This window comes from Hypanus sabinus, chromosome 18, assembly GCF_030144855.1.
Source record: "Hypanus sabinus isolate sHypSab1 chromosome 18, sHypSab1.hap1, whole genome shotgun sequence".
In the NCBI taxonomy this organism is placed as follows: Eukaryota; Metazoa; Chordata; class Chondrichthyes; order Myliobatiformes; family Dasyatidae; genus Hypanus; species Hypanus sabinus.
Window position 1 is genome coordinate 7,012,006 of NC_082723.1, and position 72,089 is coordinate 7,084,094.

Sequence of the window (72,089 nt, forward strand, 5' to 3'; positions counted from 1 at the left end):
ATTTCAGGTCATTTCATGATCTAATTAACGTCATTTCATGGGTGGTTATAATATCTTCGGAGAGATGTCTTCTCTATTTAACTCGCTTGCCTTTTAATCTGTCCGGAAATGCAGAGGAGGCTTGAGCTGAAATCCGAACAGCGGGTGGTTTCCACGGAGAGCGGTAACTCCATAACAGATCGAGAAATAATACAACAGAATAATACCAGAAGCTTCAAAGCAAGGGGCAAGGGAAATTAAACGCCATTTGCAACAAGATTAACATTAATCAGTTCGAGTGAAACCCAAAAACTACTGGTTGAAGCCTATCCAAGGTGCTGTTACGAAGAAGGACGTCACGGGTTTGGCAAGTGAGACAGAAGACACTGATTACGGAAAGATCATTAATCATTTACTTACCAACAGTAAGAGCTGTGACAATCCTTGCAGCAGAAAGAGACATCTTGATTTCCTTGAAGAATATTCCCTATCTGTTTCTATTTCAACCTCTGCCAGTAATTGAGAACATTTGATGGGTTTTGAATTTGCCATGCGCTTAATAGCATTTGTAGCGTTCCCGGGACTAAAAGTGATCTTTGGTCATTTTGTGCATTTGTTTTAATATTGTTGTGTATTGGATCAAGATTAGGCATTTCTTGGTAATCATAAAATCGTAACAAAGGATTCTGGAATTACTGGAATGTGAATTCTCCTGACCTGGACATTGTAAGCAGGAAACAATCCATAACATTGATCTTTACTCTATCAGGCAACCTCATGTTACTCAGTATGACAGCATCTGGGAATCATTTTAACCCTCCTTTCGCCATGTTTCAGGTCCCGACAAGTATTCCCCGGCAGGTGTCATTAAATAAATCAGAAACCTGCTCACGTACATCAATCCCTGTGCAAGCATCGGTATTGAAGCATTTACCACATTAAATTCAGGAAAGAGCTAAGAATCAGATATTGTCTCCTTGCAGGGTAATTCTGACATCGACAAATAAAAAATATGTCAAACCATTTTGTCGTGTCTTTGGTAGTTTTCGGCTTCATTTCATACCCGCTGTCTGTACTTGCGTTGCAGGTTGAAAGAGTGCAGAGAAGGTTTACAAGGATGTTCCCGGGACTTGAGAAACTGAATTACAGAGAAAGGTTGAATAGGATAGGACTTTATTCCCTGGAGCGTAGGAGAATGAGGGGTGGTTTCGTAGAGATGTAAAAATTATGATGGTATGGATAGAGAGAATGCAAGCAGGCTTTTTCCACTGATGCCAGGGGAGAAACATTAGCATATGTCATTAGTTAAGGGTGGAGGGGGAAAAGAATAAAATTGAAAGGGAGCATCGGGGGGGGGGGGCTTCTTCACGCAGAGAGTGGTGGGAGTGTGGAATGAACTGCCAGATGAAGTGATGAACGCGGGCTCACTTTTAACAGTTGAGAAATACGTGGACAGGGAAATGGATGAAAGGCATTTGGAGTGATATGGACCAGTCAGTGGGACTAGACAGAAAAACGGTTCGGCACAGCCAGGAAGGGCCAAAAGGCCTGTTTCTGTGCTGTAATGGTCTATCGGGAATCCGGATTGTTATTGGGAAAAAGAGTGACATCTAAACAAGGTGATAAATATTCTCCTGGCTAATTGCATAGTCCATGTATTGCATCGACTGATTATACTTACTGTAATGTAAGAAGGAAAACGAGTTAATGAGTAGAAGCGAAGGAAAATGAATTTTAAGGCAAAACTTGCATCGGCGGCACCACGGACTGGAAAACTGCAAAATGTAAGTCAGTAATTCAATTGTTCCATTTAATAGCAGAGAAGCTATACAATGTACACCATCAAATTCTTGTTCTTCACAGACATCCAGGGAAACAGAAGCCTACGCCAAAAGTTGAGAGAAAGTAAAAAAAATATCCGATTTCTCCGATTCGAGAATCGTCAACACACCCGCTCCCACCAACACGAGAAAGAATGAAGAATATACTCAGTTATTTTACTGTAGTTTGTGAAGAAAAATCATAAATAAATATATATATATCCTGTTCAGCATGCCATTTTATTTTAACCTCGGTAGGCTTATGGGATGCGTTAACAGACGCTCAGTTGGCCCTGACTGAAGCTGCTAACTGATTTCGGATGTTACCGAGTGCCCAGGGTCTACTTCAGGCTTTGAATAATGTTTGCTTTTGTATCAACAAAACCTTCGTGAACCGCCGCTCAGAACTGTCCAGAATACAGTAGGGCCAGAACAGACATTTTGCACATGACTCATGTCCCACAGCTGGCTGATTAACGGACCAACTATCCCGACCATGTACATATGACATGGTCATGCGAAATTGTTCACGACATCCACGCTGTTGATCCTAGCCCGAACAAGCGCGGTTTCAGCTCACATCTGTGGGGGGGAGCTCAGCAGGACAATGGCGCCTAACGGCGAATACATTGCTTGCAATTTCGGAAGCAGCTCTATTTCTATCTTTGACATCTCCTTTTGTTTCCTTTTCAAGGTTCGATTCAAGACCCTGATCTGGGTTTACACATTGACCTCGATTCTCGGTTTCGGCATCGGCGAGGTAGGTGTATAGGTGAACTTCGTTTTTGGGCTTTTCCTTGCATTGATTTTGAGGAATAGAGAACATGTCGGTATTTTGTTCTGGCTGTCGATTTGGTAATCCCGGGAATCTTTCAGTCTCCCAGATGGCCACATCTGCGCCAAGTGCCCGGAGATGTTGCTCCTGAGAGACGGTGTTAGGTGTCAGATAAGTTGGTGACTGTCAGGGAAGGGATGGAAAGACCTCTAATTGCAGGGAGCACCCCTGTAGCCACCCTTCAGTAATCGTTATCTCGTTTTGGTTGCGGTTGAGGGGGAATCAACTGACAGCGGACGACAGAGTCGATCGGGTCTCTGGCAACGAGCCTGTTTCCCTGGTTCAGAAGCGAAAGAGTGCAGGTGTCAGGGGGATTCCATAGTGAGCGGAACAGACAGGAGGATCTGTTAGCCTGATTGAGGTACTTGCACGGAATGTTGTTTCCCACATGCCAGGGTACGGGACGCCTTGCATTGGGTGCAGAATATTCTGAAGGGAGAGGGAGAACAGCCAGAAGTCATGGTACACGTTGGTACACGTCAAGGTAGAGAAAAGGTAGAAGAAAAAAACAGAAGTCAGGGCGTTAAGTAGGAAGCTGGAAAGCAGGTCTTCGAGTGTAGTAATCTCGGGAACTCTGCCCGTGAAATCCATGAACAGCATGATTAGGTGAATTAATGTGTGGCTGACAGACTGCTGTAGGGGACAAGGCTTCAGATTCCTGGAGCATTGGGGCCTCTTCTGGGGGGTGGTACGACATGTCCAAAAAGGACAGGTTACACCAGAACCCAAAGGGGTCCAATATCCTAGCGGGCACATTTAATAGAGTTGTTATGGACCGTTTAAACTAATTTGCAATGGGTTATAGGAGCCGGGGTGATGGGGCTGAGGAAGGGGAAATCAATCGAAGATAGGATGCAACAGAGATAATAGAAAAAGCAGGCAGGAGATGAATTTTAGTTATAGTCACTTACAGGGCAATACAGGCATGATGTAGTTAAAACAGAATGCACCAAATACTGGTTTAAAAAGTTACATTTGAATGCACGCAGCATAAGTAATAAAATGGACGATTTTATAATACAGCTACAGATTGGCAAATATGACATTGTTGCCGTCTATGAAACTTGACTAAAGGTTGGTTCCCATTGGGAGCAGAACGTTCAAGGTTATACGGTGTGACAGAGATGGGTTAGTAGGCAGAAGGGTGGTGTGGTTCTGTGTATAATAAATTATATTTGATGATTGGAAAGAGGTGACGTAGGATTGGAAGGTGTATAGTCTCTCTGGGTTGAGTTTTAGAATTGGGCAGCGTGAAGGACACTAACGGCAGTTGTATGCAGACCTCCAAGCAGCAGCCGAGATGTGGATTACAAATTACAGCAGGAGATAGAAAAGGCGTGTCAGAAAGGCAATGTTATGATAATAGTTGGGGATTTTAACATGACAGTAGATTTGGAAATCTAGGTATGTAACGGACCACAAGAGAGAGAATTTGATGGATGTCTATGGGACAGCTTTAATGACATTTGAGACTATTATGACAGCATAGACTCCACCAACAGTTTAACGTGAAATATTCCTTCATACAAGCAAATACACAACGAATATCATACCAACGTAGAACAAAACAAAACAAAGAAAAGCTTTTTGACTACAGACATGTTAAATCAGACGAAATGTGAAGTTGCAAAAGTGCTGGAAAGAAACCTACCTAAAGACCACAACAGTACTATTCAAGAAAATAATGAAATTGCAAACCACCGAAGCACTGATGAAAGTACAACTTCCCAACAGCAACAATGCATATGAAGAACCTTCTCGGAATGCAGAGGAAACTTAGAGGAAAGACAAAATCATACTCATATTGAATACTACACGACACCCAGCAAAGGATCTTACATTTGTAAACAATACGTCATTGTAATTTGCTGAAACTCTTAAACACTCTCAAAAATGTTATAATACCAAAATGTATAAGAAAACCTGACGCATTTGAAGAACAACACAGAGTAACACAATTGTCAGTATTGACGGCGGTGCAGTACATGACCCCAGAGTAGAGACGCTCATTTATGGAAATCAAAACGAGTTAATGAAATGAGAACACTGAGGTAGTAGAAGAGACTAAGAAACAATATTGAAACGTTAAGAAAAAATAGTCCGCCTAATGGAGTATAAATTCACAACACAATGAAGAATTTTTTGGAAAAAAGATAGGGAAATAGTAAGCAAATATAACGTCCATGGAAGCATTTTGGAAATCGTGACACATTAAAACCGTAGCTTCGTTCATACATAACGAGACTAAATACAATATGAAATGCACCAGACAAAGAACACAGAGTTATCAGTTCAAAGACAATGACAACGATTTAGGGAAGATATTGAAACTAAATTCAATGCACCAAAACTTTACGATTCTTAGCATAGAAACTGAACAATCACGGAGAAAATAAACATTTCCTCTAAAATCAGGTCACACAGGGTTAGGCAAAATCAGGAAGTGAGCTGGATTAGGGAGGGACAGAACGCATACACAGGAATGAAGACATGTGCATACCTGGTTACAATGGAAATGTTGAATGAAGTAATAAAGTATACAGAAATGGAAAAGCATCGGACTGATAATATTCATTAATATTGAGAATAAGTATACTTGCTTTCATCTGTACCTATTAACGCATGTCAAGAATTTTCTTAAGTAATTTGTAAATGTGTTTACGTTTCAACAGATGGTAAAACTTATTTCTTACGGAAAAGGGGAAGCTCAGATGCTGCATCAAATTATGGTCACATAACTTGCTTACAATCGACTGAGTACTTAAAATTGCAACATGAAATATTTCGCAAATAAAGAACAACTGACTATAGATTCCATAGGTGTAAGTTAAGCCCGGCGGGAATGCAGAAATGTTCCGCGTTTCTACATTCACTGCCAAGAAGACTTTGAATCTTTTCTACACTCACGGCTGACAGAAGCCGCTAATATATATGTAAGTTATACCCTAGATTTATAAAATTCCTTCAACATCTGTTGAAGTATTGATGTATATAGTCTCTGTAAATACTAACAAAAAATAGCTATCAGAATGATCCGAGACAATTTTCCAGGACGATTCCCTAAGTCCACTATGGTTCTGCGTAGCTTTAAACCTGATTCCAGCAATTGAAAAGTAAGTGTGCTCGGGCAATGTTATCGGACCTCAGGGTTTATCAGCTTGGGTTAAGAAAACAATAAAATCAATTTAATAACAATAAATTTCTGCATCGATTTGCATGTCGAACAGATATTGTGCCAGGAAAGGGTTTTGGCTTTCCAATTTTGAAGGGGTGCAGTGAATACCCCTGCGCTAAGGGAAATAGTGAAGGTGATGCAAATAGTCAGAGGATGGAGACAGAGAGTGTGCGCATGTGTGAAAGAGGGAGAGAACGCCTGAGCTATGATGAATTTTCCTTTTTAACAATTATCGTTTTTCTTTTACAGTAGATCATGTTGTTGTTTTTTTCCCTGGGGCTTTGCTATTGCTTGGTTGGCAGGTGGAGGGTGTCGGTGCGTCTTGCTGCAATAACTGGTGGAGGGGGCGGTCAATTCTTTGCTGCTGCTTGTGCGTGTGAGGGGCGAATAGGGGGACGCTTTCGGGTTATACTGTTATAATGTTGTCTTTTGACGTACTCTTCTGTTTCCCTGGATGTCTGCGAAGAACAAGAATTTGATGTTGTGCATTGTACAGAATCTTTGATATTAAATGGGGAAATATTGAACTGCGGAATGTTATTTTTTTTGTTTGTTTTCCCAGAAACTAAGGTAAAACACACGGCTACCTAGTCTCTTCTTAACTCTGACTTCAGTTTCTGACTATGATCCTGCATGCCGCTGGTGAGAGATTTGCCTTAGGATTCATTTCCCTTGGATTCTGCTCATTCAAACGCTTTTGCTCATTTATTAGACTAAGTGTAATCTCTCGATACTGACAATAGATTCTGCAATAGGCCAGGAGGACATTAATCACCTTGTTTAGAGGCGACATTTGTTTCTCAATAACAATCGGGAATCCTGATAGAATGGTGCATGTTGTAATAGAAGGCATGAAATGAAACCGAACACTTCCGAAGACATGGTAACATGGATTTAAATATATTTTCTTGATTAATATCAGCATAATCCTGCAAGCAGACATTCTTAATTGTTTGTTCCTTCCTTCTGTAAGATGAAGTTGCCCGATAGAGTGAAGAGCAATATTGTGGATTGGTTTCAGCTTATAATGTTCAGTTTACGAGACTTCGCATTTCTGTAATTCCAAATTACATCTTGCAATTTTCGGAGCACAGACAGATACCAAAACTAGATTCTATTTACAAAAATATTAAAAGAAATGAACGAAATGAACAAAGACATCTTTTAGTCATGTGAATGTAGCAAATGCTGCAAAACACATGATATCAAGATTCAATTCAAAGTTGCATGAAATATCCCCAAGTATTGGGAGAGACTGAAATACGAACAGATAAGGGACGTTTTTCAAGAAAATCAGGACCTCTTTTGCTGCTGCAGGGGTTGTCAGAGTTCTTGTTGTTTGTAAGTGAATGATTCATGAACTTTTTGTAATCGGTGTCTTCTGTCTCACTTGCCAAACCCGTGAGCTCCTCCTTTATAGCAGCATTTTGTATAATTCGTTCATCTTTGAGTTCTACCGGACCCATCCGGATCGACTAAGGCCATCGCGGAACGGCCATGGAGGGTGGTGGTAGGGTGTCTATCAGTCCTGCACACGCTGATATATCCTTGTCTCTAATTTATCTGCCACTCTCTCCATACACGTGATCTGCAGCCTAATTAAACCCTGATCTCAACTACCATGATTGTTCACTCCTCGAAGAAGTCGGTCTCGGCCAGTAGTTTCTGGCTTTCACTCAACTTGCATAACGTTTACTTTGTTTCAAATAGCGTTTAATATCCCTTGCTCCTTGCTCTGTGGCTTCTGTTGTTATTCTGCTTTATATTTTGTGATCTGTTATAGAAGTTATCGTTCCCCGCTGAGTCCGCTCCGCTGCTCTGATTTTGGTTCAGGCCTCCTCTACATTCCCTGACTGATTGAACAGCAAGCGTGCTAAGTGCAGAAGACGTCTCTACGGTGATATTACAGACATCCTTGAAATGACGCTCATTATATTCTATAAAATGACATGAAATGCTTTCCCTTGATTTGAACTGTAGTTGTGAAAAATCTGTGAGGACATATGCTCCAGTTATTAGATATTTTTGAATTACACACAAAACGTTTTCGAAACATGTACGAAAGCGTATCATGGAAGATATGATCACATTCACCATAGAAGGAAGAACGGAACATATCGTATTTTTCTGTTATGAGTTTTAAAGGAAATAGGAAATTTGTCAAAAATCTGATTTTTTTGTTCGCCTGTTATGTCTAAAAGATGTTCAGGAAAACTGGAGGCAGGATGACAAAGTGGCGTTAGTATAAATGTGCTTTGGCTTGTTTAGCTTTCTTCAAGTGGTGTCCCTCCAATATTCACTGGGTATGATCACTGAAAGCCCGATAGGTGCTATCAATGTCATTAATGATTACACATTTGAGGTATTGATTCTGCAGTTTGTAATTTGTGTGTTAATATTTTATTTGCTGCATGGGAGCGGGCGTTGACAAATAAAGACATAACTTATATGTTCTGCTGTCCAGTTACAGTGTGATCATTGATTGCAGGGGATCATCACTGATAATATTATTGTGCTAAAGAACATTTTTTTTACAAAGAGGGATATTGATATGGTTTTATGGTCATACATCTTGTTTTTCGCTGTGTCCATCAGGAATTTGGACAAGCAATAAAGTTGCCAGTGTACTTCAGGATGATTCTGAATAAGCAGAGAAATTATTTGTGCGAGAGTTCGTGGACTGAATGAGATGCGATAATAACATTGCAGTATTGTTGGACCTAGACATGCAGTAACGCTATCAATGGCGTGTCAGAATTAGCACTGATAACACCATGTGGTATGTGATGTTCCCATAGTCTGTGACAGTCCTGTTCATTGCAGTAATGGATCGCTCGGAAGGAGGGAAAATATCCCCAGTGGTCTCTTCACAGCCCGGAAAGGGAATCAAATTGTCCCTCTCGTAAATGTAATCCTTCTCAATCTGTCTATCTACGTATGCACAAAATTATCTATTTATAAGCGTACATTGGAGATAAACTGAAAACCTCTTTCTGTGAAAGTACCATAGTGACGATTTCTATGGAGTCTTCCTCTAATGCATCAGTAGCCATGACGCCTTCTGTCCCTTATTTTGACTTCGGTCTCCATGAAGTATTGCTGCACCGCCTTCTTGGGTGTTGGATACTGTCATTGCTGGGGTAGGCAAATCACTATCTCACGGGGGTTCAAGTCTGACGGTTACACTCACCTGGTTTATCCTGTATGCCCTCGCTCCCATACCGGGGTTGCCACTGTCGGAAGAAAACAGTTAGTTGGAGCCACCGGTAATAGCTGTGTGTAGGAGGGAACTAACAGTGGTTGAGCTGCCTTTGGGTAGAGTACGACATACCCGCCGCCAGAGGTGCAAAGAAGATACAAAATTTTAAAATTAAGGTTCTTGTAGATTTTATTTTGGCACGAAACTCGAGTTTTTAATGAGATAACTATTAATAATTAGTCACTTTCATAGCATAGCACTAAATAAGTATCAAGTCTGATTGCTGGCAGAGCACCATGGCTCTCTGTTAACGGCAGTGAGTTTTTAAGCGAATACGGATTTGTGTTCCTGAAGGTGTAAGACCCACGTTTCACTGAGCCGTTAGTAATTCAATGCTGGTTGTCCTTGATCATATTTATCATAGTAAATGTTTACGATATTTATATGACCAGTACAAAACCCACATTTTCAGTATGACAAAGACCATAATTGTATTCGCCGGAGAGACAGTATCAGAAATTTTGTTGGAGAGTAGACAAAACAATGCTTTCGGGCACGTAAATACTACCTCGGACTGTGTCCTTAGATATATCCCATTGAATATCGGGAATAAAACATCCTCACATATTTGCAATTTGGTGCTGTTTCCTGCATTCTCATTTACTTCAGATAGCAATCATCATTATTTTACAGTGGTCATTGTTTCTTTTTGCACAGTATTTGCCTGACTTCGACTGACTGTACGACGTTATCACCCCGAAACGGGTGAGTGTTTCTCGCCATCTGGAACTCAGCTTCTGGAGAATTTACCCTTACCTTCCTCCAGCCTCATAGAAACATAGAAATCCTGCAGCACAATACGGGACCTTCAGTCCACAATTCTGTGCCGAACATGTCCTTACCTGAGAAATTACTTAGAGTTACCGATAGCCCTCTAATTTTCTAAGCCTAATGTACCTGTATAGTGTTTTCTTAAAAGAACCTATCGTAACCGCCTCCGTCAACGTGCCAGCAGCACATTCCATGCAGTCACCACCCTCTGTGTAAAGACAATTACCCCTGCATCTCCACTCAACCTACTTCCAAGCACATTATAACAGTGCCCACTCGTGCTAACCATTTCAACCCTGGGAAAAAGCCTCTGACTATTCTCACGATCAATTCCTCTCATCATTATATACCACTACCAGGTCACCCCTCATCCTTTGTCACTTCAAGTGAAAAAGGTCGAGTTCCCTCAACCTATTCTTCTAAGGAATGCTCCCTAATCCAGGCATAACTTTGTAAATTTCCTCAACGAATGAACGTGTACATATTCCCCGGTGTTCCTATCCAGATGGATCTGCGGCGGGTCTGTAAGGATGGAGCCCAGTGAATCCCAGATGGATTGGCAAAATGGCATTCAAACTGCCTTGCAATAGGATATATAGCTTCACATTGGAAACTTGCTCTGTGATTCTTCTCCTAAAGTTTCTTATTTTTTGTCCACAGGTGACACGGAACAAGAGTATGATGGAATATTCCACACCAGTCTTCAGTATATCAGTAGGAATGTTGACGCCATCAGCAAAGTACCGCGCTTCATCACATTTCATTCTGCAGTGTGTACCGTGTTAAGTGTTCGTCCAGGAACTGGAACAAAGACCACAGTTGCAGGGGAACTTTCCATCTCAGAGTTCCTATGTAAGTCAGAAACCTGCTTTGCCAAGAAATGTATATCCACATGTCACTGTTTTTCTCTAACTCTTCCCATTCGCCACTTGAAAGTCTGCAATCCTATAAAAGAGAAGTTAGTTATTGCCAGCGGAGGGGCAATTCAGGACAGGTAATAAATGATGCCTTGGTAACAACACAAATATCGCAGATATCAAAAATCGCAGTACGAGCGTTGATATATTGATCAGTGAACGGGGTGTATTGATTAATGGCGCAGTGGACAATGAAATAGCGGAGTAGGAATTGAAAAGAATTGCTTTCGCAACAAATGGCAACTGCTTACGAGTTACTGATAGAATTTACAAGAACAGGTGAATAACACGGTGAGAGTAGCGCAGTCTGTGACCATAACACCTGTGACCGTTCATCAGTGATGGAATTCTAACCGAGGCAAGGGCGGACACACAAATAATTCCCCACCGGTCACACCTTTCTACTCAGTGAGAGCAACTGATCGATTTGCCCGAATCGAAACTCAAAAACCCCACCTTCCTGTTGGTTCAACAAAGCTCATCCTGTATCCAAAACCGTGTGTCTGTCTGTGTCTCACCGGACATGATATTTATTTGCGCCTGTTGGACACCAGATGTCCATCAACCTGCTCCGCCCTCTAGTCTCTGTAAAAAACTACAAGCAGGCAAATGTCCTTGTGGAAAGGTAAACAAGCTTGTCGAGATACCATAAGATCAATCGTCTCTCTCGCTCTCTCGCTCACTGCTTTAGACAACTCCCTCTATTTCTTATTAGAAGCACTGTCCATAGGGTCAATTCTGGGCCCCATCACAATCACCTCCTTCATTTTAAGAACGAAGATTTCTTTTTTAGCTTAAGTGTATGTTACAGAGTTTGAAACAATCCATAGCTGATTATCATGTAGCACGTTACAGAAGCGTATACAAATACAAATCTCTATTCCATTTCTACATCTAACATTCAAACTATCAATGTGCCATGATATTGTCTTTATCTTTCACATGCTCAGATTCCTGCAAAAAAGAAAGTCAGATTCCTGCAAAACCAGATACTGTTGTGTTGAAAATGGTGTTTGATCACTATTTGTGCCTTCTCCACTTCGAAAGAGAACACTTAACCATCACGTGATCAGCTGTAATGGCTTTCAAGGACGACCTGAACTTTACCCCGCACAGGGGCTAACTCCTCACTCATATTCTCCAAAGTCAGGAAATTCATTCCATTTCCAAACAAGTCCATTGTTCCAGAAAGGCATTAATTTTATCTCCAAGATGTTTAGTTCCAAATGTTGCCATAATAAATCTTGCAGATGGTCCCTCCAAATCACAAATTTGAACAACATCATCCAGTTGTTTATCTTTAAATTCCAAAGTATAGTAAAACAAATCAGCATGTTCTGTCTCAGCAGCTGAGACAGCTGTTTCTCTCAACAAAGTCAAAGGACTTGAAACCAATCCAAACTTCACAAAAACTTTATTCAAAAGGCCAGAAGCAATACTTTTCCCAATACATTCAATAACATTCAAATCACCAGCTTTCATCTCATCACCAAATAACACAAGCGATTGAGAATCCTCAATTTCCGCGGTGCCAAGGCTAACCTCTTTTTCACTGAACCACGTCCAACAGACACAAAAGGACTGCATTCATTTTTTAACGAAGTAAGACACCTCAGACCTTTCCTGAGTCTCAACACAAGGTTGAATAGACTGTGAATCCACAGGTACTTCAACAACAGGGAAACGGGACAGCTGGCTCAGCATTTCAAAACCAGTCCCAGTTTAAAATTCCAGGTACCCTTAACACGCCCCAGCTACTCTCTGGGAAACACATTCGGATTAAACTCAACCTCGTCTGCAAACCCAGCAGACTCCTGCAAGATACCGGCATCCTTTTCATCTCGGAATGCCCTGACAACGTCGGGAACACACTTCTTAAATTCTTCAATTACATCCAGCTCTTTCAAGCTATAATAATCACCAGGCACCAATATTGGACCTCCCAGCTGCTACATCTCCCTCTCGAAATGTCTCTGTCGGTCTGCTTCTCCAGCCTCTAATTTAATTCTCTCTAACTTCATCTGTACCAGACGCAGTCGGATGTTCGGAGGAAACTTTTCTAACTCCTCCTCACTAAAGTGCTTCGTAGAAAGATAGTGCTCCACTATTATCACTCCAAGTTTCACCTTTGTCATACCCTTCTTAACCTCTGTGAGGTTCAATTCATCAATGCAGTAACAACTTCCCACAACTCAACCTTTTTAGTTTTCCTTAAGCTCGCGGGGTCTGGCGATGCCAGAAGATCTGGTGTTTTTCAGAAATACATGCAGAGTCATGCATTTCAGAGAGAGAGAGGTGTGAGGTGAGCTGATGCCGTCGATCTTTCCGTTGTCTTCCGAAATCCCGGTTGTCCGCTGAAATCCTGTTGAAGTCACCAACTGTGACGATAACACCTGTGACCGTTCTTCAGTGATGCAATTATCAACCAGGCAAGTGTGGACACACAAATAATTCCCAACCGGTCACATCTTTCTACACTGTGAGATTTCCCCAAATCGATCCTCCTTAAACCCCACCTTCCTGCTGGTTCAACAAAGCTCGTTCAGTGTCCAATTCCGTGTGTCTCTCTGTGTATCAGCGCACCTGGTATTTATCTCCACATGTTGGACACCAACTATCCATCAAACAGATCTACCCTCTTCTCTCTGTAAGACCTTTAAAAACAGGCAAGTTTCCTTTTGGGAAGGTAAACAAGTTGCAGAGAAACTATAACATCAATCCCCCCCAAGCCGATGAACTCTAGTTGTCGATTCACTCAAAGGATAGAACTTAGAACATAGAAATCTACAGGATATTACAGGCCCATCGGTCAACAATGATGTGCCTAATATGTAACGCACTCTGGCAACTCCCTGTACTTCCTCGAGCACATAGCCTCTAGTTTTCTAAGCTCCATGTACCTGTCAAAAAGACTCTTAAAAGACCCTATTGTATCCGCTGCAATCGCCGCCGGCACTGCATGCTATGCACACAGCGCTCTCTGTGTGAAAAACTTACCCCTCGTTTCCCCTCTGTACCTATTTCCAAGCACTTTAAAACTATGCCCTCTTGTGTTAGCCATTTCAGCCCTGAGGGGAAAAATCTCTGACTATCCGCGCGATCAATGATTCTCTTCATCTTATACACCTCTGTCAGGTGACCTTTCATCCCCTGTCACTACAGGATACCAGGCCAAGTGCAATCATACTGTTCTTCTGAGGTACAAAGTTTAATCCAGCCAACACCCTTGTAAATCGCCTCCGCATTCCCTTTGCAGTATGCAAGCACCTTTTCTATATGTAATATGTGCGTCGATACCTGTTGTGTCTTTCCTCACAACGCACACAATGTCAGTGTCTGTATTAAATGCCATCTGCCATTTTTCAGCCCATTTCCCAGCCAGTTAACAGCAAGCTACAAGATTGGATAGCGTTCCTTGTTGGAACATCGCCTACAACTCATAAGCCGACAGCAATACTTCTGATTCAATTTTCTTCATTGACATCTCAGTCATTAACATACATGACAATACAAAAAAAAAATAGTCTTAACACTATTCCGTGCACTACACTTCTCAGAATCAAAGAATCAACCATCCGCTCTGGGCTAATCTAGAAAAGATTGTAATCAATCTGTGCAAAAGGCGCTTCTAAATTCGGATGGGCGCGTAACTTTCTTATTATCAAAGGTCCCTGGAACATTACTTTCGATCTTTTTATATGCTCAGAAGAAAATACGTAAAACTTGTTTTATTGTTTTATTGTGATACATGTCATCAGGTGATACTGCGACTTTTGTCATTCAAATGACTCAAACTGACTAAAACAAGCGACAGTAAAAATGATCCTATCTTCCCCCCTCAATAAATTCTATGCTATTTCACCTACCGAGCTGAAAACCCGCCCTCAATATCAGCAGTGAATGTGTTTCGTTGAATTGGACAAAATAAACCAATTTGATGTTGATTGTCCATCTTGATTGCTCAGGATGATTGTCTACATTAGAAAAAACACTGATCAAAAATGTCCTATTTTAGCAGCTGATATCAGATGTCTTGGAAAGTACATTGGTAACTTTCATATTATCCTTTGTTTAAAGGTTAAAGACTCGTAAAATCCCTTGGGGATACAAGTTCATGGCAAGGTTAAAGAGTGACCAAAACATTTTAACGTAACTGTTTGTGTAGCTGGATGTCCCTCATGCGACAGTTTCATAACCACATTAATTGCCTCAGTGGATTTACTCTGAATTGCATATAATTCTGTAGAACCTGCTACCAATCCATACGATCATTTGGATCGTTCTCTGCCGTTGATCACTGCTTCGCACGGAATATAGGATATCCAGCGATTTACTATATCGCGGGCGTTTTCTATCCTGCCTTTGTAGCGATCGGTATCCCTGGTAGGATACTGGAGTTGATCACTCTAAGCATTGTACCGTCGTCATTTTGCGCTTGTTCAGTTGCACTGTTTGGACTTTTAATGCACACAGATGCTACCTCCGTCTGAAATGTGTTTCAAGCACCTGATAATTTTGTTATACAGCTTCCCTATTGTTTCTACTTGATGTTTTTTATTTATTTTGCCAATTGCGTTTGTTTCGATATTGCTATAATTCCATAGTTTCACTTTCCTCGGCTATCTGAACCGATAGTGGTTGCTTTTCCAGATCAGAAGCTTTTTTAACTGACTGGCCAGTCGAATATTGACACTCAGATTTATTCTTCCATAAAACGTTAATTTATAACTTACGCATTGAATCTCGTGATTTCACCACAAATAAAGCCTTCAGCTATTTCTCCTGAAGCAATGGAAATGGAGCAATCGACCTTCACGGGTACGTGACGTGACAATCAGTTGTCCGACTCTAGTCTGTGTGACAGTCACCAACCCACTGCCAGTTCTGTCCATTATTGTCCAGCCGGAGTGGACAGACAAATTCCACACACTTTGAATTTCTGTTTTTCTTTTTCAAAACAAAATATAATATCCTGCATAGCACTGGAAAAAATAGCTGGGCTTCAGACATTTGCAGCTAACGATAATTCTGTGTTGATTTCCAAATTTCTTGTAGTTAATTTAACGGCGATTGTGATCATATCTCGGCGAAAATGCGGACTCTCCAAATGTATCACCCGTTACCTGGTTGAAATGGCAACAGCAGATCTGATGGCGGTTACAGTTCTCGTTTTAGTGGAACAGACCAACAATATCTTCAGTTATTCTAGATTCCTGCTCATCACTCCTGTATGCGCAGTGATAGGTGTATTATTTCTTGTGACGTTAGACTGTTCTGTTAGGTTTACGGTCAGTTTTACATTCGATCGTTTCATCGCAATATGTTGTCGAAAGCTGCGGGAATGAAACCGCACTGAGAGAACATCAACGGTGGTTACGGTGAGCATGGTTATAGTGATCTGCGGGAAAAGTGTCCCGTTTTACTTTGTTGTTGAACCTTACGCCATTATTGACAATGTGCCGTGGCGTTGCGTCCTCATACAGGAATACGCTTCTTCACCCGCGTGGAAAAGACTCGAGTTACAAGAGAGCATTTTATCACCGTTGCCACCAATCGGCTTAATTCTTATCTTCAATGGGTTAACAGTAAAACAGCAAAACAGCAAATAGAGTCCGCAGAGGGCTTCGGAACAGCAGCGATAATCAGAAAGATACCGAGATGGAAAACCGCAGAAAATCGATGATTTTATTGTTTGCTATTTCAGCTAATTTCATATTACTTTGGATGCCCACTACAGTTCGTTCCCTGAAATGGCAAACGGTAAATTACTATTACCTGGACAAATATTTGAGTAGCCCTGTGTATATACTAGAGCAATTTGGGTACTTCTTGGAAACTCTCAGTGTGTGCACCAATACTTGTATTTACACACTGACACAGAGGAAATTCAGGCAAGAGCTGAAGGATGGAATAACTTGTTTGTTTACGTTAAATGGCCGTCTGTGTAGATAACGCCCATGCAAATTTCAATTCAGCGGCTTTTTAGAATATGACAGTTGGAATAAATCATTATAATTGGCAAACATCCCAAAACATCAAACAATTTTGTGTCTGAAATAAATAAATTCCAAAATATCACAAAGACTTGACAATCATCCTGGAAACGGTACCACAGCATAAACGCCACGACCAATAGGCTACGGGACAGCGTCACCCCCCAGGCCATCAGACTGATTAACTCACTGATTTGAGTGTATTTCCGTGTTACTTTGACTGTTCTAATTATTACAAATTATTATACATTTCTAGGATTGCACATTACACATTTAGAAGGAGACGTAACCTAAAGATGCTTATTCCTTGTGAATGCGAAGGATGTAGCAAATTAAGTAAGTTCAGTCTCAAGGGGAGAAATGACTTCCGGACTTCTCGGAGTTCAGATGTTTCAAAATATTCATAGTCGGGTAAAAGAGAGTAAACGGAAAGCCTTTGAACCAGAGGGTGACTGTGCACACAGGGAGACATTATCACAGCTGCGGAACGGGAGGATACTGTGCTAGGATTGTATGTTAATAGACGGTGAGTTGAACTCAGAAGTAAGGACGCAAGACAAACTCATTCGAGAGTATTCTGTGCAGAGCTCCCATCACCAAAACAAAAACCTCACACAGTGACAGATCGGAACATATATTTTGGACAGGTGCTTATACTAACACGGCTGTTGCCACAGGCAACTTAAACTTCACTGATATTCATCGGCAGTTCCTCGGTTGAAAAGGGTTTAGATGTGGCAGATTTTCTCAGTTCTGGACAGGAAGGGGAGCTGGCACAAGGAGCGAGCAGGCAGCCTCGTGAACAAATCATCTTGTGTTAATACTAGAAAGTGAAATGGGTCAGGAAACTGATCTCTCCGCGTGTCGGTAATTCAGAACGACAGAGCGCAGTTATTCGCCAGAACTCATACTAGGCTTGCAGCAGAAAATATGGAATCTACTTAATTGAAACCTGGGAGCCGAATTAGGGAAGCGATTTGTCCTTCAAATGCACAGGAGAAATATGGAGACTGTTAGTAGAGCACTTGATTGGGGTTCAGCACTGGTTTGTTTCAATGAGGCGGGGATATGATGGCCCCGTAAAGTAAACCTGGAACACCTCCTCAAGAATAAGAAATAAATATACTTAAGGTTTTTGAAGAAAGTATTAGGCAGGGCCATGGAATGTCACAATATAGTCAGGAGGGATTTAGAAGAATTGAAAGGAGAAGGCAGGGGAGAGCCGCTTTCAGGGATGTGAAAAACAGGAGGATGACGGGAGGCTGTGGGAGAGATCAGCGATATGAGCGGAAGCACGTGCAAGGATGCAGTGACGGTTCTTACTGATACTTTGCTTCGGTATTCACCAGAGACTGAGATGGTGATGAATGTGGATACAGAAGAAAGGAACAGGTGTGCTGAGACATGCAGATGCTTCGAAACTGGGAAAACATGGAAAATTATCCATTTCCCGGTGCTAGAAGGGATGCAATCCATGTAATTAGGGAAAACGAGTGAAAATGTTGCTGCACTTTTGGACATAACATTTCTGTCATCACTGACCACAGATGTAGTACGGGAGGATTGGATAATGGCAAATCGTATTTCTATGTTCAAGAAATGTATTAAGAATCGTCCTGAGAATTACAGGCCCGTGAGTCGGTCAGTAGAGGGCAAGGTATTGGAGAGGCTTCTTAGAGACTGAATTTTTGGAGAAACGCATTCCGATTAGGGATAGTCAGCATGTCCCTTATGAGCCAGAATAAATTCCAGGAAGATGTGAAAAGTAGGCAGATGAAGCAGCCGAGTCGATGAGGGGTAGATTAGTTTTGTAAGGTATTAGACTGGGTTCCCAATGGTGCACACTTGGAGAAAACATGTGGCCTGGGATCTAGTGAAACCTGACTGCATAGATTCAGAACTGGCTAACCAAGGGATCGCCGAGGAGGTAGTGGATGGAGTGTACTCTGCCCGGATGACAGGGGCTAGTGATGTTCCGCAAGGAAGGTATCATTTTCAGTACACTTTATAACTACATCTGGACTATGCTGTTATTGCGCTCTGAGTGACAGACATTTCTTCATTGACATCTCAGTCATTAACATACATGACAATAAAAAAAACAATAGTCTTAACACTAATCCGTGCACTACACTTCTCAGAACCAAAGAATCAACATTATGACTACCCTGGAGGAGTTGGATCATTTATTGAGTTAGGGCTAATTTTGAAAGCAAACTACTGAATTCGGACTGAGACTGCAAGCTATCTAAACTGAAATCACGTTTATTTATTACAAGGAAGATGCTACAATTATATCAAAACACTTTTTTTTCCAATGAAACTCTGCAACTCAAGATCAGCATTTCAAATTATTCTGCAGCATCCTTTGTTATTTTCCAAATGAGCCTGTCTCCCAGCAAGCGCATTTCAATTCCCAATTCATGTACACACGGATTAGTCTTAAGCAAATTTAACTTTGAACAACGGATTTGTCATACCCGCAGTAAATACACTGAGATCTCCATCACTTTAAACTTGATTTCGGAGAGGGCTGCGGAAACCTTGGCTCCCTCTGTAATCAATACCACAGCAAACATACACAAGAACGCAATCGATATATGCAGGTAAGGCAGAACAACAATCTAAGCACCAAAGTTTCTTCCTTCAAAACTGTCTCTGGTAACTGGCGTATATAGAATAAACAGTTAATTCCTAGCATGATAATCCTTATCAAATATTCTAAGGAACAAAGAGAAACAACATATGTATGTGACCCCCATAAACTAAGACTTCATACAATTTCGGAAAAAGAAATTCACATGTTCCTGCAAATTCATGTCAAACAATGAAGCAGACATTTGCAAACAGTGAGATCCTATTGTGAATGAAAAGAATAATTCGAACATCCTTTCAATACAATGCTAAAAATCACACAACTGCCTTCCGTTCATTCACGCACACATTACCTATGTTTCTCTTTACTGATCTCACGAATCTCCTGTCCCTGTGCAACATTTCACATTCACAATGCATTTGCATTTTCAACTATCACAGAATGGTTAAGTGTTGAACAGTGAACAAATAATCAATAATTAGAATCGAACAACATTTAAGAAATCCTTTCGAATCTAATGCAAAGGGGCGCTGAAATTTACGAATCGTCCGCAAATTATTCTTCAGCATTTCTAAAAGATGACTTCACGACGTCACAAAATCTCCAACGACTTAAACGTTTTCTCACTTCCAATTTTCTGACCAAAGATAGGGTTGAGATTAAATGAACATTTTGTGCATATTATCAGGTTTAATAATCCCCATCACTACCGTTAAAGTAACAAATGTGTACACTGTGCTGGCCCCTATGCCACATGCCATCCACCCCCTAATTCCAGAACTATGGCCTTTGCCACCTTAATGACGGAGTGATGGTATATTCCTCTAGTGTGTTGCCTCCCTTATAATCGGAGGGAGGAGCTTAGGATGATGGCGCCTAACGGGGACTTCTTTGCTTCCAATTTCTGATTCAGCTCTCTTTCTATCTCTTTTTCTTCATTTTCATTTGAAGCTGTGGACTGAAGTTACACGATATAGAAGTATCTAAAACTAGGAAAGTGATGGAAAAGGTAGAGGCAGGAAAGTTATTTCCACTGGAAGTTGAAACCTGAACTAGAGACATACCCTTAAGAAACGGCAATGCAAATTCTGGACCGAGATAAGGAGGAAATATTTTCCCAGATAGTAGTAATTCTGCAGAATTCTCTGCCCAATGAATCAGTGCAGGCTACCCCAGGAAATATATCTAAGACACGGCCGGATAGATTTTTGCGAAGTGGGTGAATTAGGGGCTAAGGAGGAAAAACAGGTAGTTGAAGCTGAATCCAAGGTCAGGTTGGGCATGACCTTACAAAATTGCGGAGCAGGTTCGATGGGCCTCACGGCCTACCCCGTTCCTGTTTCTTAAGTTCTTCTGGGTTTTTTTTTTACGCTTGCCGCTTGTGTATTTACATTTGGTCAGCACGTCTAGCGGTATTCTCTGCTAATGCCCAATAGTAACTTAACAGATTATTTATTTCTTCACTTATTCCACTATCTTTGTATTTTCGGAAAAACACGAATGCAATCCTGAGGCTTTATAAAACTGCAATGTGTTGAGGTCTTTTGATATGTTCGCATAGGAGCATAGGAGTCCAATTTATTTTCTTCTGCCGTACCTTGACTTTACAGTGCCCTCTGGTGGCCGGTTGCCTGTAACAGTTCACGATGATTACCCCCAGGCAGTAATGTCCCAATATCTTAATCAATATTTCTCAGACGCTGAGGTATAAAGGATGTAGTGCATGTTATATTCTTCTTTCGGATTCCTGCCTTCTGCTTCCTTCCATTGCGACTTTCTCCCTAGTCGCAAATGGGGAAGAGAATCAGAGTAGTGAAACAGTGCTGGGTTCTTTTTTTGTACGCTTGCAGGTGTTGTTTGGAAATAGGCTGCCTCGCATTGTCATACCATAAGGAGCTGCATCTCTACGTTCTCCATCCTCCTGTTTCATACATGCCCCTGTTTATTATTTTATTGTGAATGGAGACGCTTTCCCAGCAACTTTTCCATCGGCAGTAAACCCTTGATTTGATCTCCAAAGTTAAGAGTCTATTCTGATAATAATTTTGATATTACATTCAAACTGCGTATAAATCATTATACATTTCTCTCAATCCTGCCACTCGCTCCAAGCTAAAGTGTTTCTATCATTCACTGTTTGCTTTCGCAAGCACTCTTGGATTGAATCAAATGCATTATTTTCACGGTCCTCGCACTCACCTTCATCGCAAAATGGTTGTTCTCTCATTAAGATTGACACTTCTCTTCAAGCCGGATCACCACATCATTGGAAACATGATTGCTTCTTCTAGTCTGCTCTGCTGAAATTTAGCTTCTTGCCGCAATTCTACCCATTTCTCAATTAAGCATCCTTTTGCTCCGGCTTCGTTTAAATTCTTTGCATCACATCATGGGTAATCATTAAGATCTTTATCACAACATTTTTATTTTCCTTCATGCATCCATGACCAGCGATATCTCCACACTGAGGAGAATTCCACGTTGCCGTGTAACAATCAGGATAGGATTCTGAGTACGGAAGTAGTTGAGGCTTTCTGAGAAAGTTATCATTCACTTGTTAATTTAGAAATATTGTCGGGCATTAAATCAATAAAAAATACATTAACATTCATAAGGACAATATGGGTTGAGATGCAGCTAGAACATCAGAAAAAAAAACTGAAAGGAACTGTTTGACGTTGAATCAGTTGCAGAACAATGGGGTCGAGTTATAAATTTTATAGACGCGGTGAAGGAAACTTTCCAACCCAAGGTCGTGAGAAGCACAAGAAAAACAATAGATTAACGTTGAAAGTTCAAAGTAAAATATATTATCAAAGTACGTAAAACATACAACCTGAGATCATTATTTTTTTTTTCTGCAGGCTTATTTAGCAAATCCATAGGCGAGCTTATGGATGAATAAATATATATAATAAAATATTGAAGTAAAGAGAGCTGTAAAATGAATAGAGTAAAGATAGTAGTGATGTCAACTGTCCGGCATATGAAAAAGTGAGAGCAATAGACAAGCGTTAAATTCGCATTCCCAACATGCAGTTTGAGAATGATGTTGCCGATAATGCTATGATTGACCGCAATAGATGTTCTTCTTTATAATTGACCAGTAAAATAAAAGTTAAGGAGGAAGTTAAGCGCATTAGCAATAATAGTAGTATGTTATGTTTTGCAGGGAAGGACATAGTGGATACCCTCAACTCATATTTTGCTATCTTATACATCTGAGATCATGGCAATATGCCAGAAAGTGTGGAGATACATAAGGTTGTTTTAATATTGACCAGCAGAAATTACCGTCCAATCAAATACAGGGGAAGCAGTCAAACCAGTTGTCCCCCAGCCACCCCGCTTTTTGTGGACTCTGATCTGATTCTTGATCTTCGATAAACTAATCAGAGCAATTGAATGCCGATACACGAAGCTTCAGCTAATGAACGGTAACCTTTATCCATTACCAGACAAGTAGCTGTTTGTTATTTAACGAGCGTGGACTCTGAACTGAATCCTGTTCCGGGTCAAACTAATCAGAACAACTGAATGTTGACAGAAGGAACTTTGGGTGATGAACTGATAAATGAGACCATTTCCGTAGTAACGTATTATGTAAAATTACAGACCTAACAAAGAAAAAAATCTTAATCTCGTTAGACGTTGTCTGGGTTGCGTCATTTAATTGGTTTAGACAAGTCAGAGTTGGAAGAAAAAATACGCAAGGCTCGGGTGGGATATTGCAGGTAGTAGCCCTGTAAGATTACCAGTAAGAAGCTGGTCCAGGTAGGTCAGATGACCTCGCGCCAATGGAATGGATAAAAAATAATGGGGAGCAATATAAGTGTTAGGCACTCTAAATACACTGGACCGATAACTCTCCAGCAACCGGAAATCAACCTCGCGGTGAAGGACAGCCCCACGGACACGTGGAATCGGGACCATGATGGGTGTGTGGGCAGCGTAATCACTTTCCTCTTAATTGACTGTTCAGGGAGGATCGGGAATTCTCGTAGGGTACACACAGCTGCACAGTTTCTGAACCCACGTGCTTTTTAAGTAAAACAATAGCAGTTACCTCTCAGTAAGTGTGTATCCTCTGTGCCTCACAGATCATTATTACAAGAGGTGATACGTGTAATGGAATTGTCGTCTCTAGCTGGTCGCGAACATGAATCCCTTTGTTCAGCTGGAGACGCGAATCGGAAGACGTGACCGAGGTATAGAGCGATCTGGCGCTAACACAGAGTGAAGAATTCAGGGGATTCCGCCAATCCAAAGTGCCTGGATTGCTTTAATTGGAGTGGATACCTCCAGAAATACGTTTGGAGATCTGGCCAGAATATGGGGAGTTTATCGCTCACTCACACTGCCTCTGAAAGGAAAACTGCTAGAGATGTCCTGCGTATGTTCAGCCTGCGGGAAGCTGTCGACCTGGAAGTTTAAATAGTTGCAGAAATCAGTAGCATTCGGCTGTTTAGTTGAGAATTTGTTAATAGTTAGGACCAATCACCAACTCAGAACAGCTCAGATTAGGATCAGAAAACGAATGTCGGCATAAGATAGGAGCCGGGTGAAATAGATTAGAAAGTGGATACAAAATGCTCCAAAATAAGGTAGAAATCTTTAAGAAAGGGTTACATAGTGCAGAACTCTGGACTGATGCATATGAATAAGTTTCAGTGGTGGCGTGAGAAATCACTTAAAGACAATGTAAGCCAGAGGAAACAGCCGATCTAACGAAGGATGAAGTGGAAGAATTAACGAAACTGTGCCATGTCTAAAAGGAGGCTATGACTGTGATTCAGAAATCAGCCCAGGAAAGGCAGAACAACGCTGTCGACCATGCAAATTGTTTAAAGCAGATTCAAAAGCTGCAGGACTTGCTGCACAGAGAGAAATAATATGTGCTTTCGGATCTAAGAAATAAATGTTATACGCGGATAACGATTGGTTTAATTTAGCCGACGATTTCAGTAGTTCCGGTACGATAATTACCAAGCACCATTTCCCGAGGAACTTTCACCGGCAGTGTACCAACGGGAGCTGGCGCTACCGTCTGCACGATTGGCAAAACAAGTTACTGTCGGAAAGCGGACATCAGTGGGAGACAATCAGATCAGAACATACATGCACCACACTCTCCGGGGTACAGCAGCTTAAATATATTGCTGTACATAACGGGACATGTGTATTCGGAGACCGTCCTCGAGAGCTATTCCAAGCAACTAGTCATCAGAGAGGCCAACTAGATCTGTGCTTACATGACCTCCTCTACTGCCATGGTGAGGCCAAACTCAGGTTTGAGCAGCAACACCTCATCTACCGTCTGGGTAGCCCCCAGCCTGGTGGTACGAACATTGAATTCTCCAATTTCCGGTAGTTCCCTGCCCCGCCCCCTCCTCTATCCTAGATCCCTCTCTCCCCTTTCAACTGTCTGCTCCTTTATCTCTACAGTTCTTTCATGCGTATCCCCTACCCCATTTATCCTCCCTCTGATTTGATCTCCACATGGAGAGGGGAGACCCCTCCCCTATCTCTAATACTAGGCTTCGGCCCCCTCTTCACCACCCCCCATTCCTGATGAAGGGTCTCTGTCCGTAACGTTGGCTACTCTTTTCTCACGTATGCTGCCTGACCTGCTGAGTTGTTCCAGTGTTGTGTCCGTATTCATTTACGACTTTCCCAGCCTCCTCCATCTCCAGTCATACGTTGCTCTCTTTATACATCAGCGGTGCCACCTTCGTGATCGTCATCCTCCTGTTCTTCACACACGCCTAGAATGCCTTGGGGTTCTCCGTAATCCTATGTGCCAAGGGCATGCCGTGCCCCATTCGAGCACTCCTAAGTCTTTTCTTAAGTTCCGTCCTTGCTACCCTATATTTCTCAGGAGTCCCTCCTGCTTCCTGCATCTTATATCTAACATACGCTTCCTTCTTCCACTTGACAAGTTGCTTCATGTCTTTCGTCAGCAACGGTTGCTTTTTCCTACCTTTGTTTCCTTGTCTCGGGACAAACCTATCCTGAAACCAGCTGAGTGGTCCCTAAACTTCCTCCTCATTACGTCTGTGTTTTCACCCTTGAACTTATGTTTCCAATTTACTCTCGCTAGTTCTTTCCTCATACCTTTATAGTTAACTCTTCTCCAGTTAAGTTCTTTCCCATTTTGTCTGTTCTTAACCTTTTCCAAAGCAATGCTGTAGCTAAGGGAGTTGTGGCCACTCGCAGTAAAATGCTCCCCCACCAAGAGGTCTGTCACCTCACCAGGTTCATTACACAGAACTAGACCAAGTATGGCCTCTTCTCTCGTCGGCCGGTCCACATACTGCGTCAAGAATCCTGATTGAACACACCTGACAAATTCAGCTCCATCTACTCCACCCACCTTGCAATCAGGAGGTGCCAGTCCATATGAGGGAATTTGAAATCACCCATAACTACAACCCTGTATTTCCTGCACCATTCTAAAATCTACCTGTTTGTCTGTTCCTCAGTTCCCGAAGGTTATTTGGGGGGTCTATAGACTATTCCCAGCACGATGATTGATCCCTTCCAATTTCTGACTTCCACCCACACCGACTCAGTGGACACTCTCTGCAGCGTCTTCCCTTTCTATATCCGTGATGTTATCCTGACTGGTAAGGCTACCCCTCTCCCTCTTTTCTACCTCCCGTCCTATTCATTTTGAAACACCGAAACCCTGGTACCTGCATCAGCCAATCCTACCCTTCCTCCAGCCAAGTTTTAGTAACGGCTACAACTTCATAGTCCCACGTACTGATCCATGTTCTAAGTTCATCCACCTTTTTTCCTAATACTCCTGGCTTTGAAAGGGACACATGTCAACCCCACTAATTGCCTACATATTTTGTCCCCTGCCTGTCCTTCCTCACCAACTCAGAGTACATATTAACATGCCCTTGCCCTTCTACCCTAATCTCTGCACTTACATTCTGATTCCCACCCCCTGCCAAACTAGGTTAAACCCTCCCGAACAGCTCTAGCAAATCTACCCCCCAGGATACTGGACCCTTTCCAGTTCAGGTGCAGACCGTCCTTTTTGCACAGGTAAGACATTCCCCAGCAGAGAACTCAGTGTTCCAGAAATCTGAACCCCTGCCTCCTGCACCAACTCTTCAGCCATGCATTCATCTGCCATAACTTCCTGTTCCTACCCTCCCTGTCTCGTGGCACAGGCAGCAGTCCCGAGATTAACACCATTGAGGTACTGTTTTTTTAACTTATTTCCTAACTCGCTATATTGCTTCTTCAGGACGTCATACCTACTTCTATCAATATCATTTGTCCGCACGTGGACCACGACATCTGGCTGTTCACCTCTCTTTCTTCTGAATACCGAGAACTTCGCGAATTTGATAAATGACCTGGATGACGAAGTTGTAGATTGGGTTAGTAACATTACTGATGACACAAAGGTTGGGTTGTTGTGGATAGCGTGGAGGGCTGTCAGAGGTTACAGCAGGACATTGAGAGGATGCAGTACTGGGCTGAGAAGTGGCAGTTAGAGTTCAAGCCAATAAATGTGAGGGGTTCATTTTAGTCGGTCAAATATGATGGCAGAATATAGTATTAATGGTAAGATTCCATGAAGAATGTTACCACCTGAAACAGATACTGTGGTCCGAGTCGATAGGACTCTCAAAGCTACTACGGAGGCTGACTCTGTGGTTGAGAAGGGATACGGTGCATTGGCCTTCATCAAGCGTGGGATTGAGTTCAAGAGCCGGGAGGTAATGTTTCAGCTATAAGGGACACTTGTCGGACCCCACTTGGAGTTCTGTACTCAGTTCTGGTCGCCTCAATACAGGAAGTACGTGGAACCCACAGAAAGGGTGCAGAAGAGATTTAGAAGGATGTTGCCTGTATTGGGAAGCATGCCTTCTGAGAATCGGTTAAATAAAATAGGCTTTTCTCCTTGGAACAACGGGGGATGAGAGGTGACCTTCTCGAGGTGTATGAGATTATGAGAGTCATTGATCGTGTGGATAATCAAAGGCTTTTTTCCCAGTGTAAAATGGCTAGCACGAGAGGGCATAGTCTTAAGCTCCTTGGAAGTAGGAACAGATGAGATGACAGGGGTAAGTTGCTTTTTTAATGTAGAGAATGGTGAGTGGGTGGAAAGGGCTGCCGGATGCATAGGTGGAGGCGGAAACGGTAGGGTTTTTTAGGAATCCTGGATGAATACTTGAATACATGAATGAATGTAGAAGGCTATGGCTAAGCCTAAGTAGTTCTGAGTTAGGAACATGCTCCACACAGCTTAGGGGCCTAGGGGCCTGTATTGTGTTGTCGGGTTTCTATTGTTCCAGGTATCTGACAAACCGGGGTTTTACAGGGCTGCAGCATTTCCTCGTTGCCTTTGAAGATCGGTGTGCACATAGGAACAACAACCACTTGCATATCAGCTAACTTTTTGAGAATTAAAAAATATAATATACTTATATCTGAAGTATGATCCGCTCCTTGGTGTATGGTGTCTTTTATGTAAGAGAGCGAAAGTTTCTCCGCCATTTTAGTGGCGACATAAATCCCAATCTCCATTGCATGAGATGTTTCTAATTACTTTGATGACGCAATCCCTGGTGTAGAGTTCACGGCATCAGGCGATAAGACAAGGGTGCAAAATTGGTCCGTTCGGCCCATCAGTTCACCTCACCCTTTTCATCGTGTTTGATTAATCTCAATGCCATTCCCCTCTTACCCTATCAAGCCTTACTAATCAAGAACCTATCAACACTCCGTTTTAACATCGGGCCTCATTTCATCCATCTATTCTATCTGGCCATTGAGGTCCCATCTGGCGATGTGTGCAACATTGAACCATCATCCCAGTCGTTATCCTCACTTCGCTGTGCCACGCGGATATCAGACCGGCACGTGCTCTCTATTTATCCGTGTTACTCTTAATTTCCAGCAGCTGCAGATTTTCCTGTGTTACCTGTATCATTGTTTCGTGTACACGAACTCCTTCCACCTTTCTTTATCGTGACCTATTTATTTATTAGCATGCGTTTGTCTAGGGTAAGTCAGCCTCCGGCCTGGACAGACTAAGATATCTCGGTTTATCTGGACGATGCGTGATGTGTTGCTGGGTTACAAATCCGAACCGCAATATATCAGACAGTACACCATATGCAATTTAGCTTTATAATTCTTAATCTGTAGTTAAAAAGAAAAGAAAAAAGGTCCTTTTTAGTGAAACAATCTGATGTACACGTTGGATCTCACGGCTGCCCATCCATTCAATCTCCATCGATCTCCTCCGAGCGTTGTCGGCTCATGAATTCTCACTCCAAGTCCACTCCGTCCTGCCGACTAGTGGCTCTCTCCACTCGCATCATCTCCCTTCATCTCTTGCTGACAAAAAGCGCAAGAATACCATCTGTCAAACGCACTGGAAAAAAGAAATGCAACACGCCGCTCATTGGATGACACACATTCCAAAGCCCCTGTTATCTCTAGTCTTCACCCAACCTCTGCTGCTGCAGTGAAACCATTACAGTAGTACAGAGAGACCATTACATTAACATTACAGAGAGACCATTGCATTATCAGTGAAACCTTTCAGACCATTACTCTCACGTTATTACCAATCTGATTTTTGGTTTATAAGAATGGAGAGTAACCTCACAATTATCATGTCCACATCTGGCACTCATCTGGCAGATCAACAATCCTGAATGGACCATATCGTAGGCGCTTTGCGTCCTGCTCACTGTTCTCCATCCCACTAGCAACAGTGCAGTTTCATGACGTCTGCAAACGGGGAATGTGTCCACACCAAGACACGGTAGTGTAGCGGTTTGCGTCAGACTAACAAAGATGCCGCTGCAAGATCGGGATTCAATTCCCACAGCTAACGGCAAAGTATCTGTTCGTTTTACCCCTGTCCGCGTGGGTTTCCCCTGGGTACTCCGATTTCCACCTTCAGACGAAAGTCGTACGGGTTCCGGTTAATGAGTTGTTGGCATGCTCTGTTGGTTACAGACACTTGAGGGCTGCCCCGGCACAACGTTCGCTGATTTGACTTAACGCAAACAGCGAATTTCACTTGATGTTTATATGTACATGTAACAATATAAATCTAATCTTTAAATACTGTACTTCAGCTTCAAAGTTATGGCCGTACCCTGCAAAAATCTATGCTGGGTACTGAACTCCGCAAAACCGAATTTGTCACTTCCTTCCATCCAGAAAAAAACCCTAATTTTCCTCTTCCCTGCTTCATTCGGCTCATTCAACTAAAAATGCCACGTGTGGGTTCGTATTCATTCCCACAGTCCATGCACTACTCTATTTACGGAAACTTTCCAAAATCCTTTTGAGTCACACCGTTTGAGTGAAGAAGTTCCCCCTTAACTACTTAATATTTCACCCTTTATCTATGACCTGCGGCTTCAACCTCAATGGAAAAGGCTTGTTTGCACTAACACGGTTTATACCCCTCATAATTTCGTATCGCTGGTTTCCTCTAACTCGCTGGGTTTCTCGGTTCCTTTGTGAAACTATGAGATTACGATTGACACACTCCGTTCTGCAAGAACGTCTGCAAACGCGAAAATATTTGGAAAATGTTCTTCTACTCAAACCCAATTATCCATGGTCATTTTCCGTATTTCAGTACAAATTCCTATTGATAGAGCTGAATTTCAGTCATACAGAAACACAAGACTGGAGAAACGGGGATTAGCCACTCAGTTTATCATCACTCCTTCTCCATTCAATTTCTATGCCAAAGCAAATCTTTCACCATCCGCTCTAAAGCTGTGATCTGTAGACGTCGTCTGTTCAAACCTGAGGGGGGGGGGGAAGCTTGCAGGCAGTGACCTACATATAATTTTCTGTACATCTAAATATCTTCCCTCATTACTCTGCGCTCCAATGTCTGAAGTTCAAAAATGTATCAATCAAGGGGCTCGTCCGGGATTTGAACTGTTGACCTCTCGCATGCTCGCAAATTCTGACCCAAAGCGAGAATCATACCACTACTAGACCAACGAGCCCGTTCTGTGTTTATGTCATAGCACTGCTGCCTTTCACTTTCTTAGTCTCCTTTGTCAAAGCATCTGGTGGTAATTTTACGTCTAAAGTAGATCAAAGGCCAAAGTTCAGTACAACGCAGTGCAGGATCTTCGGCCCAGGAAGCTCAGTTCACCAGTGTAGCTCTACCCTGTTGACATTATAACTATTCCCTCCTACAGAGACCATAATCCGCTATTTTCACGACAGCCATCATTCTATCCAAGTATCTTTTTAATATTCCTTTTGTGAAAACGACGAACAGCACGTTCCTGCGAACAGTGGGTGGGAACAGTGCGTTCCCAGAACCCACCACACTGTTTACAAAAATAAACTACCTACCTCTGACCTAACCTTTCCTCCACTTATCTTCAACGTATGCCTTCTCCTGTTGGCCGTTGTCACGCTGGGGAAAAGGTGCTGTTGCCCAACCTGTCTGCGTCTCTTGTAATCTTCTTCACCTCCATCACGTTCTGTAGATTCGAACAGAAAAGTTCCAGCTTCTTAAATCTTCCCCCACAAGACGTTCTGCTGAACCTGCGGTGCACCTTCTCTAAAGGAGTTTTTCGCCCCAGAGAGTGGCTCCGATCAGCAGCACCACCACTCCCCCAAGCCCATTCTATCTATCACCGCAGTCACTGAAAAACGATGTAAACTATTTAATCCACATTTCTATCAAAGTGTTAACATTGTAAGTACACGCTAGTTTCTGTGTTATTTATGCACATTCTGTTCTATATCTGTACTGTAACCACGGCATTTATATACAATTATGATTTATCATCGGGAAATGTTTTTTCAGTTGCATATCGTCCCAACACTCTACGTCAAATACCGAATACACGTAAATGGACTGGCGAAAACATTAATCATTTATCCTTCATCACTGATCTTCCCTATTCTGAGACGAGATGAACTGGACACGATCCTCCAGGCGTGGTCTAACCTGAGTCTGAGAGAGTTACTTAACCTCGCGACACTTGAACTCAATCTCTGACAAATGAAAGTCAGCGGACAACGTGATTTCAGAACCAGTCTCTCAACTTGCGCCGTGACATGAGTCCAAGGTTGTTCTGGATGTCAAATATAATAGACCTATTATTGGTGGTCGAGACCTAACGGTTACTACTTCTTTTGTTCTCTGTCCAGCGGGTTTTTAGGGGACTGCACCGTCCCCTTAAAGCAAACAGGGAAAACAAAGAGGTGAGGATCTGGAGAAAAGAGAATGGTTAACGTTGAGGATCGAGATTCTGCACATGCATATCGACCGTTCCATATCTTGCATAACCTGCTGAGTCCATCCGGTAGCTTGTCTTTCCGGCAGGCTCCAGTATCTGCCTTCCCCAACATTCCGTCTAAACTTTCCTGTGTTCTGCCAGTTGCTCACTCTGCCATCCACCATTCAACCCATGCAACCTCCGTGGAACTTTCAAACATTCTCTCTAGAATTTCATTTCCTGGCAACCCTCAGGATCGATGTTTTATTCTTGCTGGCAATTTAATCTCGCCTCTTTGTATGAACAGTTACTTGATATATATATATTGGATGATAAGAGGGAGAGATCGAGAGCTGAGACCTGCTTCACAGGCGGAAATAATTATTCCGGAAATGAATATATGAAATGAGGGACTGTATAGGAGATTTCAGTACGAAGTTATTTACGGAGACAGTGGTGGGCTCCTGGACCGCTCTGTCGGGATCCTGATAATCACGATAGGTTAAGGTATTTTAAAGTACTTTTAGATAGGAAAATGTAGAGTTATATATCAAGGAAGAGATTGATCGATCTTGGACTACGTTAAATCGTCGACATAACGTCATTGGGTTGGTGACATGCTCTGTGCTGTACTATTCAATATTCTATGTTACGCTGCCCGCTCCTACCTATGTCGCACCGTTCCTCTACCTTCCCCTTATGAGCCAACTCAAGTGTTCCTGCTGCTTTCACTTCAGTGTCACAGCTGAATGAGACAGCGGAATACACGCAAGAGGCTGGAGCACCAAAGCGTTTAGTGAAAACTTCCAGCACAGGTTTGATTTTTCACAGCATTACAGCTCTCCCTGATCTACATAGAAGGCCATTTCACATTCCTCGGTAGGCGAACCCAGCTGCTCAGGACTAACCTACAAATGTTGCTAAATTCCAAATGAATTTATTCTCAACCAACGTAATATTCTGCCTTCTGTCTGCTTACATTACCACCTAGTTTAGACTCGTCGGAATATTTAATTTACGTGAGTTGTACATTTTCATCAAAATCATTTATCTGAACTAAGATACAAACACAATAATCACAGCAGAGATCCACGTAGTACACCACAATTCGCGAGCCTCCCGTCCTGAAAGCAATCTTCCACCATCATCCATAAAGCTGGTGTCGTATCCACTTGGCTAGTGCGTCCTAAACCTGAAGCTCTCTACATATCCGAAGTAGCCCTCCATGCAGCGCCACGTTAAAAGACATGCTTCAGTCCGTATACTGCCCAACACACATCGATCCTCGAGGGCATCTCTCCAAAGAAGTCTAACAGCTTTATGAGGGCCGATTTGCTGCGAACACGACGGTGCTGGCCATATTAACACCCTCCAGTAACTTATCCATCACGAATGTCAGGCTCACTGGCTTGAATTTCCTTGGTGTACCTGTGCTGCACGTAAATGGTACGATATGAGCCGTTCTGCAGGCCTGTGGTACATACCTTGGCCGAAGGATGAAGCAAATGTGGCCGCAAGTGACATCGTTTTTTTTTTACCCCCGTCTTCTCACAAGATCAGAAGATGCATCGGGTCAGGACATGCGAGTATGTGACACAATGTAGGGTTCATTATAGGAAGCATGTAGAAGTTTTAGAGAGAACATTTATCGGGATGCTGCGCAGATTCTGAGGATTAGCTAAGCGAGCTGTTTGGAGAGAAAGAGGCCACTTGATGTCGGTGTATAAGATGGTAAGATGCATAGATCTCTGGATAACCTGGTAATTCTCCTAGGGCGATGAATGGGATCATTTCTATGTGATTTGAGACCCTCTTAAATCGTCCATCCTCTTCGTAACCTTTTTCGAACAAGCAGTGGAATTCACGAGAGGCTTTTTTCCTCTCGAAATTCATGATGACCATTCCCAAATTTTTTTCTTCTCTCCAAATTCAGATAGATCGTGTCTCTGAGAATCAGCTGCAGGTAGTTTCCAATCAGTAATGTTAGGATTAATGACTTATTGAACACTATGTTTTTCCTGTAGCCTATCGTAACTAAAAACAGAACTTTGGGCACTTTCCGGACTCCAGTACCCCTGTATTTGGCGATAATACAATTCCCTCCGCCTATTTTCCATTCGTTTCTTCTTTAGGTTCCCGGAATGCTCTAGATGCATTTGGTCGCACTCTGGAATATATATTTTACATCTTATGTTTTGCCTTTAAGGCGGCCAGCCCTCATCTTTTGCAATGAGCACATGGTTCAGGGCAGGGCCGTCGCCTTCCCTGAATTTTCCCGCTTCCATGATATCCTCCACGCTAAATGCGGGTGGGAAGTTATCATTTGACTCTACGTCCATCCTCTCAGGCTCCACACAGATTACGGCGCTGATCCATTCACTCCTTGATCATGCATTTCTAGCAATATATTTATATAATCCCGGAGGATTTTGCTCTGCCGTTCTAGAGAGATCGATACCGAACCCGATTGTTGTCCTCCGGCTTTTCCTGTTCAGTGTCATCGCCGAAGGATCCACTTGATCCTGAATAACTCAAGCTGAACCATGATTTCTGTTAAACACAGGGGACTCTGAACTATCGGGCGGAAACGTCGACTGGGTTTTATCCTCCTTTCCTGTCAGACTTTATGAGTTTCTCCAGCATTTGCAATCTGTTACTCATTATCCTTTTATCCAGACCAGGGTCTCAATATCTCTCGTCAACCAATGTTCCGTACTGTTGCCAGCTATGTCCATCACTCTGTTTGGAACACGAAATACCTGAACTCCGGATATCTGACATTGAAAAACAAATGTCTCTTTACCTCAAAATAAAATTAGCCTCTTCTCCACCGTAAACCCTTGCAAATCCCCGGCTAATCGCCCTCAAACTATCACTGCACTAAATTAGCACCTTAACTGTCGACTAGTCCTAACTATCTGCAGGCCTATTTTCAATCTGATGGAATTATGGTCACGGGTCGTAAAATGATCTCTTTTTCACTCTCCAATGTATTCGTCCTTAAAGATAAACGATACAGATTAGCTTTATATGTCACATATAATATAACGACAATTAGTAGGTAGTTAGCTGATTGGGAAGCTGTTAAAATTAGCAAAAACTGGAAATGAGAAATAGAAAACATGTGATAATATCAAATGTATTTTATTTTCAGATATATAAAAATGTTACAAAGACGCGAGAGTATATACATCGGAGCGCTGGAAAATGACAGTTGAACGTTAGAAAGGGGGTAACAAAGAACCAGCAGACGAACTAATAGCTAATGTGCACCAGTCCACAATGAAAGATACTAGCAGTATGCCAGATATTCTAGAGTGTTCCGGGTAAGAAGTGACTCAGCTTTCCATTACTAAGGAGGAGCTGCGCACGAAGCTGAATATTCTGAATTTAACAAGTCACGCCGACCTGATGGATTACACCCCAGTTTTCTGAAAGACGTATCTGAAGGGATTGTAGAGTCCGTCATAATTATCGTTCAAAAATCACCATACACCTAAGACATTGAGCTCCAACTTAGGTGGGGAAGTCCTGCTTGCTTTCACCCTGGTTTTACTCTTAATTTAGATATCTGGTTTGCTCTAATTTCCTGTGATTCTCAGTTTCTTTGTGAAAGTGCGTGGTTACATTTTCCAAGCTCTGCTCGGCTAGAATGTCTCCAGACATCAGAGAATGTTTGGCAGACGATTATCTACTCAAATGGTATTTTACATGTCCACTATATTTATTTCATTTCAATGTTGAGACTAAGACACTCACTACATATGTTACTATAGAGCATATATATCAAACTCAAGGCCCGCGGCCGAAATCCGGACCGAGGTGGAATTATATTTGGCCCGCGAGCTAATATCTAATTACTATTAAAGCTGGCCCCAGTAATCGAAACGCCTATGGCGTATGATATGGCCAATGCTGAGTTTATTCAGGTACCAGGTTTTCAGGGTTTTTAGTGTTTATTCGGTTTCCCTGGGTTATTCCCTGAATATCATTAATGACTATTTTTTTCTATTAGAGCTGGCCCGCCGGTATATTGCATGCACCACTAATTCTACAAATCCCGCAATTCACTGCCAGTGCATTGCTCGCGCTTGCCTTACTCTCTCATCAGTATCCATATGGCGCTAGTCACGTGTGGTCAACTTTCAGCTATCCCTCACCCCAAGAATGGCTGAACGAAAGGTGGACTTTGAAAACAGGGGTTTTCAAGGCAGGTTGGAGGCAGAGTATATGTTCGCAGATATAAAGGGCAAGCCTGTTTGTCTTGTGTGCAGAGACGGTGTGGCTGTAATTGAAAAATATAACGCAAGACGACACTATGAAACGAAACACCAAGACAAATACAAGCATCTGGACAAGAAACAGAAGCTCCGGAAGGTAGAAGAGTTGAAAAGAAGTCTGTCGTCACAGCAGGCTATGTTCACAAAAGCCAAAACACAAAGTGAGGCTGCTGTAAAAGCTAGTTTTACTGCGGCCCTTTACCGAGGGAGGATTTGTTCAAAACTGCATGATGAAAGTTTGCGACGTCGTGTGCCCAGATAAAAGGCAAGCATTTTCAAATGTGAGCCTGAGCAGAAACACCGTTGCTGACCGTGTACCTGAGCTTGCCATCAATCTACAACAACAGCTGGTGGGGAATGGAAGAGATTTCATCGCATATTCCCTTGCTGTGGATGAGAGCAGGGACACTTCTGATACTGCCCAATTGTCAATTTTCATTCGTGGAGTGGACTAAAGTCTCTGTGTAACAGAGGAACTTTTGGGATTAAGATCAATGCATGGCAGAACTACTGGAAAAGATCTCTTTGATGAGTTATCCACATGTGTAAATATAATGAGGCTGCCTTGGGATAAACTTGTGGGACTGACGACAGCTGGATCGCCCGCGATGTGCGGTCAAAAGAGTGGATTGGTGTGCAGGATCCGGGAGAAGATGAGGGACGAAAACGGCACAGGTGAGCTGACAGCTTATCACTGCATCATACACCAGGAATCGTTGTGTGGCAAAGCCTTGAAAATGGAACCTATAATGAGCACCATTATAGGAAATAAATGTTTATTCACCACTCTGGGAATTAAATGTTTATTCTATATACGAAATTACCGGCGTCAGTTTTTAAGGAAGACACGTTCGAGCTCAGATTTCTGTTTTGCTTTGCCTGCGGTGCAAGTCGAGGGCCGAACTGTTTCAGCGTTTATTTCAAACCTTAATGAAATGAATTTATTGCACATATTAACCTGGAACTAACAAAGCTTACGTTATTGCCTACAAAAACAACATTGAACATTAAATAAATAAAACATCAGTTGCATTTATTTCTTATGGCTTTATCTGCAGCTTTTCCGGAGTAATTTCTAATGAAAACATTTTTCCACAGGCCAACACTCTGTGATTCACACTAGTCTAAGCCAGATACTTGGCATCTCATCTTGGATGCAAGTTCATCAATGTTTGGAGTCAGGCTCTGAGCTGAAGAAATCCTCAGAATTGAGTGAAGGTGTTCATCAGAAAGACGACTCCTCTGTGATGTTTTGTTTATCTTCATCAAAGAGAACAGTTGTTCACACAGATATGTGCTGCCAAACATAGAGAGAATTTGAGCAGTTTAGAAAGTATGCTGTCATGGAAGGATAAAGGAAAATTATAATACTCTGATAAACGGAAAAAAAACAACAAAGCAGCAATTCTTCTCCACGTGATTGAGGATGACGCAGTTGAGCAAAATAACCATTTCACCTTCGAGAATGGAGATAATTTGAATCTAAAAGCAATAATTGACAAGTTTGAAGGATTTTGTATACTGAAGATCAATGTGATATATGAATGGTACAAATTCTTTACATGCAAACAGAAGGCTATTCAAACGATTGATCAATTTGTTCCGAAGTTGTGAAACTACAGTAAAAGATGTTATTTAGCAGAGCTGACGGACTCTCTCGTTAAAGGCAGATAATGTTCTGAGAGAAAGACTTTTAAGTGGGAGGGAGGAAATTATTATTAGAGATGATATATATAATTATCTGGATAAGCAAGGTCTGATTAGGAACAGTCAACATGGATTTGTGCGTGGAAGGTCAAGTTTGACAAATCTTATTGATTTTTTGAAGAGGTTACTAGGGAAGTGGACGAGGGTAAAACAGTGGATGATGTCTATATGGACCAGTAAGGCCTTTGACAAGGTTCTACACGGAAGCATAGTTAGGAAGGATCGATCGTTAGGTATTAATATTGAAGTAATTTGTAGTTTAATGGATTCAACAGTTGCTGGATGGCAGACGCCAGAGAATAGTGGGTGATATCTGTTTGTCAGGTTGGACGCCTGTGACTACTAGTGTGCCTCAGGGATCTGTACTTGCTCCAGTGTTATTTCTCATATAATGATCTGGATGATGTGGTTGTAAATTGAATTAGTAAGTATGCAGATGATACTAAGGTCGATGGCCTTGTGGATAATGAAGTAGATTTGCAAAGCTTGCAGAGAGATTTATGCTAGTTAGAAGAGTGGGCTGAACGATGGCAGATGTGGTTTAATTCTGATAAGTCTGTGGTGCTCCATTTTGGTAGGAATAATCAAAATAGGACATAAATGGTAAATGGTAGGGCATTGAAGAATGCGGTAGAGCAGAGTGATCTTGGAATAATGGAGCACAGTTCCCTGAAGGTGGAATCTCGTGTAGATAGGGTGGTGAAGAAAGCTTTTTGTATGCTGGCCTTTATAAATCAGAGCATTGAGTATAGGAGTTGGGATGTAATGTTGAAATTGTACAAGGCATTGTTAAGGCTGAATTTGGAGTATTGTGTCCAGTTCTGGTCACCGAATTATAGGAAGAATGTCAACGAAAAAGAGAGGGTGCAGAGAGTTTAAGCACTTAAGTTACCGAGAAAGGTTGAACAAGTTAGGTGTTTATTCTTTGGATCGTAAAACGTTGAGGGGGCACTTGATAGAGGTACTTAAAATTACGAGGGGGCTAGATCGAGTTGACGTGGATAGACTTCTTCCATTGAGTAGGGGCGATTCAAACAAGAGGACATAAGTTGAGATTTAGGGGTCAAAAGTTTAAGGGTAGCACGAGGGAGAATTTCTTTACTCAGAGAGTGGTAGCTGTGTGGAACGAGCTTCCAGTAGAAGTGGTAAAGACAGGTTCGGTATTGTCATTTAAATTAAAGTTGGATAGGTATAAGGGAAGGAAAGGAATGGAGGATTATGGGCTGAGGGCGGGCCGGTGGGATTAGGTGAGAGTAAGCATTCGGCCCGGCTAGAAGGGCCGAGATAGTCTGTTTCCGTACTGTAATTGTTATATGCTTATAAGAGAACCAGACGTAAATTTGGAACACACACAAAAAATGCTAGTGGAACGCAGCAGGCCGGGAAGCATCTATAGAAAAAAAAACTGTCGACGTTTCGGGCCGAGACCCTTCGTCAGGTCTAACTGAAAGGAAAAATGAAAAGAAGAACTGAAAGAAAGATTTGGAAGAAGCTTTGATTTTCTGTAAAGCTTCGGAAACCGTAGATTCGCAGTCTAAAGATCTTTTTATTGAGAACTGCAGCGTACACATTGTGAATAACCGCAAACATGTTCGAAAAAAATAATGAAGCGACTACGAAACCCACAGAAAGCAAGACGTCGTTTGAAAGAGAAATACTTTGTGATCGTTGTGGGCAGCACCGACCTAAAATATGTCCAGCGTATTGGAAACTGTGCAACAAGTGTGATCAGATTAATCATTTTACACACTGTTGCAGAATTAGAAAGGAAATACAACACGCAAATGTAGTGCTTAAAGAAAAAAAAACTTGAGTTTTACGTCGATGTGTGGTCTCACCAGGGCCCTGTACAAATGCAAGAGGATTTCCTTGCTCTTGTACTCAATTCCCTTTGTAATAAAGGCCAAAATTCCATTAGCCTTCTTCACTGCCTGCTGCACCTTCAGTGACTGATGAACAAGGACTCGTAGATCTCTTTGTATTTCTCACTTACCTAACTTTACACCGTTCAGATCATAATCCTCCTTCCTGTTCTTACTCCCAAAGTGGAGAAACTCACACTTATTCACATTAAACGTCATCTGCCAAGTATTTTCCCACTCACCAAGCCTATCCAAGTCACCTTGAATTCTCCTAACATCCACATCACATGTCACACTGCCACCCAGCTTAGTATCATCAGCAAACTTGCTGATGTTATTCTCGATGCCGTCATCTAAATCGTTGACCTAAATCGTAAACAGCTGAGGTGCCAATACCAAGCCCTGTGGTACCCCACTCGTCACCACTTGCCATTCCGAGAAACACCCATTCACCGCTACCCTTTACCTTCTATCAGCCAACCAGTTTTCTATCCATGTCAATGTTTTCCCCCCCCCCCCCAGTGCCATGAGCTTTGATTTTACCCAACAATCTCCTATGGGGAACCTTATCAAATGCCTTCTGAAAACCGAGGTACACTACATCCACTGGAACTCTCTTGTCTAACTTCCTGGCTACATCCTCGAAAAACTCCAATAGATTATTCAAGCATGCTGGCTCGGCCCAATCCTATCACAGCTATCCAGTTATGCCACTATTTCATCTTTAATAATGGACTCTAGCATCTTCCCCACTACTGATGTTAGGCTGACAGGTCGATAGTTCTCTGTTTTCTCCCTCCCTCCTTTTTTAAAAAGTGGGATAACATTAGCCATTCTCCAATCTTCAGGAACTGATCCTGAATATAAGGAACATTGGAAAATGATTACCAATGCATCCGCAATTTCCAGGTCCACCTCCTTTAGTAGCCTAGGATGCAGACCATCTGGACCAGGGGATTTGTCAGCATTCAGTCCCATCAGTCTACTCATCACCGTTTCCTTCTTAATGTCAATCTGTTTAATTTCCTCTGTTACCCTATGTCCTTGGCCAATCCATACATCTGGGAGATTGCTTGTGTCTTACTTAGTGAAGACAGATCTAAAGAACTTATTAAATTATTCTGCCATTTCTCTGTTTCCCATAACAATTTCACCCAATTCATTCTTCAAGGGCCCAACATTGTTTTTAACAATCTTCTTTCTCTTCACATACCTAAAAAAGCTTTTGCTATCCTCCTTTATATTCCTGGCTAGCTTGCGATCGTACCTCATTATTTCTCCCCGTATTCACTTTTTAGTTAAGTTCTGATGTTCGTTAAAAATTTCCCAATGATCTGTCCTCCCACTAATCTTAGCTCTGTCATACTTCCATCTTTTTAATGCTATGAAATCTCTGACTTCCTTTGTCAACCACTGTTGCGCCTTTCCCCCCTTTGAATCCTTCCTTCTCCGGGGGACGAGCTGATTTTGCACCTTGTGCATTATTCCAAAGAATACCTGCCATTGCTGTTCCACTGTCTTTTCTGCTAGGATATCGATCCAGCTCCTCCTTCATGGCTCCATAGTCTCCTTTGTTCAACTGCAACACTGACACCTCCGGGTTGCCCTTATCCTTCTCAAATTCCAGATAAAAACATCATATTATGATCTCTACCTCCTAATGGCTCCTTTACTTCAAGATCGCTTATCAAATCCTGTTCATTACATAACACTAAATCCAGAACAGCCTTGTCCCTGGTCGGCTCTCGTACAAGCTGTTCCAAGAATGCATCCCGTAGGCACTCGACTAACTCCGTATCCTGAGGTCCAGCACCCACCTGATTCTCCCAGTTCATCTGCATGTTGAAATCCCCCAAAACATCTGCGACATTACCTTTGCCACATGCCAATGTTAACTCCCTATTCAACTTGCACCCAATATCCATGCTACTGTTTGGTGGCCTGTAGACAACACCCATTAGGGTCCTTTTGCCCTTACTGTTCCTCAGTTCTATCCACACAGACTCTACTTCTCCAGATCCTATGTTCCCCCTCGCAAAGGACTGAATCCCATTCCTCACCTACAGGGCCACCCCACCCCCTCTGCCCACATTTCTGTCCCTACGATAGCACGTCCACCCCTTTTACATTCATTTCCCAGGTCTGATCTCCCTGCAGCCATGTCTCCGTTATCCCAACAACATCATATTTACCTATTCGCACCTGAGCTTCATGCTTATCCCCCTTATTTCTGACACTTCGTGCGTTCAGATATCGAATTTTTAGCCCAATTCTCCCCTATCTGTTTGAATCGCTGCCTATTGTGCTTAACCCAGCTCCCCGAACTCCCATCGGGCTATACGCCCCTAGAATTTTGTTGTCCGTCCTAAGTTTACTTATTCTTTCTGCACATTTAACTCCATGTTCCGTCAGACGATCCCTTTGTACACAGCTGGACAATTCATGTACGCGGCTGGCACACTTTCCAGTGCTGCGGACCCAACAACAAAAGACAGTCACAGGAACGATGTCGATGTTCATGTATTTGTTGAAATGATCATAGAGACTGTACCTGTTGCTCCCGAAAAGTTGGAACTGCTGCGTCTTGAGACAGAGAAGGACAAAATTCTCAGTCAGGTTATACAAGAGGTAATGGATGGATGGCCAGATAATAAGCATGACTGTACCTCAGAAGTACAAGAATATTGGAACCACATATCAGAAATTTCTGTTGTGGCTGGGATACTGTACAAAGGTAGTAGAATTGTAATTCCTAAAAATCTCCGAAAATAAATGCTTGGGAAAATTAATGAGGCCACGTAGCTATTTAAAATTGTAAGAGAAGGGCGAGGGAAGTGATGTTTTGGCCCAGGGTGAATCAGGAAATTGCAAAATCGGTGTCCTCTGGTCAAATATGATTTAAACACCGAACTTGCAACCCAAAGGCGCCGCGGCATCCACATCCTATTCCTCAGAGACTTTATTAGAAGGTAGGCGTTGATCTGCTTGTAACTGACAACAAAGATTATCTATTAATAACTGATTACTACTCCTAGTATCCAGATATATGTTGTTTGAGCAGAACAACAGCAGAGAATGTATTCAACTGCATGAAATCAGTTTTTTTCAGACATGGTGTACCTGATAAAGTTTTCACAGACAGTGGTCCACAACTCAATGGTGAATGCATGAGACACTTTGCTCAGGAATGGAGCTTTGTTCATAAAACAGCTAGTCCATTTTTCCTCAGTCCAATGGATTCGTTGAGAGGTCGGTATGAAATATCAAGAAACTGATGCACAAAGCAAAAGATAGTGGAGGTGCCTTTTATAATGCTTTGTTAGCCTATCATAGTACTCCACATGAATCACCTGCCCAGCTCTTGATGGGACGCCGTTTGAGATCCAACCTGCCAATAAATGAGAGGCTTCTGAGAACAGAGGAAAGGTGAACAAGTGAAAAGCTGTAAAGTGGAACAGTAAACAAAGCAGAAAACATACCTTGACAGAAGTTCTCGACCATTATCTGAATAGCACCGTGGAGATGAATTAAGGATTCTAGACAAAATGCACCAATGGACGCAGAAAACTACAGTAGTTGAAGTACACCCAGATCACTCGTGCTCCAAACAGAAGAAGGAGCAGTGTTAAGAAGAAATCGCAAAGACCTCAAGACCAGACAAAACATGGGAATAACAATGAAACACAAGAACTGTGTCAACCACTTAGAAGGTCTACTCGTGTTAGTAAACCGCCAGAGAGACTGGAAGTGACATGTGAAATTATGCATTTGCTCTGATTAATTCTGCTAATTGTTTTTCTTTTTAAGGAACTGAAGATGTGGTGATAGCATGTCTGACGTGACAGAATACGGAACATGCGCAGAACCGAGAGAATGATCGAGAAGCTTGAATGTTAGACGTGGTTGAGTGTTGCCGTTGTAAATAAAAGTTTTATTTGTAAACTAGAAATATTCTTTAATAAAAATTACTTTGATTCTTTTTTATTAAAATATTTTTTTCAGATGTATCCATCCCGTAGCTTCTGAACTAGTATAGAGATCCCTGAAGGCGCAGGAACCGGCAAATAAATAAGGCATACAATGAATACCTTTAAATACCAAACAATTGCTTTAAAAAGTCAAATTTGCGGTATTTAGCAGAGTGTACGCTTCTGGTGCCACAGTATACAAAGTGTGTATTTGCTTTGAAGGGGTGATTCAGCCGGTGTGCTAAACATGCTTTAATACAATTTAAAATTGTACATAGAGCTCATATTTCTAAAGATATGCTTGCTCGATTCTATTCTCATATTAACCCTCAATGTAACAGATGTCATTCAGATGTGGCTTCATTGAACCACATGTTTTGGTCATGTCCCACCTTATATAACTATTGGAAGGACATATTTGCTACCATTTCCTCAATTTGGAATATTGATTTACAACCTCAATTTTTGGTATACCAAATGAGGATGGTAGTCGACTTTCCCCTTCAATTAGACGAATGATCGCCTTTGTAACATTAATGGCCAGAAGGTCTATATTACAAAATTGGAAAGAAGTAAATCCTCCTACCACGTTTCAGTGGTTCTCTCAAACTATTTCTTATCTGAGCTTAGAAAAAATTAGATGCACTATTTTTGACTCATCAATTAAATTTGAAGAAACTTGGGGACCGTTCATTCGACTCTTTCATATGAATGAATTTGGCCTCTTCCAGACCTTCTCTCTGTTTATTCTTTTTCTGGTATGGAGTTCCGGAGTTTTTGACACTACCATATACATATACACTGTTATTATTGCCCATGTTAGTTTAGTAGAGAAAAAAAAAGATTGCAGAATTGTTGTCTTCTGGTCAAATATGCTTTAAACACCAACCCAGAAACCCAAAGGCGCCGCTGCATCCACATCCTAGTCCTCAGAGACTTTATTAGAAGGTAGGCGTTGATCTGCTTGTAACTGACAACAAAAATTATCTATTACTAACTGATTACTACTCCTAGCATCCAGATATATATTGTTTGACCGGAACAACAGCAGAGAATGTATTCACATGCATGAAATCAGTTTTTTTTTTTCAGACATGGTGTACATGATGAAGTTTTTGCAGACAATCGTCCACAACTCAATGGTGAATGCATGAGACATTTTTCTCAGGAATCGGGCTTTGTTCATACAACAGCTAGTCCATTTTCCCTCAGTCCAATGCATTCGTTGAGAGGTCGGTATGAATTATCAAGAAACTGATGCACAAAGCAAAAGATAGTTGAGGTGCCTTTTATAATGCTTTGTTAGCCTATCATAGTACTCCACATGAATCACCTGCCCAGCTCCTGATGGGACGCCGTTTGAGATCCAACCTGCCAATAAATGAGAGGCTTCTGAAAACTGAGGAAAGGTGAACAAGTGAAAAGCTGTAAAGAGGAACAGAAAGCAAAGCAGAAAACAGACCTTGACAGTAGTTCTCGACTATTACCTGAATTGCACCATGGAGATGAATTAAAGATTCAAGACAAAATGAACCAATGGACACAGAAAGTTACAGTAGTTGAAGTACAACCCAGAACACACGGGTTCCAAACACAGGAAGGAGCAGTGTTAAGAAGAAATCGCAAAGACCTCAAGAAAGAAACAACTTCGGAGTTTCAGTTAACTGATGCAGACAGACAAAACATGGGAATAACAGTGAAACACAAGAACTGTGTGAACCTCTTAGAAGGTCTACTCGTGTTCGTAGATCGCCAGAGACATGTTATGTTATGTATTTGGTTATATCATGTGTGACGTGACAGAGTACGGAACATGCTCAGAACCGACAGATTGATCGAGAAGCTTGTATGTCAGACGTGGTTGATTCTTGCCGTTGTAAATAAAAGTTCTATTTGTAAACTAGAAATATTCTTTAATAATAATTACTTTGATTCTTTTTTATTAAAATATGTTTCTGATGTTTCCATTCCGCAGCTTCTGAACTAGTACAGAGATCCCTGAAGGCGCAGGAACCGGCAAATAAATAATGCATACAATGAATACCTGTGTTTTTAGCCGGATAATGAACAGAAGTCTTCGATCGAATGTTTAACAGGTCAAATTTGCGGGCTTTAGCAGAGTGTACGCATCTGGTGCCACAGTATACAAAGTGAGTATTTGCGCTGAAGGGGTGATTCAGCCGCATATTATGGGAGGCCCTCAGTTACAAGGAGAAACTGCTTTGAGTGGAACACTTTCCACCCTGGATCATGTGGAGTGAACTTAAAGAGGAGAAATGTTATGAGGTACATCAGTAGGGTGAATGGCCACATGCTTTCCAAGCACAGAAGTGTGTGTTAACATGGACGGCTTAGATTTCAGTTAAGTGGAGAAAGATTGAAAGATTGAAAGATGACATGAAGGACAACACTTCCCAAACAGACACTGACAGCTTGTTCCACGATCTCATTGAAGATGAATCCACTTCAGCTCCCTTTAAACATTTCACGTTTAACTCTTCACCTCCGGCTTGATCTCACCCAGCCTCAGTAGAAACAAAATCCTGCTTGAATTTAGCCGATGAATACCCCTCATAATTTTGTGTACCACCAAACAATCTACTATGTTCTCTTATGGTCCAGGGTGTAAATACCTAGCCCAGTTAATATTTTCCTGTAACTCTGATCTTCAGGTCCTTGTAAACTCGGTCTAGTATCTTTCATTCCTATTAAAATCTTTCCTTAGATATTTAACCTGAACTGGACAAAGCATCATAAATCGGGCCTCATTAAATTCGTATACAACTCGAACATAACCCCAACTACTGCACTCAATATTTTGATTTACGAAGGCGTATGTGCAAAAGCTCTCCTCAAAACCGACTCTACGTGTGACAGAAACAGAGATCTGTATTCCACGATCCCTCTGTTGTTCCATATTTCTCAGTCTACAAGTTCAACCCATGTTTGTTCTCTGAAACACCTGACAGCTGGCTGAATTAACTTCCATCTGCATGTTAACATCTGGTCCAGATCTCATTGCAAGCTTTGACAAACTATCTGGCTGCCCACTATGCTCCAAATATTGGTGTCATTTGCACATTTGTTGATCAAATTTACCCTAATATCATCCAGATAATTTATATCAATGACAAACAACAGACCCAGAACCGATTTCTGCATCACTCCACTCGTCCCAGACCTCCAGTCACAGAAGCAACATCTATTTTCTGGCTTCTCCAGCAACGACTAATCCAATTATCAATCTCATCATTACTAAACCTACTGACCAATCTTACATGCAGGACCTTGTCAAAGGATTTGCTGATGTCCATGCAGACCACATCTACTGTCATATATTATTTAAGTTTCCTCCTAACTTTCTTGATAATTCTATAGTGCGGTAGTCTCTACTCCTCCCATGTCAGAAAATTCCATAGGTTCAGTACCTTCTAGGAGAAATAGTTTTTAGTCATATCCATCCTAAATTAATTCCCTGAATATTGATGGAATTTCCCACGCGTCAGTAATGGTAGAAAAGGGGTGATTTGGCAGATAAATGAGCGGCTGAGAAGTTGGTACAGGGCTTCAGGTTCTTGGATCATTGGGGTCTCGTCTGGTGGATGTATGACCTTTTCAAAGATGACGGTTTGCAACTGATCCCAAGAGGGACATACATTCTCGAGGGCAGGTTTGGTCGAGCTGTTGGGGAGGGTTTAGATCAGTTTGGCAGGGCGGTGTGAATCCGAGTGAAGGACGAATGTAAAGGAAAAATGTAAAAATAGTGTGCAGTCAGACAGTAGGGAAGGTGATGGGACTAAGTTTCAGCCAATAGGCTGAGTATCAACACATTAGGGCTGCAGAATTAGAAAGGATGACAAATACAAGGATGGCAAGGTGTTGTATCTAAATGCACGTAGGATAAGAAATAAGTTGGAGGATCATGTTGCACTATTACAGATTGCTAGGTATAATGTTGTTGCCATACCTGAATCGTGTCTGAAGGATATTTGTAGCTGGGAGCTGATGGTCCAAAATTACACCTTATGTCAGAGGGATAGGAGGTAGATAGAGGGGGCAATGTGGCTCTAATGGTAAAAAAAATGACATCAGATCAGTCGAAATACGTAACACAGATCGGAAGATATTGAATCCATGTGGGATGAGCTAAGAAACTTCAAGGTTAAAACAATTATATACAGGTCTCACAACAGTGGCTGGGAGGTCGACCACAGATGACAATCGCTGTCGCTATTTTTACCAATGGCGTTAATGCTAATATACACCACGACCTCTGTCTGTTCACGACTTAGATTATGCTGCGGCCACTCTGAAAGATCCTGGACCCCAGTAACGAGGAGGCAATACACCATACTGGTTGCTCTTTTGCAATCAAAGAACCTCCTGTCTGTCTCTCTAATTATCAAATCCCGTATCACTACCGCACTGCTTGAGTTTACCCTTCTGTGATAAGGCTTTGAGCCGGCGACAGTGCCACAAGCCTGACTGCTGCTGGGCTGTTCTGATGGGTCATAAACCCAGCCAGAGCCGTGTCAAAAACTTGCTACTGAAGGTAGTGACCACAGGGGAGCCGCCAAACTTTCCTAATCTTGTTTTGAACAGAAAGAAATTCACAGAATCATATCTAGTGGAAAGTAATCGATAATGTCAGTGGACTGTCTGAGAACCTCCGCTCTGACATTCAGGATCCCGGACAGCATACACACAGGCCAAGTGTTGGATGGTGGAAATAGAAAGTGACCACGTCAGTTTACTTCAGTAATGAAAAGTGAGTGAATGGCAGCTTGGCAGTGTCCCTTTACTACTTTGGATGCCAGTAGGGAAGAGGTGACGGGAGAATGGGAAGTTAACATGGTCGCGGTCAAGTTCATACTGATGACAGATACGTCCTTCTGAGGTTGAGTCGGAGTTACGATGGACAGCCAGAGCCGATGCCCGATTCCGTGAGAAATTCTCCTCGATCTCCGGGCCACAGTGTTGCTCCACTGTGGCTAGGTGGGACTACGACTACACTAACAGAGTGCGGGTTCGGACATAATGCCTTGTCATGAGTCGAGGGCGGAACATTCAGTGAAAATTCAATTATACCCAATTCCTAATCAGTCCATTGGTATAATCACTCCCGTCGCGGAGGGCTTATGTTGCTTTGGAGATAGGTGTTGAGATCTCCCACAAAACTTGTACAAATGACTATAAGCTGCTGCTCTGCTGATCTCGGGCAACCATGGCTCACAAAGCATGGAATACACAACATAAAAGCCAAGGAAAGAACATATAAGGTAGAAAAAGTGCGTGGGAATTTGGATGAATTTGAAGTTTTTAAAATCCAACAAACCTGCAATAAGGAAAACGATGAAATATAGGGGCACACTAGCCAATAACATAAAGGAAGAATTAATACTGCCCCAGAGAGCTGTGCAAGCTACTACACTCAATAAAGTCAAAACAGAGATAGACGTTTCCCTGGATAAAAATGGCATTAGGGGATATATTGAGCGAGCAGGTAAGTGGACATGAGGCTAGTTTTAGATCAGCCATGTGATCTCCTGGACCAGTTTTCGATAGCCGGTATGGGTCGGAGAGGAATTTTCCAGATTTTCTCTCCACAATTGGCAAATCGTTTTTTTTTTCCCCTCCGTTGATCACATGGGTTTGGGCGGGATGAATAATAAAATAAAATGGGCGGCATGGTGCTCTGTTGGTTGCCACTGTTGCCTTGTGGGATTCGGTGAAAACTAGAGTTAAGATTGGATCAGCCATGATCTTGTTGAATGGCGGAGCAGGGTTGAGGGGCCGATTGGCCTACTCCTGCTCCTATCTCTTATGTTCTTATGTTCTAAAACGAATGAGAGTTGACATTGGACCACTGAAGAAATGATGCTGTTGAGGTATCAATGGGGGACAAAGAAATTGGAGCTGGACTTAATGTGTACTTTGCAAGACAAAAGCAGTAAAAATGTCCGTGAGTTTCAGAGAGCAGTAGTGAGTGCTATTACAAGGGAAGTGTGTTAGACACACTCAGATGTCTTCAGTTGGATAAGTCACCCCATTCTGATGGACGAAATCCCGTGATCTTGAGAGAGTTTGCTGAGGAGATAACGAAAGCACTGGTCATGATCGTTTTAGAATCACTTGATTCTGGAGGGGTCTAGGATGGCTGGAAGTTTGCATATGTCACTGCACATTTTAAGAAAGGAGGAAGTTATAAGAAAGGGAATTACCGGTCAGTCAGCCCCGCCTAATTGTTTTGGAAACGGTTCGATTCGATCAGTCAGGATGATATTTAGTAGTCCTTGGAGGCTAACTGTAAAATATATCAAAATTAGAATGGTTTCTGTGAAATAAAATCTTGGCTGACATATTTGTGATGTTTTTCGAGATTTTCAAAAGAATGGACAAAGGTGGGTCAACGGATACTACTGACTTTGATTTTCAGAAGGAATTTGATGACGTCCCACACACGAGGCTGCTGGCTGGGACGTTACAGGAAAGATACAACCATAGTTGGTCGAATCTCAGGTGGTGACGAGGGGGCGTGCAGAAGTGAGATATGCCTGCTACTGGAATGGTGCCGCAGCAACCATATAACCATATAGCCATATAACAATCACAGCACGGAAACAGGCCATCTTGGCCCTCCTAGTCCGTACCGAACCCTTAATCTCACCTAGTCCCACCTACCCGCACTCAGCCCATAACCCTCCTCTCGTTTCCTGTCCATATACCTATCCAATTTTTCCTTAAATGACAAAACTAAACTGGCCTCTACTACTTCTACAGGAAGCTCATTCCACACAGCTATCACTCTTTGAGTAAAGAAATACCACCTCGTGTTTCCCTTAAACTTCTGCCCCCTGACTCTCAAATCATGTCCTCTAGTTTGAATCTCCCCTACCTGGCACTCAACGTCAGTAAGACGAAAAAGCTGTTGTGGACTTCAGGAACGGTAAGGTGAAGGAACACGTACAAATACTCATAGAGGGATCAGAAGTAGAGAGAGAGAGCAGCTTTAAGTTCCTGGGTGTCAAGATCTCTGAGGATCTCACCTGGTCCCAGCACATTGATGTCGTCATCAAGACAGTGGTTATACTTTATTAGGAATTTGAAGCGGTTTGGCATGACAAGATATAAGCTCAAAAAAATCTATAGTTCCACCATAGAGAGCATTCTGACAGGCTGCATCACAGGACGGAAGGAAATCTAGTCAGTTCCACAATGCCTACAAAGTATCCAGGACATCTTTAAGAAAAGATGTCTGAGAATGGCAGCGTCCATTATTAAAGAGCTCCAGCACCTAGCGCATGCCCTTTTATCACTGTTACCATCAGGTAGGAGATACAGAAATCTGAAGGCACACACTCAGTGATTCAGCAACAGCTTCATCACCCCTAACATCCGATTCCAAAATGGACTTTGAAGCTTTAGACACTGCCCCACCTTTTAATCTGCAGTATTACTGGTTTGGCAAATGTTTAATAATCTATTCATTGCACATAATTGATTTGCCTGTTTATTTATCGAGTGTTAATCTATTTATTATTATCTATGCTTGGTTGTGTATTGCATCGTACTGTTGCAGCACAGGAAACAGTTGAGTCCAGTTCATTGGCTATATTTAAGAGGGAGTTAGATATGGCCCTTGTGGCTAAAAGGATCAGGGGGTATGGAGAGAAGGCAGTTACAGGTTTCTGAGTTGGATGATCAGCCATAATCATACTGAATGGTGGTGCAGACTTGAAGGGCCGAATGACCTACTCCTGCACCTATTTTCTATGTTTCTATGTTTCTATGCGAAGTTACCAAATTTCACATTCGGGTGAAAATAATCTTGATTCGGATTCTTATTCTGATTCTGAGCAGGGGCTACGGCATGCTCCGGTGTAATATGTAGCCCTGCGGAGGAAAGGAGCTCTTCCATCATAATTATTTGGTCAGTCTGCACAAAATTAATTCTTCACATTGTTCAGTAGATTAGTAGATAAGGAATCTAAAATAAGAAAAGAGGTTCAGATTGTTTTCAGTGGGTGCAAATAATGGAACACACCAAGGAACCTGAAAATATCGATTCTGCATCACTGGCAGCTTTATACAGCTGCTTCTTTTTTCTGATCGCGCATATTGACAATAACATAGCAAATCTAATCGTTAAAATATCTTGTATACAGTACATGTAAACATACGTTTAACATATTTAACCAATTTAACACATTGTTAATAATGCTGCAAATAAATGTTCAGCTTTGTGTTGTTTCATCCAGGCAGTTTACGAAAACAAAGTAAATTATTACACATCGCAAGTCAGATTAATTACAGTCAGAAATTGATGTAGTTAACCCGTTGTAGTTCAGCACATGCAGAAATACGGGATACTTTACATGTTGGTATAAGATGAAAATATGACACATTGTTATTAGACATTTGTTAATAATTTGATTTTATTTTGCTCCAGTATGGGTAAACACTCCAGGTATGATTTATCTGTAGATGCGGACAGATGTGAAACAGTCTTGCTGCATCTGCCCAACTTCTCCACTGATTAAACTGAGACATATCTCCATGAACTCCTGGAGAGCCACACTCTAGATTGGAAATACAGAACAACGCACACAATACAGAAACATTGAGTGTAATGCTGGAACATCAGAACGATCATGGGCTCTTCTATTCAATAAGCAAAATGGTCTACATATTCTAATCATGTCACTGTCCACGAAGATGTTGTTATTGCTTCTCTGGATCTCAGCTCATTGAACTGAGATGATAATCTCACTGCTGGCCAAACTGCCGACGTGATTATTGCTCTCCGCCCACCGTTGACCTTGATCATAATATTGTTGTCTCTGGAGCTTTAACACTGACAACAATGGTACTTTTACAGCGTGTCCTGGTCGTTCACAGAAAGGTATTCCTAAGACAACTCTATTTTACAATCCGCCATCTCCTTAGGTGTTTCCTGCAGGTAGCTGATCGTGATTATCTGCATCAAAGGCTCCAAAAAAGCTGTACACTGTAGCTCGATGTGATCGTGTAACTAACGAGCCATGAGGAGAGTTAGTCCAGATGCTGCTGTCTTGCCGCACAGCCGCTAATCTCAAACGCAGGATCACGGCCTACACCCGTCTATCTCAAATGTACAACTGCCAATTTACCAAAATGCATCTGGTCTTGTTCCCATATAGATATAGATTGGAAATTATATGGTATGAACACCAACATATATATCTTCATTTATAGATCGGGTGATGGAGCGAAGCGAATGAGCAAAGTAGTAATGTAATTTGATGGCTAACACGTTGCTCATTTCAACTTTAGATACTGCACAGTCAATGTATGAAACCCCACATTTGTATTTGTATAAACCTTTACACAGGACAATAGACAAAAGGTGAAGGAGCAGGTCATTCGGCCCTTCGAGTCAGCGCCACCATTCAATGTGATCATCCTCAATTAGTACCGCGTTCCTGCCTTCTCCCCATATCCTTGACTCCGCTATTTTTAGGAGCTCTGTGTAACTCTTTCTTAAAGCATGCAGAGAATTTGCCTCCACCGCCTTCCATAGATTCACAACTCTCTGGGTGAAAACGTTTTACCTCAACTCCGTTCTAAATGGCCTACTCCTTGTTTTTAAACTGTGGCCTTTGTTTTTGAACTCCCCCAACATCAGGCGCACGTTTCCTGTCTCTAGCGTGTCTAATCCCATAATAATCTTATATTTTTCAATCAGATCCTCTCTCATCTTTCTCGTTTCCAGTGTATACAAGCCCAGTCGCTCCAATCTTTCAACATATGACAGTTCCGCCTTCCCGGGAATTAACCTTGTGAACCTACGCTGCACTCCCTCTTACGTTCCCAACTATATGTCAGAAGGAATCTGGAACGCATTGTGTAAAGTGATTGGCGGTAGAGGGATTAAATTCAAACTTTTTGAAGTGCAGTAAACTGTAATAGATTGTGAAGGTTACTAGATATAAAGCAGGCAAAGTGTTTGAACTTTTGGATCGTGACAGCTTTCACAGGCTTATTTTATTTCTTATATGGACCTACGCAGTATTAACTAAAACAGCCTCCGATCTCAGAAACGAATCACTGCTTATAAAAGAATCAGAACCAGAATGAGGTTTAATATCATCGGCATACATCGTGAAATGTGTTGTCATGCGGCAGCAGCTGTATTATCATTGCAGAAACAGTCACATCACCGACTAGACTGAAAGTCTCTACTGATCAAATTCTACATCCGTGACCACAGTAATAATTTCACTGCATATCCAGTCACATCACTGTCCACACTGAGAACGAAGCTGCTTGCATGGTTTCTTTATATCCCACACTGGTCATGCTGCTGCTAGTTCAACATCATCACTGAGAATGCGAACGTCTGTCTTTAAACAAGTTACTCAGCAGAATTATACGACGAAAGATGATGCCCGATTATCATTGATAGCAAAGTCACGGGTTACGCAGAGCAAATGTGACAATATTCGTACTTGAATTGTTAGTGCCTGCTCACATGCCCGCAAATATAACGGCTGACTGTTCAGCAAGATGCAAACTGCACAGTCAATACTTCAGCATTGGTCTCACTGTTGGGGTTTCTAGCACATAACAATTACGATCATTAGATGTTTTAATACAACAATATCAGTAAGCAGCCACATTGTAACATCGGGCCGTGATTACACTCCGTGCAGACCGAGGAAAGCGACTGTTTATCGTTCAGGGTTATACATCCGTAAGACGAAATGAACTTCCTACACTTACGCCGAAGAATGTTTTGATTCATTCGTCCAAATCTAAAACCGATCACTGTTCAGTTGGTCAGCAGATAAAGACCTTGCATTTGTATAATCGTCTGCCGCTGGTACTCAGTGGCTGAACGTAATGGTGCCGACAAGAGGATTAAAACATATATTTTCTTCCGCCCTTACTGTGAAATAGTTTATATCATGTAACACATCTGTGCTTGCCTGATGTTCGAGTGACGAAGAAATATGTTTTAAAGTAACCTACATACTCTTAAGCATGTTTCTGACTGATTTAAACACCTTTATTTCAAATTTATTGCGATGAACATAAAGTGCGCCCGCCGCTGTCACTACATTTCTAAGCTTCAAGTGAATCTCACTGCAAACCCCAACAGAGGTTAATAGCAATCACGACGAGATGGAGTTCACCAGTTTCCGTCCGGCCTGCAGGCTTTCAGATATACCATGTTATTAGTCTGGGGAAAAAGAAATCAACAACAGTTTCCAGGGATATTCAATTAACATATGAATGCGGATACTGATAAAGTAACAGAATAATGAAATAAAGGAATAACCGATTTAGACAATAGACAATAGACAATAGACAAGAGGTGCAGAAGTAGACCATTCGGCCCCTCAAGTCTGCACCGCCATTCTGAAATCATGGCTGATCATTCACTATCAACACGCAGTCCCTGCCTTGTCCCCATATCCCTTGATTCCCCTATCCATCAGATATCTATCTAGCTCCTTCTTGAAAGCATCCAGAGAATTGGCCTCCACCGTCTTCCGAGGCAGTGCATTCCACACCTCCACAACTCTCTGGGAGAAGAAGCTCTTCCTCAACTCTGTTTTAAATAACTGACCTCTTATTCTCAATCCATGCCCTCTGGTACTGGACTCTCCCAACATCTGGAACATATTTCCTGCCTCAATCCTATCAAATCCTTTAATTATCTTGAACGTTTCAATCAGATCCCCTCTCAATCTCCTCAATTCCAGCGTGTACAAGCCCAATCTCTCCAATCTCTCTGCGTAAGACAGCCCTGCCATCCCTGGAATCAACCTAGTGAATCTACGCTGCACTCAATTGCCAGAATGTCCTTCCTTAAACCTGGAGACCTAAACTGTACACAATATTCCAGGTGTGGTCTCACCAGGGCCCTGTACAAATGCAAAAGGACATCCTTGCTCTTGTACTCAATTCCCCTTGTAACAAAGGCCAACATTCCATTTGCCCTCTTCACTGCCTGTTGCACTTGCTCATTCACCTTCATTGACTGGTGAACTAGGACTCCTAGGTCTCTTTGCATTTCTCCCTTACCTAACTCTACACCGTTCAGACAATACTCTGCCCTCTTGTTCCTGCTTCCAAAGTGGATAACTTCAAATTCATTCATATTGAATGACATCTGCCAAGTATCTGCCCACTCACACAGCCTATCCAAGTCTCCCTGTATTCCCCTAACGTCCTCTTCGCATGTCACACTGCCACCCAATTTAGTATCGTCAGCAAACTTGCTGATATAGTTTTCAATGCCCTCATCTAAATCGTTAACATAAATCGTAAAGAGCTGTGGTCCCAATACAGAGCCCTGTGGTACCCCACTTGTCACCTCCAGCCAGTCCGAGAAACACCAATTCACTGCTACCCTTTGCTTTCTATCTGCCAACCAGTTTCTATCCATGTTGAAACCCTGCCCCCAATGCCATGAGCTCTGATTTTACTCACCAATCTCCTAGGTGGCACCTTATCGAATGCCTTCTGAAAATCTAGGTACACAACATCCACTGGCTTACCCTCGTCTAACATCCCTGTTACACCCTCAACAGATTAGTCAAGCAAATTAGAGCATGGTGGTTGGTTGTTTCTGTCATCTTCAATGTAGGTAAATTTTTCAAAGTTACAGTGTCGATTTGCTTGCCAATAAATATAAACTCATTTCATAGGAAGATGCTGATATCCTTGGATTAAAATGTATCCTGTCATGGATTAGAATCCAGACAGGACAGCTTGGAATATAACCGAATCTGTACACCCAGTGGGACAGCATCAGCTGCCGTACAGCGATAATGTCTGTATGACTGGTGCGTGGCTTGTTGTGTGGGATACGGGTCCGGGTATAGTAAAATAAGGAAAATAGTTTTACTTTTTTTTTTCTTTTTTTTCTTTTCTGATTCAATAGTATCAGGACTTCACAAGGAAGTGAGTCCGAAATGTTGTGAGATTTATTATTTCATTTTTGGTTTTCCAAGATATGTATAAACAAAAGTACTTATCTATTTTCTTTTTCATCAGCTAGTGGGAAAACCAAGGGTAAACTCTTCCTGTAGTTTCGTGGAAAATAATTAGTGCATTTTCAAGGAAGGCTCATGACGTCACTGGAGTGTTTCTCGGTCTTATTAATAAGAGTCCCTTTCTCTCAGTTTCTCCCATTTTCAGCGAGAACAGCCTCTCCTGTCACGGACAGAGATCCGGAGCTGCATGCAGAGGGAGGGAAGGGATAGAATAGATCATTCTGTCATGGATCAGAATTCGGGAAGGACTGTTCTTTTTACAACAGGAGATGGAAAATATATCTTCTGGATGGTTCCATATATTTTTGCAGATGATGATTGGATAACGGTAGATCTTCGAGTCACGAATGTTTTCGCCGCCATTCAAGTTATTTTCTTCCCCGTCCTCGCCATCATTGCTCTTCCCGGTAAGTCTCTTACCACAGATAACTATACTAAGCGCACATTTTCCTTCTAGCATGAACCTCATAATAATAATTAACGCTGATCTTGCACAAAACAGCTGATAATCAAGCAACTTTTTGCCCTATGCTCTTTAATAATTTTCAGTACTGAGGACGCCTGTTCAAAAACATGTGCTGGCAGTGGGATAATCCAGAGCAGGTTTACGAGAATAAACGATTTATCCTTTGAGGCGTATTTGAAAGCCCTGAGTCTGTATTCGCCAGTTAATGTTCCAGTTTCAATTGTAAATTTCTAGTGAGTGAACATATATACAATCGTTTGACGCATTACAGTTTAAAAGGATGCCTCCTCGCCATCTGCTTTATCCTTGCTCTTTTTCTCTCACTAGAGTTTCCCTTGCAATTAAACTGGATTCCAAACTAATATCCTGACTAGTCGGTCTGACTATCAGCTGCACGCCAGACGTTCCTGAATATTAACCGGGTTCTTCCGCTTATAAGATCTCCGCAAGTGCCTATCATATTATCAAAGGGGTCACTCGCAATTCGGCTCCTACCAGAGCGATCATCCTTTTATCGGCTCTTGGGGCATCCTAAGAACTTTCTTCTCGTTTTCACATTGGCTGCAGTGCCGCAGTAACATGCAGTGCACGTTCTCTAATTGTGGACATTTATCTCAATGGTCCCACTTCTGCCCGTGGCTGTGTTCGCCCGCTCTGTATCCACGAACGTGAATATTTTACTTTTTATTGTTACCGTTTCGGTTCTCATTCGTAATCTATCGCAGGGTGAAAGTATAAATCATTATAGGGAATTTAATGAATAACATACGAATATAACGGCAAGTGAACCAGAAGGAGACGGTCAACTTTGTGGCATGATTCGAAGGTGATAATCATTCAGTCAATGTTGGCAGAACGCAAGAGAGTTGCAATAATGGGGCTTTGAGCTGCTACTTCATCTGCAACCCAAGCGCCCTGGGTAACGATCAGGGGCTGGAACCTGTGCTTCAGCTGAACGTGGTGGGTGTGAATGATACTTTCTTCACGGCAGCTTGATTCGGCAGAGTTAATACATGATGCATCAATCAGGTCCTTTTCCCTCAACACGTTCGAAATTCTCCAATCATCAGCCATCGTTATCTGCGTTCTTCATGTCCTGTTTCTTTACCATTATTAGATCAAACAGCTTGAGTTGAATTCACATTTATTTACCCAACTGTTTAATTTTTACATTGAATGGTAATCGCAAAGATTATATTCAACCGTCTTGTACAATCATTTCAAACATTGCTGCAGACAAAACGGTGGTCGACAATATATGACTGGTTTAAGAGAACCGTTCCTGATGTGTTTAACTTGATTGTTTCCATTGTTCGCAGTGAACATGGTGACCATATTCATCCTGTCCCGGGGAAAGTGCGGCCTCTCCAGAGTTGTCACTTGCTACCTGGTTGCCATGGCAGTGGCGGATCTTCTGGTTCTGATCCTGGACCTGATTTTGAGCAGGATTCCACGTAGCTACTATTTCCTCCACTCAATGCCCGAGGTATGCAATGTCCACGCTGTTCTGCTTTACACCGTCACTGACTGTTCGGTCTGGTTCACCGTCGCGTTCACCTTTGATCGCTTTATTGCCATTTGTTGCCAGAAGCTGAAAACAAACTATTGCACCTGCAAATCTGCGGCCGTGGTTTTGGGGACAATGACTGCGATCAGCTGCTCGAAGAACATTTACTGGTATTTTCGTCTCTCAGAGAGTTATTCATTTCTGGTTGCTCCATTCATTTGTCGGGAGAGAGTGCATTATTTGCTTTCATTTGTGCCGATTGAAATTGAGCTATTTTATTACTTCCTAACCCCTGGCGTCCCGTTTCTGCTGGTTCTGCTGACAAACGGCTTCACCGTGAGGCACATCTTAGTCACCAGCAGAGCTCGCAGGAGACTCAGGGTTCCCGGCAACGGACAGAGAGCGAGCGACCCGGAGATGGAGAAACGTAGGAAATCCCTTGTTTTACTGCTGATCGTCTCGGGCAATTTCATCCTGCTGTGGGCACCTTTCACTGTGTACTCTGCGTGGACTGTGCTGTATAATGTTGCGTCTGTGCGTCTGCCCGATTCGCTGCGGGAGTTGGGCGCAATGCTGCAGCTTCTGAGCTGTTGTACAAACACGGCCCTTTACGCAGTTACACAGACCAAGTTCAGGGCGCAGCTAGTAAATGTGGTAAAATTTCCCTTCGCTCTCATTTTTGCGAGGAAGACGTGAATTACCGTCACCACCCGACTGGTCCTATCTAAGGTTCCGTACATAGCAGGCATTTTCTGTCCCACTGAAAGCGGCGCTATCCATGCTCCGCTCAAAATTTCCAATCTGCAATTACATTCAAAAGTCGCTCACACAACGTCAGTGCGTTTCATTCATTCACTGGCTTCCCTTTCAATTTCTGCCCCCTCAGAACACCCTATGATTTTAGAGCATGTTGCTCTCCTGCCCATAGTATCGTACTGTCGCTTTTTAGGTACTGCATACTCACTGTAACTCGACCCTCCTCCACAGAAGATTAACCACAACACTTGCTCCTCTTCCAGAGCAGTGTCTTCATTTGACACGGAACGGTCTTCTAGTTCTTCCTCTGTGAAGAGCGAAAATTAAAACTTCCAATACTAGACCAGTTGTCCATACCTCTTGGCTCCCCCGCCCTCGCCCTCATGATTAAAGGGCTCAACAAACTTCGTGGGGGTATCGTTTTTCAAACCTTTATTAGATCGTTTATCTCCAGCGTATTAATGTATAGTCACAACAAATGTCTCCCAACACCAATCGTGAAATCGCCATTGGCAAATTCTGATTTCTGGTCGACGGAATGTATTCATTGCGATCTCATCCATCGGTTCCGTGTCTCTATCGCCACTGCGTATATAGTTCTTTGTACTCCCTGTATTATTATTCGTTTGTCTCTATAAAGGAAAAAAAAAATGTCACTTGGGTTTACTTCTAGAATTTCCAGTTTAATAGTCATCCAACCAGGCATGAATATCTGTGAATACAGACAAGAGAAACAGCGTTAATCCGGAGACAAGATGCTAAGTTCAATACCAGCAGCTGTAATTTCCATGTTCTATATTCTATGCCCTTTCATGTCAACAGTTTCGGACCTGCCTGATATTATTGTGAATATAATAACAAAAGGTCATGTTAAAAGTGCCAATCGTCAACTGACCGTATGGTCAGTCGTTGGTGCCGTTGTCCATAAGTGTTTCTCCTGCGAACTGTAGACGTGCTAAAGTCAAGTTCAATACAATCTTTCAGTACGGTTCTGTTCGCGGTATCGGTAAAAGCTGGTCTGAAAGCGATTGCAATATGATTGATGGCAATGGGTTTTGTCGTTTTACGCTTGACACTTTAAAGCTTTTATTTTCTTCCATGGGCGCAAGCATAGAGTAGCAGTACATTTCCAATGTGGGCTCCTTTGTGCTTGAATAGCCAATGACTGTGAGGAAAGAAGACCCTTAAAACCGTGTAGTTTCTTGAAACTTTCGAAAGCTTTAGCTTTCTTCTTACACGGTTTACATCCTTCGTATACCATGGTTCTTTTACCCTACAAACCTTTCCCTGCCTCAATGGAACATACCTATCTAAAACGCCATGCAAATATCGCCTGAGTATTTCCACATTTCTGCTGTTCGTTTCGCAGAGAACATCTGCTCCCAAATTTCTCACAAATAACATCATCTTTTCCACTACCACAATCACATATTCTCAAATTACTCTCCGGTGCTCTGGTAAATGAGTGTTGCGATCACTACTTTAAAATTGCTCTCCCAACCAGAGGTATGACTCCTGACCAGGGTCAATTCCCAATACCAGATCCAGCATAGCCTTTCCTACGTGATTTCTGGATGCCTTCCTGTGCAATCCAAACTCCACCGCATCCAAACCCCTTCCTCTAAGGAGATGCCAGTCAATATCTGGAAAGTTAAAGTCACCCAAAGCAACAACCACTTTATTATTGCACCGTTCCAGAATATGCCTCCCTAGCTGCTCCTCGATGGCTCTGTTACAATTCGCGGTCTATAAAAAAAAACAAGTAGTTATTGACCGCTTTCTGTTTCTGACGTCACAGAAAATTACTCAGCAGACATTCTCTCCATATCTTTCTCCATTTCAGCAGCCTGATTAGCAATGTCACGCCGTCACCTCTTTCTCCTCCCTCCTGGTACTTTCTGAAAAATCTGTATCCAGGCATATCAGCAGCTCATAAAACAGCCAATTCTCCGTGATGGCCAAAACGTCATAGTTCCACATGTTGATCCACACTAAGTTCATCATCCTTGTTTATCTTACTGATTGCATTAAAATAGACACATCTCAAGCCACTGGTGGAGTGCATCTTTGTCCTATCACCTAACAAGATCCCCATAAGCTGACTGTACCGGTGCGCCAAACGCCCTATCTTCTGCCTCTTCACTTCGATTCTCAACATCCTGCAAATCGAGATTAAACCATCCCGAATATCATTATCACATCTCCCTTCTAGAATATTGGTTCCCCTTCTGTTCATGTGCAAACCGTCGCGCTTGTACAGGTCACCCCTTTCTCAGAAAAGGTTCCAATGAACCAAACATTTGAAACTCTGCCCCCGCAACAACTCATCAGCCACTCATTCGTCTGCGCTATCTTCCTGTTCATGACTTGCTCATTAATTGATGACGTCTGGTTGTAGTTCAACCTAATATCAGTGGGACAAAATAAATCTGCTTACATTCACCCCATCTATGCCGCTCATTATTTTGTATGCCTCCTTCAAATGTCCTCACATTATAAATAATCAATTCGTAACCTATTCAATCTTTCCCGAGAATTCAGGTCCTGCAGATCGTAATATCTTTGTAAAGTCTCTCAGTACTTTTTCGACCTGATTTACTTATTTCCTGTAGGTGACCAAAACTGAACAACATACTCCAAATCAGGCCTCACCAACGTCTTGTACAACTTCAACATAACGTCTCTTCTTCGTTGAAGGTTTTCTTTTGAGTAACTAATATATTTCCTCTCAGGTACCAGCAAAGCGCAAGCGTGACTCACAGTGAAAACCCGATGTGTACGCCACAGTTTTATTACCATATGCTTTAGCTAGGCAATTGAGCGAGTAAACAATGTGGGAAGTACAAGGTACTGTATTTAGGAACATTAACCAAATCGAAAGATCAACACAATTTTATGATGTGCTCATCACGTGTTCGGGGAAAACAAACACTGAGCGAAGCAATACCGGAGATGTAATCCATTTGATTATCAGATAGATATTTGTTAAGGAGCCACACGAAAGGGGCGTATTGAAGGACACGGATTAGCACACTCTGAAGAGTGGTTATTATACAGAAAGCAATGGAACTATCGGGTCCTTGGTAAGTTGGAATGGAAGAACTTCCCTCGCGAAGCGTCATGTCGGCCTTTTATTGTCCCTCATTAATGACCCCTCCGTAATAAGGTAAAGAGGGGCATCCCTGAAATATCCTGATATACCTGATCATTGAATTATTTAATGTTTCCCCCTCTCCTTTTTTCTCTCTCTTTCTTTCTGCCCACCACTCTTCCTGTTCTCCATCTCCCACTTGTGCTCCCCACCCCTTTTCCTTCTCCCTAGGCTTCCCGTCAACATGATCCTTTCCCTGCTCCAGCTCTGTATCAGTTTTGCCAATCACCTTTCTGGCTGTCAGCTTCACCCCACCCTCTCCTGTCTTCTCCTATCATTTCGCCTTTTCCCCTCTCCCTCCTAATTTCATATCTCTTACTATCGTTACTTTAATTTAGTCCTGAGGAAGGGTCTCGGCCCGAAACGTCGACAGTGCTTCTCCTTGTAGATGCTGCCTGGCCTGCTGTGTTACACCAATATTTTGTGTGTGTTGCTTGAATTTCCAGAATCTGCAGATTTCATCGTGTTTGATTCATTGGTTAGAGTGATTTGTCGAGGTAACAACGTTCCGCTGGAATTCCTTTGTATGGTCTCTTGTTTCTGTCTCCAGCGTGACAGAAAGATCTTGGCAAGTTATGGACCCTGCCAATTTTGAACAGTGATGTTTTGACATTGGTGGCTTAAGGAGAGGGTGCCTCCATTCTCATTATTTACTCAGACTCTACATTCGGAAAGTCTCGAGTCTATATTCTGAGCTTTCATGTCTATATTGGGTTCCTTCGGGATCCATTCCAAGTTTTCCAAGTCAGAAGTACCGAGGTTCCCAGCATTGTGGTCCAGTGACACAGATCTGCATAACAAATTAGTGCTTCAAGCAAGCTTATCAATTGATTCAACAGATTATCATCATTCACTTCAATAGTATAAATTCTGGAGCACCCTTACCGCAAAAGCTGATTCCTGGCTGCAGTGTGGAAGTAAGGTAAGCCTATCAAGAGTATTTTAACCTGTTGATAAAAGTCATGGTACAGACTGAGAAAGGAGAACTTTCAAGTAGAAAATTAAACAGATCTTCAGAGAATCAGCTGGCTTAGTAATGATGGAAACTTGTCTATGCTTTCTTCATTTGTAAAATTGAGAGTCTGCTGTATCTTATTTACCACTGGAAAAATAGTGAAGGATAAAGCACTAATCAAAATTTGAAAAGGTTCCTTCTCTAGGCTTTAATTTTCATGATTTCAAGGTTTCCCAGGGACTTTTCTCTGTGTTCCAGGGTTTTCTTTCGCCGAACGTTTCCAAGGCTTATTCAATGTGTTTAGGCTTTTTATTTCCCAAAGTTCTCCCCACCTCCAGGGCTCCCAGGCCTCCCTCTCAGCCCCTCCCGAGTTTTCTTGATCTAAAGCTGTTCCCCGGTCTCTCAGTCTCTCTGGATCCCACGTCTCCCTACCTCTGAAGTTCTCCATGCCTACTTCACAAGTTCCCCAATTCGCCAGTATCATCCGTGGATCTCCAGTTTTCAGGTCGTCTGGGCCAGCAGGTGCCAGCTATAGCGAATGGGGCCCCTTCGCGATTTCATCAGGCCTCTGCAGTACATTATTGCATTGGGCTCTGAGGTGTTTAGATCTCCTGAATTGGCTATGTGTTGCTTAACATCAGTTATTAATGGTTTAAGGGTTCCTTTTGATTTTCTTGAGCGACAGCTTTGCAAAGCGATTTCCTCGTGCTTGCTGTTTAGATTAAGATTTATTTTGATAGGCTCAGGGATTATGCGTAATATATTTTTTTGTGTTGTTGTTGAAGCAAGTGTTCACTTAGCTCCAATCAGAGGATCCTCATTTTGAGAATGGTTTGTCTCACGTTGTCACTTGGTCAAGATACTTCTGAAAAGCCTTTGTTTCTGCCTCTACATGGAAGTCTTTGGCTCCGATAATGGAAGTACACACAATGGCACTAATCTACCAGCATCACTGAAGAACACCTTGGACAAGTCCCACTCCCGGGTCTTCCAGCAGACATAGGTCTGTGACGCTTCAGAAGATTTGTGGTTGTGATACAGTATGGGAGTGTGTGGTTCTTTCTGTACCTGTCAGACTCTGGTACGGAGTGAGAATGTGTGTTTCATTCTGGACCAGTCAGTCTCTGGTACCGTGTCGGACTGTGGGTTCCTTCTCTACTTATCAGTACCTGATACACCGTGAGACTGTGGGGTTTACTAGGGGCCTGTCAGTCTATGAATCCGTGTGGGACTATGGGTTTTATTAGTGACCTGTCCGTCATGAATCAGTGTGGGACTGTGGGTTTATTAGTGGCCTATCAGTCTATGATACAGTATAGGAGTGTAAGGTTCATTCTGTAACTGAGAGTCTATGATGCAGTGTAAAGATATGGGGTTCATTCTGCACCTATCAGTATATGATACAGTGTGGGGTTCATTTTGTACATCCAAAACATCCTGAGAGCGGGAATGAAAGAAAGAAAACGGCGATCGATTGCAGTACAGTTACATTCATCAGCCGGGACATTGGATACAAATCATGGGATGACTTGTTAAAGGTATACAAACCCTTGACCAGGGCACAGGGAACATTGTGTGCACTTTTGTTTGCCACATCACTGGAAGAATGTGGAGACTGCATAAAGAGTGCAGAGAAGATTCACCAATATCTTGTTTCGATTTGTGTAAAGCAACTGGATAAAATCTAGTCTGTTTTTTATTAAAATCTATTTGTGTCCTGAATTCCTCAATAGAAATGAGCCATAGAATCGCTTATGCTCCATCCACCAGTCTTACATCTTTGACCCCCTGATCACTCAGTACATCAGGGCTGTTAGGGGCCTTGTCAAACTGCAGCACCTCACACTTGCCGGGTTTAAATAATACATTCTCCATCAACTCTCCGGACAAATAATCAAACAATCTCCAACCTTCCCATCTCAGATAGAAGATGACTGTCCTGAGTAACAATATTATGATGATTCCCGGTTTCCCTCAGCATTCTTCCAGTAATTCCACATCCCTCCACCAGCGCTGTTCTGAAGAACACTTCCCTGCAATAACTCCGTTTGTGTCTGTCTCTTTGCAAACAAAAGATCAGTAGCTTTCCAGTCCTCCAGCAGCACAGCTGTAGTCAGAGACGAAGATGGGAAAAGATGGGCGGAGTCTCTGCTGGTCCCGCCCACGCTACTCTGATGAGCCCGGCAATGTTCATCAGGGTTGGATGAAAGATCTGTTTGAAAAGTTGCTGAACAATATTTGCTTGAATTATCTGTCACTGTCCCCTGCTCCTGCTCCTGTGTCTTATGCTATAATTCAGCCTCTCATGTCTGTTCCATGGTTTAAGATCAGAAATTTATTTTTCATTTTTGGTAACGTAAACACCACCTTTCTACAGAAATCGAGTACTTTAATGAGTCGAATTGTGCTCAGCACCCGCGGCACAACATTTTTGTCAGAAAGAATAAACTTAGAAATGGCAGATAGAATTTAATGGGACAAGTGTGAAGTTCATCATTTTGGAGGTTGAAATGACAGAGGAAAGTACAAAGTTCAAAGCAGAATCATTAAGAGCTGATGTACGATGAGGTCTTGTGTTGCAGACCTGAGCTCTGTGAGATTGAGCACAAAGTCAATACGGTGGTAAAGGCGAGTTCCTTCTTATATGAGATAAAGGTTTCAGTGCAAGGGTCGGGCAGAATGTTGCGTCTTTATAAAACTCTGGTTAGATTGCATCTGGAGAATTGCATTTAGTTTCAGTAGCATTATCGGAAGGATGTCGAGGGTTTGGAAAGGGTTAGAGGAGCCATATAAAGAGGAGTTTCAGGAGGACCATATGGTGTAGATCTGTTGGGAGGTGTTGCATAAACTTGCATTGCTTTCAGACAAAACGTAGTTTTCCTGTCCTGCACTGGAAAAAAGATTCGCCGTTCTCTGATGAAACAAATTTCTTTACCACTGCATCCTGAATATCCGTTCCGTCAGTCTGAGTCTGTGACTCTTAGCAATAGAATTCCCATTCAGGGGAAACATCCTCCCTGAAATCGCATTTAATTATCTGAAAGAGTCCATCAATTCTCCTCACATTTCCAGGGAATATATGTCCAACACCTCACTCGCCCCTCACACAGCTAGCCTGCCATCCCTAGAACCATTCCAGTCAGTGTGGGGAAACCCTGCACTCTCTCGGCTGCAGGGATATCTTCATTGAGAAAGCGTGACTGGACCTGGAAGTAATATTCAAGTTCTTTCTCACCAAAACACTTGAAGACACCTCCTCTTAAGGCATCTCTACTGATTCTCCAGTTCTCCTCAGGACAAATTAAAGTTTGCCTTCCTATTTACCTATTGTACCTGAATGTTAACTCTCAGCAGTTACTTTAAAAAAGGACCAGTTTCCTCTGCATGTTTAACTATGCCGCCATGCAAAAAAATACCTTTCTAGTTTGTTCCTCAGAGACTGGCTGGCCTCACAATTCTCTACCTTCTGTCTATCTTCCACACCCTCTGTGAAACACTTCTGCCTGCATTCCCAGATACTCTCTGCACGCTTCCCACTACTGACACTGCTGCCCATCTCTTCAACCGCAGCAGACATGGATATAATAAACTTGGTGAATACTGTGAACAGCTGGGGTCTCGAATCAATCCCTGGTCACGTCTTCCCATTTAGTCAAGTCACGTTTTATTGTCACTTCGACCATAACTGCTGGAACAGTACGTAGCAAAAATGAGACAATGATTTTTTTTTCAGGACCATGGTGTTACATGATTAAGCAGAAAATCTGGACTGAACTACATTAAAAAACACAACACAGAAAAAAAAAGCTACACTGGACTACCGACTTAACCAGAACTGCATAAAATACTCAAAACTGTGCAGGCATTAAAATAAATAATAAACAGGACAATAGGGCAGTAGGGTGTCAGTCCAGGCTCAGAGTATTGAGGACTGTGATAGTTTGGGGGATTTCCTCTATCTGCCTTTAACCTGCTGACTAATTCTCAATCCACTCAATCCCATGTTCTTATCGTACCCCACTTAAATTCAGCCAACAATTAGCTCTCAATTGTCCAATCTGCTTGGCTTTCCAGAACTGACTCTTCTAACTCTGTTGCTTCTGCCCTACCAGCCCCCATGGTGGTAACTTGCAGGGCGCCGTGGTGCAGAACACAACGGAAAGATTGCCGTTTCGTAATGCAGTTGTATTAGGGATGTGTACCTGGGACTTGGGCTCAGTGAGGGACTGAATGTCTCTGCTGTCTCTGACTTTTGAACTGATTAATTGTCCGTGTCTGTGTTCTCTGTTACAGAATTTGCGTGTGAGAGAGGAACGGTTACTTGATAGCTTGTGCTTCGATAGAAAAAAAAACTGTCCTTTGATTGAACTTTTTCTGTGTGTGTGTGAGTGTGTGAGTGTGTGTGTGTGTGTGTGTGTGTGTGTGTGTGTGTGTGTGTGTGTGTGTGTGTGTGTGTGTGTGTGTGTGTGTGTGTGTGTGTGTGTGTGTGTGTGTGTGTGCGTGTGCGTTTCTGTGTACGCAGCGAGGATAGAGTTAAAGGGCTGAAGGCTAGAAAGAGTTCGAAAGGGGAACTAAGGGCCGGTGAACTCCTTTTGAAGATGAATAATTAGCCAACAAAAACATGATGCCTGTAAATGTGTTCGCTCCGTGATGAAGCTCAGCCCCTGTTATTGGATCTCCGGCATTATTTCAATCAGGTGTGTCACTGCTGAGGCAATGCGCAAGATTTTTGATATAATTGGCTTTAATCGGACAGGTATTTACATGAGAATCAATGGAGTTGAACTAAAGTATTTGTTCAAGTCACTGTACGAAGAAAGTTAGTCAAGGTTATAACCGTATCTCGGGAGACTGATCCCTGTATAAATCAGGGTCGTTTGTAATGCCTCAGTTCAGAGTGTCTGCTTGATCTGTGAAATCAGGAGCAAAAGAAGTCACGGATTCTCACTGAAATGGGGTATCCAGTCTTCTTACGGATAGAAGAGGTTTAACATCCTTTTGTTTCAATATTTGGAATTCCAGGTAAGCCGCAGTGTCATTTACAATTGTTAGTAAAGGAAGTCTAATTCCAAAGATGTGATTGTTTCTGTCGCTCGTTTCACAGTCCGATGTATAGACCACTATTCCGCCTTTCAGGAATGGACTGGAAACACGGGAACTGTGGATTCTGGGATCTGTATCTTAAAACAATCTACTGCAGGAATTGAGTGAACACACCAACATCTGTAAAAATCAACGGGTCAGGAAGTGTTCTTCCGTGTGTTTGCCTTCGGGTCTCTGTGCTTTTCGACTAATAGCAGCTGCACTGTATTAGTATGTATACAGCCCACCGAGGTTATTCCCATTGATTGTCTGCATTTGTATGGGTGCGGCTGTCTGAGTGAGGTGTACCAATCAAACCATTGACTAGTAGCAAAGTTGAGGACTCCACGTTGTCGCATAAAGCAAGATGATTTTTTTAATACATGTGTGCGCTGCGACTGAATGTGAAAAGGTTGTTGCGGAACGCAATACAGACGTTGCCGAGCCAATTAACAGAACCGACATCTTCAATTGAATTGAATTAATTTGGCTTTAATACTTCTTTCATGTACACGAGGTGTAAAAATATTCAAGTTACGTCTCCGTCTAAATGTGCAACGTGCAATTATCGTAATTTATATTTTATTTACAATGGGAGTCAATATAACATAGAAATGCCGTTTCGTCAGTATGAATTCCGTAGTCTAATGGCCGGGTGAAAAAAGCTGTCCCGGAGACTGTTCCTCCTGGCTTTTATCCTGCGGTACCGTTTCCCGGATGGTTGCCGCTGCATGAAATCTTCGGTGATGTTTATACCGAAGAACTTAAAGCTTTTCACCCCCTGCACCCCAGATCCACTGAAGTCAATACGTGTAAGCTTGTTTCCATTTCCCCTGTAGTCTACAACCAGCTCCTTCGTTTTGCGACATTGAGGGAGAGGTTGTTTTCTTGATACCACTGTGTCAGGGTGCTGACTTCTCCGGGGGCTGCCTCCTTATTGATATTAGGTCATCAGCGTAGTGTACTCAGCAAATGTAGTTAGCAGATTGCAGTTGTGGGTGGGTCACAGCCATGGGTATACAGAGTGTATGAGGGCTAAGTACAAAGCCCTGAGGGACACCTGTGTACAGGGTCAGAGGGACGCAGGTGAGGGAGCGCACTCTTACCACCTGCCGATCTGTCAAGAAGCTTGGTATCCAGCTACACTAGGCGGGGTGAGGGCCGAGGTCTCTGAGCTTCCTGTCGATCCTGGAGGGAATTATCGTGTAGAATGCTGAACTGTAGTCCAAGAACAGCATTCTCACATGAGCATCCCGCATCTCCAGAAGTGTAAGGACGGTGTGTAGAGCTGTGGCTATTGCGTCATCTGTCGATCGGTTGTGTCGGTAGGCGGATTGTTGGGAGTCCAGTGTGGGCGACAGCATTCTGCAGATGTAGTGTTGCACCAGCCTCTCAAAGCAGAGCTGTTTTTTAGTTACCAATATGTGAAATGTGTTCTGTTATATGGACATCTGACACTATTACAGTCTGCGGCACCGAGGTTGTTGCTGGAGGTTAAATTCCCCTCCCCAGCTTTCAGTACGAAGCGTAATTTCTGTCTGCCAGGTTGAGTTGGACGGCTCTGTATTTTTTTGGAATCAGTCAGTTGTAATGTTGTAAAGACAGTGAGGTAGCAAATAATGGTGGGGGGTGAACAAATCAAGATGCTGGAAGCAGTAAGACCCACTCAACATTTATGGAAGGAGAAAAAAGTTTAAAAATGTGTAAGAGTCCTCTCTGTAAACGTTTCTGAGAATAGACACTTTAACTGTTTTTCCACGTTATTTTGTTTTGTCTGCATGAGCGTTTGCAGTATTTCCTGTTTCAGTTCCGTCCTTCGCCAGTTTTGTCGCTAACAGGCAACACCAGCACCATGGTCGTTGATGATTATGTATTAGAAGAAGCACTCCATCGGCGTCCGGATTTATTCATTTCATGCATCGGAGACGTGAAAGGTCCCGGTAGAAAATGTTCCAACCCAATAATGACTCTGCGGAGTTAATTAGCCACTTTTAACCTTCAGCTACTACTTCAGAATTCGTCCATCAGTAAAGAATCGGTATTCAGACCAGATTAAATATATTTCACAGCGTAACCTCCTCTGTCTGGCCAACTCTGCTCTCTACCTCGATCCTCCCACCGCGGACTGCAATAATAATGTGGAAGAATTACGGGATCCCCTCATACTGCTTCATTGGTTTGTGTTCAGATTTTCTCAACTTCCAGTCCCCTCGCTATCTCTCTTCCAGCGAATTTGGTGGCGATTGCGATCCTCTCCCGGAGAAAGTGCGGCCTCTCTAAATGTGTCACTCGATACTGATGGGAAGGGCAGCGGCCGATTTCCTGGTTGTTATCTCGGATCCGCTGCTGACTGGGACTGCTCGGTTTTAGTTTCCCAGAACATTCTTGGACTTGACACCTTTATTCAGTCTTCGTGGATGGTTGATATTTGCGAGCACGGCGACCACTGTTGGTTGACTGTTGCTTTCACCGTCGATCGATTTGTGGCTATTTGCTGTGAGAAGCTGAAAACAAAATATTGCACCGAGAGAACGGCGGCTGTAGTTATCGGGACAATGAGTGTGCTGACATGTTTGGAGACCGTACCGTCTCCGTACCGTATACGAGCCTCTGTTAATAATTGATGGTATTTCCTGGGATTGTGTTTTTACACCGAGCTATGAAAATTCTCCCTCATGGACAACATATGCGTTATTCCACCGCATTTTAACCCCTTGTATCCCATTCTTTCTGATTTTGCTGCTCAATATTCAGACTGTCAGACGGATTCTAGCGGCCAGTCGAGCCCGCAGGGGGCTCCGGGGACAAAAGTGTGCAGAGAATGACAGGGACCGGGAGATGGAGAACCGACGCAAATCCATCATTTTACTATTCGGAATAACTGGTAGCTTCGTATTGTTATGGATAACACAGGTAGTATTTTATATCTATCAACGGATTTCATTGAAAGTTGATAATTTTTCTGACACGGATCCCCGTTATATCACTCAAAAGACATCGGAAACGCTGCAGGTTCTCAGTTCCTGTACCAACACGTGTATTTACACCCTGACTCAGAGCAAATTCCGAGAGGAACTCAAGAATGCTGTGAAATACCCACTGAATCGGATGTTAAAACTCATGAAACGTAAGAAATAAATCTGTAAAACATTCGAATGCAACAGACTTCTCTACCCCACTTGTGTGTAAATAGAAACAGGTTTGGAAAACAAACACGAGAAAATTTGCAAATGTTCGAAGTACAAAACAAGCGAACCAAGATCAGAGCCCGAAGTGTCCACCGTGTACGCTTTTTCATAGAAATCTCCTTTACACCTCGCTTCCCACCCGGATTACATTGAAGCCTGAGGCGAATTGTTATCCCTGCTTCCCGGTTCTGACAAAACTGCGTGACCGTGCAGAATATTTTTTGTTGTTTCAACCACTCCTGCTCCCGTCATCAGCCGTCCTTTCATGCAACCTCTTTCACTCCTCTTTCTCATCCTGTATATTCTCATTCTCTCCGAAATGCTACTGTTCTGCAGATAACGACAAGATATAATTCCTTTCACTTGTAGCAGTAGGAAAGAGAAAGAGGGAAAGAGCGAGAAAGTGTCATTAGGTGGGCGTTGAGAGCGGACTCAAACGCAAGACACAGACACTGAAGGACTAGGTGTGTCAGAACGCAAGAGAAGTGGGGAGGAAACGACCCTGGACAAGGCAAAGGCCCTGGGCGAGACTAG